A 72,089-nucleotide genomic window follows, 5' to 3' on the forward strand; every position below is an offset into this window, starting at 1 on the left:
ATAGTTAAAGTAAGAAATGTTGCTGTCGGAACGTAGATTTAAGAGTGTACAACGATTGTTACATGTGTTTTTGGACTGCTTCTGTGGCTAGCACGCAAATAGTCGCCTGAGTTGGGCGCCATCTTGGAGGCTAACTGTGGTACATATAACATCCACATATGCTTATATTGAAAAGTCCATTTAGAGCTCATGATCGGTATAGACAAAATGCAGAGTAATGGTATGATCAAAGATGTTCCTGAAGTGAATTCTACAATTCTTCAAAAAGAACCAACATATAATATTTTTGATGAGGGTCAAAGGAGATAACAATAGACAATAGGTGCGGGATAACAATAGGCAATAGGTGCCATTCGGCCCTTTGAGCCAGCACCGCCATTCAATGTGATCATGGCTGATCATCCACAATCAGTACCCCGTTCCTGCCTTCTCCCCATATCCCCTGACTCCGCTATCTTTAATAGCCCTATCTAGCTCTGTAGCTCAATCTAGCTCAATAAACATTATTGAAATGGGTGATAGTCCAAAAACATTTGGTTAAAAATAAATAACAGCTTGGTATTGCAAACATCTTCCTGGAGAACTACAAAATTTGAAAGAATGGATTTAAATAAATTTACATCAGTAAAAAAAAAACTATTGGGGGGACTACTGAGAACTGTAATAAATCTACATTGCCTGATGACTAGGCTCCTCATATTTTGCAAAATGGTGACTAGGGAGATAGTAGATATACTGTTTGGCATCTCTCAAAGTTCAGTTGGTCTGGAAAGATTCCCAAAGATTATATAGAAAACAGGGAACTGTGGACAAGTCTAATATCAGTAGTTGGAAGAATACTACGATCTATTATTCATTAAGTCATAACAGGGCAGTTGGTAAATTATGATATGCAGGGTCAACATGAATTTACAACAAGGAAATCCTGTTTAACAAACCACGTGTATTTTTTGAGGTTTATATTAGCAGAATAGATAATGGTACAGCTGTTTTGAACTTCAAAATATCCCCAGATAAAGTTCCACACAATACATTATTAAACAAAGTAGAGTTCGCTGTAATGAGATGGATGATACCCTGATCATTTATTAACGGACAGAAAAGGGGGTGTGGACATAAACAGAGCATTTTCATTTCCAGATTGGAGTCTGTGGCCAATGGAATGTTACATATGCCATTGCTAGAAATCCTGCTGATCATTATCTCTGGCAATGAAAAGGTCAATCAATCAATCAATCGGTTTTATTCGTCACATTGCACATAAAGTGCAAGTGAAATGAATTCAAGGGATATGGGGAGAAGGCAGGCATGGGTTATTTATTGGGGACAATCAGCCATGATCACAATGAATGGCGGCGCTGGCTCGAAGGGCCGAATGGCCTCCTCCTGCACCTATTTTCTATGTTTCTAAGTGTCAAATATATAAGTGCAAAGTGTAATATTGAAGGGCGGCATTGTGGGCCTTCATCTCTCCACATCTTCGTCTATATCTCTCGTTTCCCTTTTCCCTAACTAATCTGCAGAAGGGTCTCGACCCGAATGATCACCCATTCCTTCTCTCCAGAGATGATGCCTCTCCCGCTGAGTTACTCCAGCATCTTCGGTTTAAACCAGCATCTGCTGTTCCTTCCGACACATTTTCTCATGGGAACGTGTGTACACTCAGCAACGGGCTTCGTTGGAAGTTAAATACGTGAGAAGACGGCAAAAATCATTATTCACGCCACTTTAATCCTTCATAATCCCAGTCAAAGCTCCACAACATCACGTTCAACCCGCTCAACTGTGGTGTTAGGCATGCTCCATTTTTCTCTTTATATTCTTTCATCAAAAACAATTTAGACACAACAAACCAGCGCACATCTTTTCCGTTGCTTGTTTTATTTTTAAATATATTTGTCCACGGAATATGATTTACGGTAGGACTGCAAGATTTGCTCGGATTCTTTCAGAAGTGGCCGACGTACATAATTACAGGCAGACAAGATTTGTGGGAATTAAAGGCAGCGGTTGTGTTGTTGCCTCACAGCGCCAGAAACCCGGGTTCGATGCTGACCAAGGGCGCTGTCTGTACGGAGTTTGCATGTTCTCCTGTAGAAGGTTTGTAGATTAATCTTTTTTGTTGTTGTAAATTGCACCTAGTGTGTAGGATGCGAGCATGGGACTCCATAGAACTTGGGACAGACACAAAAAGCTGGAGTAACTCAGCTGGACAGGCAACACCTCTGGAGAGAAGGAATGGGTGACGTATCGGGTCGAGACCCTTCTTCGGACTGGTTTGTGATAAAGGAAACGAGAGATATAGGCGATGGTGCAGAGAGATAAAGAACAATGAGTGAAATATATGCAAAAAACTAATGATAAAGGAAACAGGCCATTGCCAGCTGTTTGTTGGGTGAAAACGAGAAGCTGGTGCGATTTGGGTGGCGGAGGGATAGAGAGAGAAGGAATGCCGGGGTCACAGGAACTCAGCGTGCGCGCTATTCATCCAGGAACGCTTCACATACCGCCACTGGACTTTTCTAAAAGGATTGGTGCGGCTCAGAGAAGAGTTAGTCATAGGACATAATCCTTAAAAGAGTAAGAGTCTCACAGTAATAATTGTTATGTAAGCTAATTAACGTTACAAAATTAATCTGAAACGCCCAGTACTTTGCTGCATTCAATATACCCAGCAATTAGGCTTTCACAGCCATTGATGGCAATGAACTCCAAAGATTCATCAACCCCTGGCTATTGTTTTTCACCCCTGGTCTGAATGATCAAACTCTTATTTTAATTTTGACCCTTGGTTCTAGCCAGAGCAGTCGAGAGAAAAATTCATGTTGCATCTACCCTGTCAAGCTCTTTGCAAGTATGTACTGTATGTTTCAATAAGATCACCTGTAATTTTTAACTCAGTACAAGCCTAGTTTACCAACTTTCCCACAAATATTAGGACCCACCATCCCAGGAATCAATATGGGGAGTCTTCATTGTGCTCAATGTATTGAAAGTAGATCATTCCATAGGGAGACTAGATGTACACCATATTCCAGAATTCTATAGTTGGAGCAAGACTGCTGTCATAAGCAATAGTTGTTGGAGCTCCGCCCAGCTCGGCCTGTGGACTTCGGAAGCCGCGGTCACCGGTGGGAAGTGGCCCATTCAGAAACTCCAAGCTGCTGAGTGTGTTCTTCCGTTCCGACACCGGTGCTCCGAGGGCTTAAAGGCCCCGACCATGGGTGAACAAAGAGGAAGATGACTGAACTTCATTGCTTTCCCTCACAGTGGGAAACGTTGATTCCACTGTGGGGGATGTTCATGTTAAATTCTATCTTGTATTGTGTTCTTTTTATTCGTATGGCTGTATGGTAACTCAAATCTCACATTACCAGTTGGTGCATGAGATAATAAATGTAACTTGAACTTGAAATACAGGAAAAGAGCATAAAACAGATGAGCAGTTTTGATGAACAGCACGTTGAAACATAGTTGCTATTTATTACAATAGACAATGGACAATAGGTGCAGGAGTAGGCCATCCGGCCCTTCGAGCCAGCACCATCATTCTCTGTGATCATGGCTGATCAGCCACACTCAGTACCCCATCCTGCCTTTTCCCCATATCCCCTGACTCTGCTATCTTTAAGAGTATCCAACTATCTCTTGAAAGCATACAGAGAATTGGCTTCCACTGCCTTCTGAGGCAGAGAATTCCACAGATTCACAACCCTCTGTATGAAAACGTTTTTTTGTTTTTGTTTTTTTACGTACTTATATCCCTATGAAAACCAACACTGTGTAATCTCTCACCATTAAAAATGTCTCCCTATCAATTATTATTACAAAAATGAATGACCTACATTTTTCCTCATCATGTTCTACCTCCTATGTCCTTGTCCATTTGTCATCCTGTATCTCACTAAATCTTCTCTGCATCTTCCCCACAGCCAAACTATGTTCTATCTTTGCATCATCAGCAAACTTGGATATTTAGTTTTTATTTTAGTTTAGTTACAGCGCGGAAACAGGACCTTCCGCCCACAGAGTCCGCACTGACCAGCGATCCCCACACATTAACACACGAGGGACAAATTTACATTTATACCAAGCCAATTAACCTACAAACCTGTACGTCTTTGGAGTGTGGGAGGAAACCCAATATCTCGGACAAAACCCGCGCAGGTCACAGGGGAGAACGTACAAACTCCGTACAGACAGCACCCGTAGTCGGGATCGAACCCGGGTCTCTGGCGCTGTGACGCAGCAACTCTACCGCTGAGCCGCCGCCGCTGAGTTACTCCAGCATTCTGTGTCTATCTCCAAGGAACTTCAGATGCTGGTTTAAATCGAAGATAGACACAAAATGCTGGAGTAACTTAGCGGGTCAGGCAGCATCCCTGGAGGGAAGGAATAGGTGACGTTTCGGGTCGAGACCCTTATACATTCTATCCTATCTCTATCGCAGGATAAGGTGCCGGGCTCTCTGCACGAATGTCCCCCACCTCTCTCTGCCCAGTGTGTTGTGCCGCGCTATCTGCTGGATAACCCCCCCCCCCCACCCACACACAACCTTTTCCCTGCCCAGGGTGCAATACTGTCTGCACGAATTCCCTATCTCTCAGGATAGGCTTTTGCTCTCTCTGCACAGATACCCATTCTCTCCCTCTCTAAGGGGCGGATGCTACACCATCTGCACGGATGCTCCCACCTCCCTGTTTCTCTGCCCAAGGTGCAATGTTGTTTGCATCAAAGATCCCCCGCTATAGGGTCTTTGGTTTGCATGGATGCCCCCATCTCTCTGCACAGGGTGCTGTGTTGTTTGCACTGATACCCCCATCTGTCTGCCTAGGGTTGCTCCCCGAGACGGCTCAATGAAGGGGGGGGGGGGGGTGGAGAGGAGACCCCAGCTTCGCCCGACTTGCCCTCTGACGGACGCGACCGCCCACCAATGGAGAGCGTGGTCCCGCCTCCCCGCTGACCGATTGGCCGCCACATCTCCCGCCCCCCTGATGGACGCTTCCGCCCGCCAATGGAAAGAGAGGCCCCGCCTCCCTCGGCTGCCCATTGGCCGGCCTATGTCCCGCCCCCTCCCCTGGCATGACCGCCCGCGTCTTTCTCCGCCCAGTCAGCTTGTTGATGCGTCTGGGAGGGTTGTGCTCTCGAGCTCGCTCTCTCTCTCTGTGTCAGTGTGTGAGTCTGGTGGTGTTTGTTTTTGGCGCTGCTTCCGTCAACATTTATTTTTCACACCCCCCCTGCCCCCCCATCCACCGAATTGCAAGCAGCTGAGGAAAAAGGAAAAAAAAAGGGGGAAAGAGGGAAGATCCCGCGGCTTTAGTGGCGGGTGAGTAAAAACAAAAACCTCGAGGGGAACGAACGGTTTGGCCATGAGGAGGATGGCGGCGGTGATGGAGAGAGGAGAAGGTGGAGGAGACAGGGGAGGGGAGGGGGGGAGAGGGAGATCTTCAATGCCCCCTCATGTCGGATGGAAAAACAAGATAAACAATTCTCAGATAAAAGATCGTGCTAGATCCTTCTAGACGAGAGCCTGCTCCGCCGACAACAAGTTTATTCCTCCCTCCCTCATATCCCCTCCCCACGCATGTTTATTATTCTCTTCTGCCCCGAATCCGATGGAAATCTTAATTACTATGTCATTTGCACGTTTTTCTTTCACCCCTTTTCATTTGTCCCTCCTCCTCCAAGCTGCCCCCCTTCTCCCTCCTTCCGTCTCCTCGCAGCTTTTCCTACCTTCTCCGTTTTTCTTTTTATCTTTTTCATCACCCCCCCGCCTTTAAGGTACGAGGCGGGATATTTTCGGACTTTTTCTCCCTCAGCCGTGGCTTCGTCCTCGACGATTCCCTTCTCGAACCTTCCAAGATTTTTTCCCCCCGGCCGATTCTCCATTGTTCTCGGTGAGGCGCCATCGGCGCTTGGAGAAGGGGGGGGGGGGGGGTCTTCCCCTCCTCCTCTCACTCCTCTCCCTCTCTCCCCCTTCTCATCATACCTTCCCATTCCTCTCTCCCCCCATCCCTCTCTCCCCCCATCCCTCTCTCCCCCCATCCCTCTCTCCCCTCATCCCCCTCTCCCCCATCCCTCTCTCTCCCCCATCCCTCTCTCCCCTCATCCCCTCTCCCCCATCCCTCCCTCTCCCCCATCACTCCCCCATCCCTCTCTCTCCCCCAACCCTCCCTCTCCCCCAACCATCCCTCTCCCCCATTCCCTCTCTCTCCCCCCCCATTCCCTCTCTCCCCCCCCATTCCACTCTCTCCCCCCATCCCTCCCTCTCCCCATTCCTCTCTCTCCCCATCATCCCTCTCTCCCCCCCATTCCTCTCTCTCCCCCCCATTCCTCTCTCTCTCCCCCATCCCTCTCTCCCCCCATCCCTCTCTCCCCCCATCCCTCCCTCTCCCCCATCCCTCCTCTCCCCATCCCTCTCTCTCTCCCCATCATCCCTCCCCCCCCATCACTCTCTATCCCCCATCCCTCTCTCCCCATCCCTCCCTCTCCCCATCCCTCTCTCTCCCCCATTAATCCCTCTCCCCCATCCCTCCCTCCCCCATGTCCCACTCCCCCCCCCCCCCTCCTCCACCACCATCTTCCTCTCGCCCATTTGGGGCAGGCAATGGACACACTGCCAGAGCGGGCGGCTGGGTTGATCCAGTGGCACTGGGGGGGTCATTGGTCACTAGGTACTGGGGTTGGGGGTCATTGGTCACTAGGTACTGGGGTTTGGTGTCATTGGTCACTAGGTACTGGAGGCTCCAGTGGGCACGGGGATGGGGAACCAGTGAGCACGAGGCACCGAGGGCCGCGCGTCCGTCCAGTTGCACGGAGCACTGGGTGGAGTTCACTGGGCCCGGGGGCATTGGGGGACAGGGTGTGCGTCCCAGTGCCACAAGGGTACCGAGGCAGTGCATACGTCCAGTGAGACGAAGCACTGGGGGCAGCGCTGGCGTCCAGAGGTCTTGTGGCACTGGTAGCAACGCGGGTTCCAGCGGCGCGGGACACTGGCAACAGCGTGGCGTACAGTTGGGATGGGATGTTGGGGGAAGGTGGGGGTGGAATTGCACCGCGAGTGAACGGGATTTCCAGGCACTGGCGGGGGAATCGTAGCACTGGGACAGCGCAGGCGGTGGGGACACCGGAGCCAGCACGGGCTTGCATGCCCGAGTTAGTGAGCGGTTGCAAACACGAACAAGGAAGTCCACCCTGCCATCTGTTGGCCGTCGGCGTGTCACTGCCGCCAAGGAGAGGACCGTTTTTGCAGGACCAGTTACTGACAAGAAACTGCACCAGTGCCCTAATCTGGGAAAATCTGGCAAAAGCGCAGTGTTTACCATCAGTTATATTATCCTCCCGTGTTCTATTAAACTATTTTTGCTCCCGGTGCCTATAGTTGTCATTTCTTCAATGCTTGAAAGCATCGTAATAAATATTACCTTGAATGCAATAAATACAAGTACCAGTTGTAAAATGTTTTCACTAGATTCTGTTGAATCTCGAATGCATCGAAAAGCACGTTATTCTGGTTTTAGAAGAAGTGCACAGTTTTGTTGGAAATGTATCAATGCTGAAATGTCATCTTTATGAGAATCATAATAATGAAACTGAATAAAAATATCGAGTGAGGAGAAGAATTGGTTTGGGCAAACCATCACAATGTATGAGTGAGAATAAACTTTGTTCCCTCTCATACCAATTTGACCCACCTTTTTACTCCAATGTTTTGGAAGGTTGCGTATATCAATCTTTAGAAAAAGCACAGTTAGCGTGGAAGCATAACCAAACCATACATGCTGAAATTTGAAATAAGGCAAAAAAAAAAAGCTAGAAATATTGTGTACGTCAGTATACATGGCAAGAAAAAGAGGAAATCTATCAGTACAATAATCCTTCAGAACTGGAAAAAGAAGGAAAGCATATCATGTTTTAGGCTGCAGAGGGCAAAGGGAGAAGAAGAGAACAAAAGGAATGTGCAAGGGTGTCCCTAAGCTTCCAGTTGACCGTCCTCCCCACACCCACTCCTATAATGTTTGATCTTCAACACATACAATTATAGGTTTGGATTTATTAGTGTCACGTGTAACAAGCTGGTGGAACAGCATCTCATTCTATCTAGCTAGGCACATTGTAGTATTGTGACTTGATACTGACTCCAACTGTTTCATATAACCAACCTTGCCGGCTTGTGTCAAACCACATGTTCTGATGTAAGGCCTTTCATCTGTCACACTAATGGTAATTCCAGCACTAATTTATTGCAGATTTGCAGCATTTGCTATAGTCTGCTTCTCTGCTTTTAAATAAGCCAATTAACCTACAAACCAGTAGTGTAGGGAATAACTAAAATTTCTGGTTTAAAACGGTATGTCTTTGGAGTGTGGGAAGAAACTGGAGCATCCGGAGAAAACCCACGCATTCACAGGGAGAATGAACAAACACCACACAGACAGCACCCGTAGTCAGGATCGAACCAGGATCTCTGGCGCTACCACTGTGCCGCCCAGCTGGCAAGAGCAAATCTGCCTTCTGGACAGTCTTGGTCTCCACTCTATTGTAGACATTCACTTTATTCTTTCCATCCCACCATAATTGTGCCCCTCACAATTAAAAACACTTTGATATGTTTGTTTTCCAGTTTGATGAACTGTTTCTCTCTCCACGATTGCTGCCTGATCTGTTAAGCACCTATAACATCTTTACTTGTATTTGTAGACAGTCAGTAGTTTTGTTAAAGGAAACATTGAAAAGTATAAGCCATTTGTCCCTTGGAGCCTGGTCTTTCATTCAATAAGGTTATGGTCGATCCTACTCCTACTGTCACCATATTTAACCATATAATAACAATTACAGCACGGAAACAGGCCAGCTCGACCCTTCTAGTCCGTGCCGAACACGTATTCTCCCCTAGTCCCATATACCTGCGCTCAGACCATAACCCTCCATTCCTTTCCCGTCCATATAACTATCCAATTTATTTTTAAATGATAAAAACGAACCTGCCTCCACCACCTTCCCTGGAAGCTCATTCCACACTGCCACCACTCTCTGATAAAGAAGTTCCCCCTCATGTTACCCCTAAACTTCTGTCCCTTAATTCTCAAGTCATGTCCCCTTGTTTGAATCTTCCCTACTCTCAGTGGGAAAAGCTTATCCACGTCAACTCTGTCTATCCCTCATCATTTTAAAGACCTCTATCAAGTCCCCCCTTAACCTTCTGCGCTCCAAAGAATAAAGCCCTAACTTGTTCAACCTTTCTCTGTAACTTAGTTGCTGAAACCCAGGCAACATTCTAGTAAATCTCCTCTGTACTCTCTATTTTGTTGACATCCCTCCTATAATTAGGCGACCAAAATTGTACCCCATACTCCAGAATTGGCCTCACCAATGCCTTGTACAATTTTAACATTACATCCCAACTTCTATACTCAATGCTCTGATTTATAAAGGCCAGCACACCAAAAGCTTTCTTTACCACCCTATCTACATGAGATTCCACTTTCAGGGAACTGTGCACAGTTATTCCCAGATCCCTCTGTTCACCTGCATTCTTCAATTCCCTACCATTTACCATGTACGTCCTATTTTGATTTGTCCTGCCAAGATGTAGCACCTCACACTTATCAGCATTAAGCTCCATCTGCCATCTTTCAGTTGGCAGTCCACCTGCATTCTTCAATTCCCTACCATAAGATTTTTCTTTATCTTTTGTTTCTAGAAATCCATTGAACTTTTTTTAATAGATTCATTAACTGGTCTTCATAGTATTTTGAGGTAGATAACTCAACAAATTCACTGCTACCCGTGTGAACAAGTTTCACCCAACTTAAGTCCAATATACCTTGTATACTGATTCCTGCCCCCCCTCCCCCCCCCCAAAGTTCTAATCACTGTATCGCAAAAAGCTATCACATTACAAAGTGTGAGAGAATATTTGCAAAAATATTTATCGGGATGGAAAAATATGGCTTGAATAAACATTGGCTAGCCTAAGTTAGGCTATTTGATTAAAATGTAGAAAGTTATAAGATTGTTGAATACATTTGAGAGGGGAGTATTTTTTTGAGCAGAAAGTTTAGTAGTTTATAGGGACATGGATTGGAAATGAATTGAATGGGAATTGAGGGGGAAAAATTGCACACAGTGAAAGGGATACTAGGAAAGGTATATAGGACACCTCTAGTGTCTATGACCCATAGTGCTACAAAGCAACAGTTGGGAGGTGGAATTATACTGGATAGTGTTTCTTTAGGCTGGCGCAGCATTGTGTGCTATTATTTTCTTCCATTCTGTGTACATATCCTTTGTTTTCTTGACAAAGATTAACAAAGTATTCACTTAACTCAGCAGATATTTTTGTTTTATTTGTTTTGTTTTTAGCCTTGTTCTGATAGAGTGCTAATTTTCCTTTCTTATCTGTTTAAATATTTTGTTTTTGCCTTCTACAAGGATATAGGCTGCCCTCCAGTTTAGGTTAAGAACATCTTGTCTAAAACCTCAAGTGTCTCACTGACATAAAATCTTGATGCCATAATTTCTATACCTTGGTCTGATGTCAGTAGTACTAATTTAAAAAAAATGTAACCCACGCTATAACTCTTAAAACGTCACAGAGAAATCTGCATAGAAAAAGCCCTTTGGTCCACCAAATCCCAGCCAACCATCAAGCACCCATTCACACTAACCTACCTATAGTAATCTCAATTTCTTATTCTCCCCGGACTCTCATCAACTCTCCCCTAAATCTACCATTCATCTACACATGAGGCAATTTTCAGCGATCAATTAACCTACCAACCTGCATGTCTTGGGAACGCAATGGTGCTGCAGATAGTGAAGCTGTCTCAAATGGGTTTGACTTTGACTGCCAGTCTTATCAGTGTAGATCTTCCATGTTCTCCCTTTGGGTGGATTTCCCTTGATGCTCAGGTTCTCTCCCACATCACAAAGATGTGCTGAAGTTAATTAAAAAGTGTACATCAACCTCAAAAGCTGCATTTTTTTTAGATCAGATTGTCATATTGTCATAATTTTAATAATTCAAAGACATAATCTTCTTAAACAGTCGCTTGGAATTGAAGATGACTTGTAACAGAATGGTACAGCACAGAAACAGGCCCTTGTGCCCACTATGTCTGGCCGAACATTATGCCAAGTTAAACTAATCATCTGCCTGCATGTGAGCCATTCCCTGCATATTTTGTCTATCTAACAGCCTTTTAAAGGCCACGCTTGTATTTGCTTCCACTACCATCCCTAGCAATGTATTCCTAGCACCTGTGCAAAAACAACATTTGCTCAGCATGTTTCCTTTAACATTTCATTCTTTCACGTTAAAATTAACATTTCATTCATTTACCATTTCACTCTTTCACCTCTAGTCTCTGCCCATATCTGTATCCTGACAGTTAGCTTCACTATCATTCCTTCCATTTCTGTTGATTCTGAGGTGGCTAAAGAGTGCTATAACAGTATGAGAAAACAGTAGATTTCTTGCACTGTTGCTGCTCGCTAGAGGACAGGCAGGTAGTTTGCTAGATTGTGCTCTTTCAGCTATTTATGCATGATCTCCACGATTCTACCACAATGCTTTGCCAGACTTAATTTCAGTGTAAACTGAATACTACAATTCTATGGTATGTTGCTTTTTTCCCTGAGAGTTCATGAATGACCTTGACGTTGTTTTCTGTCTCCTGAAAATTCCTTCCTGTGACAGAGTTTGAAATGAGGCACATGTTTCGGGTATGTAGATAATGTGGTCACCCACCAAAATTTGGGTGGGTTTGAACATAAACGTAGATGTTGTGGTTGTTGGCCAGGGAGAGGGTACTAACATTGGTTTTCTTCTACTGCTTAAATAATAAAGTATACAAATAAATATTTTTCGTGTGACATCATGAATAAATTTGCCCAATAACCCCTCTGATGTTGTAATCGTGACCAACCTCACAAATTAATTAGAGGGATCTCCCTTCTTTCTGCTACAAGGAAAGTCATTGCAGGATCCTCCTAAACTACCTTCCACCTTCTGTGCCCCCCACACCCCACCCATCCTCAGTGGTCAAAGAGTTGTGATGCAGATTCCTCCCAGCAAAGAGTAACTCAGACACGACCTCTAGAGTGTTCCACATATAAGAAAAATGAAAAGCTGCAGAACTCTTAAGCTTATTCTACTGAAGGGGATTGATGAAAGGCCGTGCGAAATTTCACTATCCGTGAAAGTTAACTACCATTCTATTTCTGCTAGACAATGGCATGCCAGCCATGATCTTATTCTGGGCCAGAGTAGACGACAAACATTCAAGGATTTTTAATTGTTATCACTTCTCAATCTATTTTGCTTCAAAGACAAGTTAGTGTGCAGGGTTTGTTGTAAAAATTACAACCTTTGTATCCACTCCAAAACTGAGATCATTAGAACCTTGGATATTGTATCGATGCCAGCAAAAAACTCCAGTTTGCGTAGTCGGAGGCAAACTCCCAAGTTATCGTTAAAGCTTATGTAGAATTATTATGGATTAGGGGGATCTGTCTCTGTCCATTCCAGATGGAACAGTTTTGTCACTCCTATTCCTTTGCTCTTTTCCTGATCCCCATGCATTGGTATTATTCTCTTGTGTCTATCTGATTTCCCATGGAAATCTTAGCCGATCTTTTTACTAGAACCTAATTTCTTTTATCAATTGTTTTTCTTTCACACCTTTTACTTTAAAATAAAGGTAAATTGGAGTTTGATAACATTAAAAAAAAGTAATTTCCCTTTTACTAAGCCTGTTTTATAGGAATTCTATCATCCATGTCATCTTCATTACTGCTAGAAATCTGTACTGTAATGGTCTTCTCAAATGCCTGTACTTGAACACTGAACTCTGGCTGGAATTACTTTTCACTTCAAAATGAAGCATTATTGCTATTTTGATGAGTAAATATTTATTTTCAAAAGCCAACCAGTTGGCAATTGCAGTTGGCAATTATCAAATATTATCAACTATTAGATTATGCATCAAATCAAGATAGTTTCCATTGTATGCATTGAAATTCTACTACTAGTAGTTCAGGTTGAATTTGATTTGATAAACCTATCACTTCACTTCAAGATATTGCAAATCTGAATAATGGTGTTAATCGCATAATTTCTCTTTTACAAAGCCTGTTTTATAGGAATTCTGTCATCTCGTGCACTCTTAATAATCTGTCATGACTCAACCTCTTTTGTTCAATTGCTTTTTATTAAAATATATGTAAGGATGCAAAGCCTTTTGTGACACAAATCAAAGTGATTATTATACCCTAAGCATGGTTACATGTGACTGGTATCATCTAATTCTAAAATTACACGTGATAGATGAGCATTCATCTGACCAATGTACACACATTTACTGATCAATACTTCATCAATGAGATTGAAAGTACCTGATCATCATGAGCCACTGTTTGGTTAAGTTTAGAGATACAGAAACAGGCCCTTCAGCCCACCGAGTCCGCCCGACCAGCGATCCCCACACGTTAACACTATCCTCCACACACTAGGGACAATTTACACATACACCAAGCCAATTAACATTGGCTGATCCGACATCAGTATCCAGTTATATTGATTGAATCAATACTTAACCACATCCACCCAAAGATCATTAGTACTCAAAAGGCCTATTTCTGGTCCATATTTTCTCTGGTGATCACCTAACCAACATAAATATTGGAAGGGTAAAAAAATTTGGTGGAAAACGAGTGCAGAATTCTCAAAGTGCTTAGAACATATGAACTCGTGCATGTTCTGCTGTAATGTAATTGCTATGTGTTACCAGAAATGGTAAAATACAAACTGCGATCACACCTTATACAAGCTATTTTTATTTTTCTGTTTGTTTGTCACTGATGCTGTATTTTGAAAAAATGTAAAGACCAGTTTTTAGTTTACAGTGTTTGTTCATTTATAGACTAGACAGAAGGTAAGTCTGTTGTTGTGCAAGTCTTGTAGGAAATCAAGTAGCCATTGTATAATTTTGTGTTTGCAAAATAGTTAATTTTTGATTGAAAATAAACCAGGTTCAAGTTCAGTTACAGTAAATAGTCAGCTCGGCTTCAAATTGCTACAGTATCAACATTGATTCAAAGAGTGATTATTTCAAAACTCTCTAATCAAAAGTATGTGCTACATGCTGTACTTTAGGTTGTGTGCCTGACTGACTGAAACTGACTGCATTCTTTGCAAAAAAAAGTTGATCCTGAGACTGACCCATTTTCCGTAGCTGAACTGCAGTGCTCACTTTTCAAAACTGCTGATAACTAAGATGGTGAGTGTTTTATGAACAGAGGTACTGCTTTCCATTTGTGAAATGTATTCTGGAGAAATTTATAGGCTAAACAATGGAAGATTTTCATGAAGTGAATTATATATTTGTCAAGGTAATGCTGTTCCATTGGTAAGTGACTTACGAAGTTCTTTCACTAACAGTTTTCTAACAAAATGTTCTTCAGTATGCTTAATTGTTGTATCTCCAAATGAATTGGATAAAATGGTGCAAGTTCTGTTGTATTGATAGTTTTTTTTTGTTTCTATGCAAATCAAATTTAAAATATTTAAAAGTTGTGAAATTTGACATTGCTAGAATCTGTCCTTTCAGTAGGAAACAAAAGTTGACCTGTGCTTTCTCGAGCTGCTTGGCTGGTAAGTGATGCATGGAAAAGTTATAGACAAGTTGCTCCATATAGCGATTCTTTTTTCCGTTTTGTGTAATGTTTACAAAAGTAAGTTTAGGCACAGCAGCATCCAAGACTGTTTGCAAATGTTTTCACTGCTATTTCATCAGATGGTGTGCGATATTTTTTAAGTCAAGGAGATATGGGTATTTGTAAGTGAAGGTACTTAACACTCTTTTTGCAATTGCAGAGTCTAGTCTAAATTGGAATCTTTGGAATTTGGTATCATCGAAGAAATGTGGGTAGAAACGTCCAAATTATTTTTGTCAAATGCTTTTTCTCCTTAACATAGATTCTTACATCTACCATGGAAGCCAATGCCATGTTATCAATAAAGCAATCGAATGGCAGTTTTGTGCTTGGGGAAAACATGAACATGAACCTATAATATCTTTCTAGGTGGAAGAGCACACAGAGACTAGTTTCAAATCTCAGTCCTATAGTGGAAGTAAAATTATTTGTAATTGGCATTCTTTGTGCTCCTGTGGGGGGGAAAAACCCTTTTGTGTTTCTATGCCAACCACAATATTTTTTTTTCCTATTGTTTTTTTTTAACCCTTCAAAAAATCAGTAATTTGAGCAAAATTATTTCCCCCAGCTCTTTGTTAAACAAAGACATGAGTGTCCCCTCAATATTCTTATCTGGAGCATCGTGCATTATTCATAAATTTTGCAACATAGAAACAGGGCATTTTGCCCTTTTCAGATAGTTCTTTGAAGGACATCCTTTTCATTACGGCTGCCTGACTCTTCTCCTGTAACGAGTTTTCTACTTTAAGTGTACATCCAAATCTTCCTTGACAGATACTGTTGTATCGTCTTTCACTGTCCTTTCATGCAGTGGAATCCGTCATAACTTTATATCTTTCTTGCTCTTGCTAGTTACGTTAAATATAAAACCTTAATGTACTTGCCCATCTGTCAGTAGCGATGATTTATATTTATTATTACAGGTGCACAACCTTTTATCCGAAAGCCTTGGGACCAGACACTTTTCGTAATTCAGAATTTGTCGGTCTTCGGAATGGAAATTTTTTAGCGTAGATTTTAATGGCTGGCTCAGTGGTAGAGTGCTCGGCTCATATCCGCAAGGTCGCGAGTTTGCGCCTTGATCCTGGCAGTTACTCGATCGCGAATTTGAGTCTTCAATGTCGTTTTTTCTTGCAGAATAAATGTTTGTATGAAATGCAGTGTAGGAGAGGTGTACTGACTGTGTGGGCAGAACTTTGGAAGTGATTGCCCACCAGTCTAAGAAGCCGCTGTGTCTCCCTGTCCCTGGGATAGCAGGGGGCGATCAAACAGCACAATACCCCCTCCCCCTCCAACTCCAGAGGAATCTGCTCCCCGATGGGCCGCTACCAAAGATCATAGAGGAGCTCCTCTATGATCTTTGGCCGCTACAGCGACAAGTGGCAGTTTGCCCACAGCCCGAGCTGCGCCCCCTCATCCACCACCCCAAGAACAAGACGTACCTTGCACACCATCAGCTTCTGCCCTACGTGTTCCTCTGGAGTTGGAGCGGGGCTGGGCTGGAGTTGCTGCTGGCTGTGGGTCTCTGGGATCTCCGTGCTTGCAGTGGGCCTGGGTCGGTGGGCGGCGTTGGGAGCTGTGGACCTACGGACCTACCTCCGTGGAGCTAGCCAGCTTCGGAGCATGGAGAGCTGCGGGGGCAAGCTGCTGCGACCCGACGCCGGTGGATGGTGACACCGGGAGCTCGCGGGTCCCCGGTGGGAGACTGCTTTGCGGGGCACCGGCAGCGGCGACTTCTCCCGCCCGAATTACGGGGTTGAGAGTGACCTGGAGGGGGGCCTTACAACGCCCGGCGCGGCTGTAAATTGCCGCGGACTTGCTAGCGCCCGCCAGGGGCTCCAACATCAAGACCGGGGCAGGGCCCTACATTGCCCGGCGTGGCTTTGAGTGGCCGCTCCCCGATGGGCCCCTACGACGCCCCGAGCTGCGCCCCGTCATCCGCAACCCAGGTTCCTCTGTAGTTGGAGTGGGTATCTGGGATCTCCGTGCTTGCGGTGGGCCTGGGGGTCGGTGTCCAATTGGTCCTGACGTCTCCGGTGACTGGCACGGTCCTGCTGCAATCGCCGCCGTGAAGACAGTGCAAAGCCCCCGCGCCGGTGCAATGGGCGGGGAGCTGGAGAGGGGAGGGAAGGGGTCACACACATGGCCGGGAAGCAGAGGGGCGTAGGTGGGGTGAAACTGAAGGGAGCGACAATCTGCACTGTGTATCGTGAGTCTACCGTGGGAACTTTTTAACTCAGCGGGCAGGCAGCAGCATATTGTCAATTATTAACCCTCCCGCGCAATATACCCTCACCTTCTCTTTTATGAATGGGGATTTAGTTCCCCTTTCTTCGAGGTTGACAATATGCTGCTGCCTGCCCGCTGAGTTAAAAAGTTCCCACGGTAGACTCACGATACACAGTGCAGATTTTGGATCTTGGGCAGTGCCCGCTGTCACCTCTGCGGGCCGCCCTCGGTGAACGTTTTCAAGGACCTTTCTTCAAGGACCGAAAAAATGGCCGCTATTCGGAGGTTTTCGTTATTTGGATCTTCGGATAAAAGGTTGTGCACCTGTACCATCAAAGTCCTTCAATTCTTTGAATGCAATGGCCAAGAAAGCACCAATCTCTTCCTCCTCAGAAGGCTAAGGAATTTTGGCATGTCTCCAAAGACTTGCCAATTTCTACAGTTCCATTAAACCATAGCTTGATATGGCTACTCTGTATACGAGCACAAGAAATTATGCACACTGTCTAGTCCATTGAGCAAGCCAGCCTCTTCCAAAAAAAAGCCCCCAAAATTTATTCCATCTATACTTTATGCTGTCTCAGGAAAGCATTCACCAAAATCAAAGACCATTCATACCCTGGTCATTCTCTCTTCCATTTGGCAGAAGATACATAAGCTTGAAAACACGTACCATTCGGTTTAAGAACATCTTCCCTGCTGTTTTTAGATTCTTGAACAGATCTCTCATGCTCTCATTCCTGTCTTTCACCACGTTGCAGAACTTGCAGTTTAAAATAAAATTGCACTTCTCTGTAACTTGGACACTATTTTCTACATAATGTTTATTATGTCTTTTGCATTACATAATATGCACATGTATGGAATGATTGACTGGATAGCAAAACAAAATTGTATCTCAGTACATGTGTCAATAATATACCAATACCAATTAATTTAAAACTTTATTCAATTTGCCTTTAATATTATATTCCAAGGGTGAGAATCATCACATTCTCCAGTCATTTTAAATTGGATTTCTCAAAAATAATAAACTTGATTAACTATACTTATGTATTCATGCTACTATACCAACAATCCAGAGACCTTGACTGATGAATCAAAGTTAAGAGTTCAAATTGTATGATAACAGTTGTGGAATATACATTCAGTTTTTTTTGTGGACAATATAAATGTTTCTATATCGATTATGTTTTTAAGAACTGCATCCGAGGATGTTACACTGAGAGGAAAATAAAGGCATTTCTTATTAAAGACATAATTAATCCATGAATAGATAGGACATAACTTGGAAGTAACAGTAGATTTGTTATAATATGGGAAAACAAATCTAAAAGCATTTTTAATTTATCTAGACTGAGGTTAAGATCAGGATTTTTAATTCGCTGGTTGAATCACATTTGCAGTGCCAGTAACATTTTGTCAAAATAGTTGAATTAATAAGTAAATTCAACACCTAAAAACGGATAATTGGAATAATAATTGATTTAAAAATTAGATATTTGGAAATTATTGGGATATCGGGATGCTGAACTAAATTCATGTGTAGATGAACTTTGGCTTTTATTTATGTACATCAGTATCAAGCAATTCTAAATGGGGCCCTTGATAAAGTCTAAAAGATAAATTGCCATTGAACCCACAATTTGAGTTCAATTAGAAAAAAAGTACCGCAGTTGCTGTGCTACTGAAAAAACCTCATCTGCAAATTCTTGTATTTTTTATGTTGATACCTTCTTTCATTAGATACATTTTCAGTTGTCACGTTTGGCTGTTTGGACTATGGTCATCTCATCTACTGTTTGTTAGTGCAGCTAAGCATTTTGCTAGGCACTGCTTTGAAGTGTGAACCATAAGCTTTTAACCAAATATAATAAGTGGTCTTAATGGTTCTGTAACTGTATTTGGTGTTGCCTGCATTTGACGTGATAACTACGTAATCACACTACACAGGAAACCTAAAACTTTTATATAAGTAACGAATTGCATTAAAGCAAATCAATTTTGTGGCTCTAGAATTATAATAAACAATAAATTAATATTTTTTTAGTGAAACAAATGAACACTTTTAATTCCACACCCTAATCATTAGCAGTTTCAATTGATTGGTAATATAATAACATCTACACATGTATAATATTGTGCCAAACATGTGAATGTGTGTCTATTTGTACCTTTTTAACCCGTGGTATATACAGTTCCTTCCAAAATATTTGGGACAAAGACCAGTCATTTACTTATTTGCCTCTGTACTCCACAATTTGACATTTGTAATAGAAAAAATCACATGTGGTTAAAGTGCACATTGTCAGATTTCAATAAAGGCCATTTTTTACATTTTGGTTTCACCATGTAGAAATTACAGCAGTGTTTATACATAGTCCCCCCCCCCCCATTTCAGGGCGCCATAATGTTTGTGACACAGCAATGTCATGTAAATGAAAGTAGTTATGTTTAGTATTTTGTTGCATATCCCTTGCATGCAATGACTGTTTGAAGTCTGCGATTCATGGACATCACCAGTTGCTGGGTGTCTACTCTGGTGACGCTCTGCCAGGCCTGTATTGCAGCCATCTTTAGCTTATGCTTGTTTGGGGGCTAGTTCCCTTCGGTTTTCTCTTCAGCATATAAAAGGTATGCTCAATTGGGTTCAGATCGGGTGCTTAACTTGGCCACTCAAGAATTGACCATTTTATAGCTTTGAAAAACTCTTTTGTTGCGTTAGCTGTGTTTTGGGGATCATTGTCTTTCTGCAGAATGAACCGCCGGCCAATGAGTTTTGAGGCATTTGTTTGAACTTGAGCGGATAGGATGTGTCTATACACTTCAGGATTCAATATGCTACTACCATCAGCAGTTGTATCATTAATGAAGATAAGCGAGCCAGTACCTTCAGCAGCCATACATGCCCAGCCCATAACACCCCCAAAACTGTGTTTCACAGATCAGGTGGTATGCTTTGGATCTTGGGCAGTTCCTTCTCTCCTCCATACATTGCTCTTGCTATCACTCTGATATAAGTTAATCTTTATCTCATCTGTCCACAAGACCTTTTTCCAGAACTGTGGTTGCTCTTTTAAGTACTTTTTGGCAAACTGTAACCTGGCCATTCTATTTTTGCGGCTAAACAGTGGTTTACATCTTGCAGTGTAGCCTCTGTATTTCTGTTCATGAAGTCTTCTGCGGACAGTGGTCATTGACAAATCCATACCTGACTCTTGAAGAGTGTTTCTGACCTGTCGGACAGGTGTTTGGGGATTTTTCTTTATCTATATTACTAAAAGTCTGATCTTGACCACTTCCTGTTGTTCTGTATATTGATTTTAGAAAAAACGTTGCCACTTACGGCTGTGATTTCTGGCCATCTTACTCAGAGTCCCCCTCCGCTGCACAGAACAAGAGGATTTTTCCCATCGATGAAAAATAAAAGAGTTATTAGTGTTTAAAAAATGTTGATATTCTCTCTCCTGAAGGTTATGCCCCTTCCGAAGGGACTATCAAACCCGGAAGTGTTGGGTGCCTCAGTCAGTCTCTGCAAGATGGAGGAGTGAGAGGGTCACGTCTCTCATTCTGAGCTGTGCATAACACTGAACACATGTCTACTAAACTGAGTGGTTTTACTGACCTGTCAGTGCCATTAATGTGGTTTGAAAATATAGTTTGGAAATACTAAAGCTGTGTTGCCTTTGGTTTGGAAATGCTAAAGCTGTGTTGCCTTTGGTTTGGAAATGCTAAAGCTGTGTTGCCTTTGGTTTGGAAATGCTAAAGCTGTGTTGCCTTTGGATTGGAAATGCTAAAGCTGTGTTGCCTAATTAAAGTTGCCTTGCCTAATTAAAGTTGCCTTGCCTTCTATATAATTAAACGTCTAATCTTGACCACTTCCTGTTTGCACTTTATATTGATTTTAGAAAAAAACGCTACTACGTACGGCTGTGATTTTTGGCCATCTTTCTCAGAGTCCCCCTCCGCTCATCAGGTGCCGAGTATTTTTCCCATCGAGGAAAAATAAAAGAGTTATTAGTGTTTAAATAATGTTGAGATTCTCTCTCCTGTCAATCACGCCATGAAGGCCACGCCCCTTGAGGGGGGAGGGACTATAAAACCCGTGGGTGTGGCTCAGTCTGCAAAATGGAGGAGGGAGAGGTCACGACTTGCTGTCTTTAGTGGCCATACATCCTGCTTGAAATGGTATGAAACTGCTCTTGAATTTGATGGCCTTGCACCCTGCTTGAAATGGAATTTCAAGGAATAGCCGTGAGTCAACTGACAGCCAACCAGCCGTGAGTGAGTGAGCTGCCAGCACAACAGGCTTGAGTGACTAAGCCGCCAGCCGAAGAAGCCATTCGGCCCACAATGTCCATACTAGCCCTCTGGATACCAGTCCCTTCAGCCCACAACACCTATACTAGCGCTCCAGAAAGCCCTCCCCCTTGGATTTTGGAAAGCTTAAGGTTTGGCTGATGTCTAACAGTTTCTTGTTTCTCAGCCTCATAATGGCGTCTTTGACTTGAATTGGCACAACTTTGGTCCTCATGTTGATAAACAGCAATAAAAGTTTCCAAAGGTGATGAAATGACTGGAAGAAATACTAGGTGCTGAGAGCTCTCTTATACCTACATTAAGGAGGCATTCAAACACACCTGAGTAATTAAAAACACCTGTTAAGCCCTGTGTCCCAAACAGTATGGTGTCCTGAAATGGGGACTATGTATAAACACAGCTGTAATTTCTACATGGTGAAACCAAAATGTATAAAAATGGCCTTCAATAAAATCTGACAATGTGCGCTTTAACCACATGTGATTTTTTTGTATTACAAATCTCAAATTGTGGAGAACAGAGGCAAATAAATAAATGACGTGTCTTTGTCCCAAACATTATGGAGGGGACTGTAGTCACGTATGCCACAACCGCATATAATAATTGTAATTTTAACTGCTGTTTATAGAAATGGTGGTTTGAACCTGTAATACATCATGTGCATATATCTGTGGAAGCTTTTAAATCCAATTTAATAATAATAAATCTAAGAAAAATGTTGTTAAACCATTTTTAAAATTTCAAAGAAATAATGTTAATGAAATAGAATTAGGTCTCCTGCAAATTGCTTACCTAAAATAAAAATTCCTTGCACTTATATTCCTTTGATAAGGATATTTTGTTTTTTTGTTTGCATAAAGCCACTGGTTTGATAACTATCTTCGTTATTCCATTTTTATTTCCATCTCCTGAACCATATAATTTGAAGGTGTTTATTAGCACATTCTATTTCCTACATGTGCTGCAAAAGAATGCCATGAGATTTGTTTTACTATGGAATTGAAACTTGATGATAACAACGAACATGTCAGTATTTGTTACTATTGTTCAAAGACTGGTGGTGTCAGTAATCCAATTGAATATGGAGAATACTGTGTGTTGTTAGTATAATGTCCTCTCCCACAAATGACATGAATTCAACACATCACCAATTTGAGGTAAATAATTTTGGTGCTCTATTTTCACCATCAGTAGCATTGAATCTATTGAGCTTTGTTGAATGAGAGGTAATTGAGGTACAGTTCTACTGAACAACCTTTCCAACGCTAGAAACTAAATGTGATTTGTCAATCCTCCATTCAATGAAGTTTAAAGAAATTCTCATAAAATCAGTTTTTAGTTTTGGGCATGTTCAATCTATTGCATTCTTTCAAATGTTATCTCTGCTTTTTACTTCCCAATTTACCACCTCAAAATTGGAGCCTGACCTGCTTAATGAATTCAATATACTAATCCCCTTAGATAATGCCAGACTAAAAGCCAGAAATGAAAAGGAGAAGTTGACATGGAGCCCATTAAATCTTTATGGCAGCTTTCTTCGAAGTCGTTGGCATGCATGAACCCTTCAACATTGAATGCAAAATTTGAGTCAGTGTTGAACATTTTCTATAGTTTTATACCTTGACCATTAGAGTATCCCCTTTTATGTTTTTAAACCTTGTTTATTTTGTTATGTTGTGTTTCAAAATGTTGAAAGGCACTTGTATATTGGTTTTCAAGCCACTTTAGTTTTATTTATATAAGCCTGGTGAAAGTGTAATTCTAATACAGTCTTTTGTCTTTGCTGTCTTACAGGGTTGTAACTCTATTCCTCACTAGACCTGTCAGCATCAGCTAAGAAATTCAACACCAACAAATTAAGCACTGGCAGTCTTGTGGAATGCTACTATAAAGAGCATGAGAAATAGTCAGAAGTGAAGTTAACAAGATAATAGTAGTTGCGTTCCCAATATCTGTACAACTGGAATCCCATAATTTCGATCAGGGCAGAAACCAAAGGACAAAGTATTTTGCCATTCTGTATTGTTAATTCTCCCCCTTTTCTTTTGTCGCTTTCAACAGGATTGGTCATTGTCTTAATAACGTTTGTGGACTGAATTACATCTGTATTGTAACAAAATGTTTGGTTTTATGGAACCAGCTGATTTAGCTGTTGTAGGACTTTATTTTGTTCTTGTATTGAGTATTGGATTTTTTGTAATGTGGAAATCCAACAGAAGTACCGTGAGTGGGTACTTTCTTGCAGGACGCTCCATGACCTGGGTGGCAGTAGGTGCTTCATTGTTTGTGAGCAATATTGGCAGTGAACATTTTATTGGTTTAGCAGGATCTGGAGCAGCCAGTGGTTTTGCAGTGGGAGCTTGGGAGTTCAATGCAATGTTACTTTTGCAGGTATTAGGTTGGATCTTCATCCCAGTCTATATTAGATCTGGTGTTTATACCATGCCACAATACCTTTCCAAACGTTATGGTGGTAATAGAATAAAAATTTATTTTGCTTTCTTGTCCTTGCTACTGTATGTCTTTACAAAGCTTTCTGTTGATTTGTATGCCGGAGCACTGTTCATCCGAGCATCACTGGGTTGGGATCTATATCTCTCTATCATCATTTTGATTGCATTGACTGCAGTATTAACTGTCACAGGAGGACTTGTGGCTGTCATCTACACAGATGTTCTACAGGCCATTCTTATGATTGGTGGAGCTTTAACACTGATGGTTGTCGGTTTGGTCAAGGTTGGAGGTTTTGAGGAATTGAAACGAAAATACATGCTTGCCTCACCAAATGTTACTGGAATCATTGCTTCCTTCAATCTAAGTTCTACGAACACTTGCCGTATCCACCCAAAAGAAGATTCTCTGAAGATGCTGCGTGAACCAACTGATGAGGATATTCCTTGGCCTGGTTTTCTGTTGGGTCAAACGCCAGCCTCTGTTTGGTATTGGTGCGCTGATCAAGTCATTGTGCAGCGAGTCTTGGCAGCAAAGAACCTCGCTCACGCCAAAGGAGCCACTCTGATGGCTGGTTTTCTAAAGCTTTTGCCCATGTTTATCATAGTCATTCCAGGGATGATTTCCCGGGTTCTCTTTACCGATGAAGTTGTTTGCATTAATCCAGAACACTGCATGCAAGTATGTGGTAGCAGTGCAGGTTGCTCAAATATTGCTTACCCACGCCTGGTGTTGGGAATCTTACCTGTAGGTCTTCGTGGCCTCATGATGGCAGTCATGATTGCAGCCTTAATGAGTGATTTGGATTCTATATTCAATAGTGCCAGCACAATATTCACCCTTGACATCTACAAGCATCTTCGAAAGGCTGCCAGCTCTCGGGAACTTATGATGGTAGGTCGTTTATTTGTAGTTTTCATGGTGGGTGTAAGTATTGCCTGGGTTCCTATAATTATAGAGATGCAAGGAGGACAAATGTATCTCTACATCCAAGAGGTAGCAGGGTATCTCACGCCACCTGTGGCAGCAGTGTTCCTACTTGGTATTTTCTGGAAACGCTGTAACGAGCAGGGGGCTTTCTGTGGAGGGTTAGTTGCATCAATTTTGGGAATTTCTAGATTGATTCTTGCTTTTGTATATCATGTGCCAGAATGTGACCAGTCTGATACCAGACCAAGCTTTATCAGAAACATTCATTACATGTATTTGGCAGCAGCTTTGTTTTGGATTACCATCATTATAGCAGTCATAGTCAGTCTGCTAACTCCCCCTCCTTCCAGGGATTTGATTAGCACCACCACATTCTGGGCATTAAGAGACACAGAAATCATGCTACGTTGTCTTGGAGAAGAATCTGATAAATTAACAGAAAAAAGTGTGGCAAAATGTGATGATGATATCAGATGTGCAGAGATTTCTGATTGTAAACAAAAAGATGATGATTGTTCTCCACCAGCTGATCGAATAGAATTGGTTCTCTTAATGCCCGGACATGGTGATCCTAAATCCATGACTTTACATTGTAATGAAATTCTGTCAGCAAATGACTCTTTGGTAAATGGCCAAACAACGCCAGTGGACCAAATGGATCAAAGGGAAACTGAACTGAAAAGAAATATGTGGTGGAGATGTTTTGATCAGTGTTGTGGAATCAAAAGTTATAGCATGAAAAAGACAGCAAAAGATTCTGTAGAAAGTGAAATAGTTTGCTTACAAATGTTGCAAGAGAGTCCCAAAGTTAAATTGATACTAAATTTTGGTCTTTTTGTTGTTTGTTCTATTGGCATATTTATGTTTATCTATTTCTCTTTGTAAAATAAATGATTTTTTGTAATGATAATATTGTGTTCCACCTTCCCGGCCCTGAGTTGGTGATGCTTTTTGGTCCATTTTGGGAAAGATATACAAAGGAGTAAGGATGAGGCTTTAGTATCAGTTAATGTTTGTCACTGGTTAAATGAAGACACATTTATACATGGTGTTCATTGAATTATTTGTTTTGTTTGTGGCTTGTAAATAGTTTTAGATACTTTGTGACAAGCATGTATGTAGATATCCTTTTCATTTACTAATCATTTATCCATTTTCTTATTGCCTGTTAGAGTCTGGAATGATGTATTATATTAGGCTAGGGTGAATTTGAAGGACATGTTGAAGGAATCTGAATTGATTTTGGGTGCAGCAGAAATCCCAGAGCCAACATGTAACACCGCAAATTATTATTTTTTGATAATTAAATCCAGCCATCCACTTGTTCATAAAGGTTACTTTTTTTTCTTGTGTTGTCATCTAATAGAGAAATAGTGTTGCTGACAATGAACTTTGAATTAGCAGACTTATAAGAGATTAGTATTTGGTGAGATGAACGTCAAATTGGATTTTTGGGGGGAGGATCATTGGATTATAATGCATAAAATAGATGACAACTACTTGTGTTGAACAGGATTTGCTTAGAACTAGCTACTTCATTGTCATAATGCCTTTCTGAAAGTTCGCATCAGGTTATAGTAAACTAACTACCTAATTGTGTGAATCACAAAAGTATTATCACTATTATTTGCTTTAATTACATCCCTACTTTTGAACTTTCCTCCTTTCTTGGGTCATTGATTGTGTCTTTTTTCAGCTCTGTGCCCTTGATTCATGGGATTCGCTGCTTCAATATGACTACTACCTGTGGACGACACCACAATAGCATTTGCCAAAGTCTCAAGTAACACTTTGTTCTCCAGGATTTAACTGTAGAATTGAACATGACTCGGAACTGAATCATCTTCCATTTCCTCTAGCTTGGTACCAACCTAACCAAATCAAACACAATCAGCACAGATTCAAAAGGTGTGTTTCTGGATGAATCTATCAAAACCATCCCTCACTGCACATGTACTACTATTTAGTAACCTTGTCCAAGATTCAGATTAGTTTCCACAAGTATATAAATGACTCCTAACTTGTGACCAATTCATCAACTCTTTGGTGTCTCTGTGCTCATGTAACAATAATTATTTCTTATGGGAGCCCCATCCTTCTCTGCCATGGCAACGTCTTCTTTGTGTAAAGTCAGATCAGATTTACTGGTATTTTGTAGAATTTGAATGATAACTGATCCCAAGCAACACTTTAAAACCTACTATCCATTTGTCATTTAAGATTATTTACTTATATCCCTGAATAGTTTTCACAGAAGGCCTTATAAGTAAGGCTCAATTATTGCAAAGTTGTTCTTGTGTGTATACAATTCTCTAGTTACAATTAAGTTGCCCTGAATTTCAAAAACTTATACCACAGTTTTATTTGCACATTATTCCCTATTTCCTGATTTCTTGTTACTCCTTAATCAAGTTTATAGTAGTTTATTGGAAAATACTTCACATTCACATTCTTATCTCACTGTACTGGATCCTGCAATTTCAGAACTCATAAAAACATAGGTCTTATCACATTTGGCTCTACTTGTTCCATTGGTTCTGATTTCTGAGCATTCTGTTGTATTTGCTTTGCATCTCCATCTATTTTACACATGGAAAATGTCCTTAAACTCCATTCCTTTGGTCAGGTCTTCTGTGCTGTCTCTTAATTCCTCAGTGTTTAAGAAGGAACTGCAGATGCTGGAAAATCGAAGGTAGACAAAAATGCTGGAGAAACTCAGCGGGTGAGGCAGCATCTATGGAGCGAAGGAAATAGGCAACGTTGCCTATTTCCTTCGCTCCATTGATGCTGCCTCACCCGCTGAGTTTCTCCAGCATTTTTGTCTACCTCTTAATTCCTCAGCATTTGTTCATGTCAACTATTTGCGAGGCACTGTGGGACATTTACTATAAAAGTACCGAAGAGACTAATTATTATAAAAGTATTCATAACAGAACAAAATTCAGTTGCAATTAAGTTTGGCTTCTGCTAGTTGATATTTGAATATGCAGTGTGCAAATATAGGGCCACGAGTTCACAATGCTTTTTGCATTAACTGTTATCCCAACATTATCTATTATTCCAAATGTAATTGAATTTTTTTGGGACTAAAATTAAAAGATTTAACGAGGGAGCTATGAATAAATTGGTTATCAACAGCCTCTGTTCATGAAAATAGTTTCTCACACAGTGAAAGTCCATGTATTTTCCGAATTATATTGTTTTCCATTGGAGGGTGGGGCGTGGGCAGTTAATGGTAGGAGAAGGTGCAGTTGCTTGTGTGAATGTTGGAGCCAGGAAGAGGAATATAAAATTGTTTCTATAGAGCAACTTTATCGTACAGTGACATATCCAATATAGCACTATGTACAATGAACGCACAGTAATCCTGCATACTGAAAATTGGTCACAGTACATTTGAGTATAATTTTAATAGTTAACAGCCTTTTGAACTAGCTGAGTATAATAGATTTGGAAACGATTGATCATTAATTTTAACATTTTAAATGAGAAATTGAATGTGGGCTGAGATTCTATTTTACTGACTAAATGTTTGAAAGAAAACAACGAAAATTAATGGTCAGGATTGGGTATCAGATGTCATTATACAACACAAGTTAAGTGTATTGCAAGGAAGAAGATGGGAGAAATGTCAAAGTTAATATCTCCGTGAATTATGGGCAAACATGAACATTCCCTGTGTTGTATGTATTCGGTATAGGCATTAAATTTCAAATGGTTACAACCTACACTGTTGCATCATGTGCAAGGACCCTTTTTATCTGAAGAGTTTACTTTTTCAAAAAAAATTGCAAGCTCTTGGAGTCTGTGATTGAGATACAGAGGCTGTCCAATCCTTTATAACCGTTTAAGCCACATTAATCCTCACACTATCACAAGGATTAATAATTCAAAATTTTCTGCAATAGAAAATTTAGTTTTTTGATCCTTGCAACTCATAAAATGAACCCCATGTCAGAGGCCTGGCACACAGCATTGATTTGACAGGTCCACCTAAATGAAATAAGGTGGATAAATGTTATTTAGTTCATTTAATGTAGTAAATTTTGCACTGTACTTTTTGCATGTTTTTGTTTAGGTATCTTCAGTATTAATGTGGAATTGTGCCTAAATGTGACTCGTGAGGTACACGTGTTAAAAATGCAATCCTACTTCTGACTTACAGAATTAGACTTCATGTTGTATTTGTGTTTCACAACAAACATTTTGGTCAGACTTATAGGCCAAACTGGGTTGCTTCTATTTTGCCAAACTCTTACAAAATTGGGACAACCATGGCTTCCAATGTCAGTACAAGTAAATGTGAAAGAATTGTGTGGTGGGGCAATAATAATGTTCTTGCCAAGCAATGAGTCTTCTGGTATACTTTAATAATTTCTTATGCTTTTTGGACATTATTTAATACACCACAATGAATTTATCGAGCTTGGCACAAGTAGGATTTGGTAATTTTTAGAATAGGTTAGTGCGATTTGATATTGGATAATATGATAAGTTGACCAGGAAACGTATTTGGTGGCATTGCAGCATTAATGGCATTCAGTAAGATGGGTAAAAGTTTGTATTTTGCTAAATTGCCTTTATAAATAGGTTTCGGAATGCTTTGCCGTTAGAGAGAGAGAGAGAGAGATGGTTGCACTAGTTTATAATGGCAGAGCTAATCACCAAGTCTTGGATTGGAAGAGCCTGGTAGTTATTTTGTTAGACTTTATGTAATGTGCTTTTTTTTAAATAGCTTTTTCGGACATTACCAATTTGTTTTGCATCTACCCTTTGTACTATTTGCAGTGGAACTGAGTCCTCATTCTCATTGACCCCAGCCCAATGCATAACTCTCCTTTACATCCTCCCCTCCTCCCTGCCCGTTAAAGGCACAGTAAATTTCCCCTTGTAATCAGAGGTAATCAGTCTGAAGAAGGGGCTCGACCCGAACCATTCCCTCCTGACATGCTGCCTGTCCCGCTGAGTTACTCCAGCATTTTGTCTACCTAACGTATCTCTAAATTAGTTAAACTGTTCAAAACCCATTAACAAAGTACCATATTGGTACTGAACATATGGATCAAGATGCCTACTCTAAGTTAGCCTGGGGTTAATAACGTTCTGACTACATCTTTTGAAGGATGGCCTATTGAACAGCGTGACAGACATTTAAAATTCCCTCCATCATTCTAGACTACAATTAAAATGAATCACATCAGATTCCTTAAAATGTCATGTAATCAGTGTTTGCCATACAAGCACTTTCATTCACTTTACAATGGAAAGCTTTCTGATCATTATTTTAAAAGGCCAGAGAGTCCATCATTTTGGATTGTACACTCTTGGTTAATGACAGTATTTGTATCATTGAACACACCATAGTCTCTGATAGTTTGTTTGAGATTAGCAGCACTGCAACATATAAATGAAATATGCGAGTTAGTTGAATGTGTCAGCATTTAATCCCTGAAATAAAAGACCTAAATGCTTTCTATAAAATAGGAAGCATCAAACTTCTTGTAACGTACATTATACCTGGCTGCTAATCAAAGATCTAGTCTGAACACTGGTTCAAGTTTGGTCAGCGTGGCTACAGAGGATACATTACAAATGCATTAATCCATCTGGATTATTTGCATTATAGTCTAATGAGTAATCTTAAGCATTGTAGTTCTCTCACATTGCATGTGCAAGATTATCCACCTGAATTTAAAGGAAGTCCATTGTGCATAAATAATATGCTGTTTGCTATCTTTTAGTATACCTTTTATCTAGAGCACTTACCAGAATGGCAGGAATGTATGAGCTACAGTGCCCTCCATGATGTTTGGGATAAAGACCCATTACTTATTTATTTGCCTCTGTACTCCACAATTTGAGATTTGTAATAGAAAACATGTGGTTAAAGTGCACGTAGTCAGATTTTAATAACGGCCATTTTTATACATTTTGCTTTCACCATGTAGAAATTACAGCAGTGTTTATACACAGTCGTCGTCCCCCCCCCCCCCTATATTTCAGGGCACCCTAATGTTTGGGACACAGCAATGTCATGTAAGTAAAAGTAGTCATGTTTAGTGTTTTGTTGCATATCCTTTGCATGCAATGACTGCTTGAAGTCTGTGATTCATGGACATAACCAGTTGCTGGGTGTCTTCTCTGGTGATGCTCTGCCAGGCCTATATTGCAGCCATCTTTAGCTTATGCTTGTTTTGGGTGCTAGTCCCCTTCAGTCTTTTCAGCATATAAAAGGCGTGCTCAATTGGGTTCAGATCGGGTGATTGACGGCCACTCAAGAATTGACCATTTTTTAGCTTTGAAGAACTCCTTTGTTGCTTTAGCAGTATGTTTGGGATCATTGTCTTGCTGTAGAATGAACTGCCGGCCAATGAGTTTTGAGGCATTTATTTGAACTTGAGCAGATAAGATGTGTCTATACACTTCTGAATTCATTATGCTATTACCATCAGCAGTTGTATCATCAATGAAGATAAGTGAGCCAGTACCTTCAGCATCCATACATGCCCAGACCATAACACCCCTACCACCATGTTTCACAGATCAGGTGGTATGCTTTGGATCTTGGACAGTTCCTTCGCTCCTCCATACTTTGCTCTTGCTATCACTGATATAAGTGAATCTTCATCTCATCTGTCCACAAGACCTTTTTCCAGAACTGTGGTCACTCTTTAAAGTACTTCTTAGCAAACTGTAACCAGGCCATCCTATTTTTGTGGTTAAGTGTTAAAAGAGCCTCTATTTCTGTTCATGAAGTCGTCTGCGGACAGTGATCATTGACAAATCCACACCTGACTCCTGAAGAGTGTTTCTGATCTGTCGGACAGGTGTTTGGGGATTTTTGTTTATTATAGAGAGAATTCTTCTGTCATCAGCTGTGGAGGTCTTCCTTGGCCTGCCAGTCCCTTTGCGATTAGTAAGCTCATCAGTGCTCTCTTCCTTCTTAATGATGTTCCAAACAGTTGATTTTGGTAAGCTTATGGTTAGGCTGATGTCTCTAACAGTTTTATTCTTATTTCTCAGTCTCATAATGGCTTCTTTGACTTTCATTGGCACAACATTGGTCCTCATGTTGATAAACAGCTACATGGTGAAACCAAAACGTATAAAAATGGCCTTTAATAAAATCTGACAATGTGCACATGTGATTTTTTTTTCTATTACAAATCTCAAATTGTGGAGTACAGAGGCAAATAAATAAATTATGGGTCTTTGTCCCAAGCATTATGGAGGGCACTGTAGCTAATTGCTTGTGATAATGGGGATTTCTTGCTTTTCAGCTGGCCGATTCTTAAAGCAGCTGAGCCAGTATATAAATGTGTACTCCTTGCGTGTGGCTATTTTTAGGAATTTTATGGCTACAAGTTTTAGGCTGTTTCCATCAAAAGAAGTTTCTGTCATAATAATATTATTAATCATAGAAAAAAGCTATAATAAATCCAGTGGGATGGTCTGTTTGATCAAGTTTATAGTTGTATGCATAAGTACGATGAGATACAGGTGCTTGCTTGCTTGCAGCATCACAGACACAAAGACCTGTTGGTAGTCAGTTTAAGTCAAAAGAGACTGCTCTTCCCAAACAGCACCTAAGTCTCCATTAGCTGTCTGAAGAAGGAAAGTTTAGGGTTACTTCCGCCACTACTAATATTCTTCTGTGGTATACCAGCCATTTGTTTGGATCATAGTTAAAATCGGTGCATCATTGAGATCTCCTAATGAGAGGCAAGCCAACAGTTTATTGTATAAGAATCATGGTTTGAACAGTCAGGTGGTCTGATTTGAACTAATTTTGGTTCGTAGAACTTCATAATTTATTGGTGGGATTAATTCAGTACAAATTGGTTATATAATACCAATTGTGCCACTTAACTATGGAACCATTTGATAAGGTTAATGGGTACACTCTTGCATTGAACTGGACATTTTATAATGACCTTGGTGAATTTAACCAAATGTTGGTCTTTATTGTGGAATTTTAAAATAGTGCTAGATCACAAATTGATAGGTTCTTGGTCCCTTAGATCAGCAGTTCGCAGATGGTTATGGTTTTTAGATTTAACTCTACAATATAATATGGCAGAGCCTGCTTATCAGTGATAGTGTACTATTTTCTCCATCCATACAGGTTCTATTCCAGTATTGACATGATCCAGGTGTGTACTTGCATGCGAGTTGTGTTCATTGTTGCAATGGTAATGTTAACTTTCTCTGAGTGCTTCAGTCATCTTGACCCTAAATTCTTTATTGGGTAAATCAAACTCAAGCATTTGAGGATTTTTTTTTTAACATAAAACAATCTTCAAAGGCCTAATGGGCAAGTCCAGTAAGAAACCAAAATAATGATTTGCAAGCAATTCTTAGTCTATTTGGCTTGTCTTGCTGGATGCACTTCAACTTGAAGCATGAGTATCAGAGATGGAGTTTTGGTAAGATACGTTTCTTACCAGAAGGAGATTGAATGCATTGGTCTCAGGTAAGGCAGAGCACCTCCTCTGATTTTTATGGAACAGAATCTTATAACGAGCATGGGAACATATTTCCCATGAATTATTGAATTTTCCTTGAAAATTAACCTATTAGGAAATTATCTTCTAATTGAAGCTGCATCAATGGCATTCTTCTGCCAGATTAAGAATAAGATGGTAGTTAGTGGTATATCGCATAGGTTGATTCCCACATTAATAAGAGATTTGTTGTAGCTGAATTGTTGTAAGAGAGTTAAGTCTGTGTCGGATCAACTAAATTCCTTGATTTCAGCTGTTCCTATGCTCGTAGATTTATTTTAATATTGGTGCTTTATGCTCAAAACCTTTGGCTTAAAGAAAAAATGAAAAATTTAATGGATTGCATTGCCTTGTTTTGCTGGTTACTGCTAGATTCAACCCTATATTTGCAGACCTTCCAATCTATTTTGTGGATGGGTAATGCAGCCAAATTTGGGGCCACTTCAGAGTCTTAACTTGCTTGGTTTGTGACAAATTCTTCACACATTCTGTTTGAATCATACATACACTGTAACCTCGCTATAACAAACTTGCAAAGTACCATCAAATTGGTAAGTAGGAAGGTTTGGCTTGGAAGAAACTGGTGGTTTAGGTACTGCAGGCATAAGAGTGAATTCTTATATTTTCAATTTGAGTACCACATTTAATTTGTTTTTTTAAGCCCAAAATTTCTTCATTTTGTTAATTGAATACAGTTACTTTCTTACAGCATTCTGCATATTGCTTCCAGCTGGTGCTGAAAGACGACCAGTGCTGCGTAGCTAATCATACAGTTAATACATTGGTCCCATGAATCTTTGAAATAAGCTTAAATATTTTCAATAGGATTATTTGATTACATTGATTATTTGTTGAAATCTTTCATAAGGACATAAATTGTGGACTCAATGGCAGAAGTATGAAGGGGAGATGATATAGGAGAAACTTTAATCACTGAAAATGAAGAAATCTTTTGCTTAAAAATTAGGCATTGCTTTTTTTTGCATAAAGGCAGAAAATGCATTTGATCTGGTATGCAATAATATTGGTTCAGAAATCTTCAGAATTTTAATTGTACAAAGGATTTTGATTAATTTTAGGGAACATGATTCAATGAACACCCAAAATTAACAAAAGTTTGTTCCAGCGAGTTATACAATGTACCAGTAAACCAATGGGAAGTCTATTTACTTCAAATTTAAGTAGGCATTCAGAAATGACGACTAGTTGGAAGGTCTGGGTTTAAGAGATAACACACAATGCACGCAAGCCAACCTCTAGCTTTTTAAAAATATGCTTAATTTGTGAAAACACCATTAAATTAAATTTTATTCTAGTCAATCTCCTATGAAATGCTATGCTAGTTAACTTTACAATTTTATTAGGGATTTTAGGGTAAAAATAGATCTGTAACTGCAGATTTGTGTGCTTTCCTTTTGGAGTTCAAAGCTTGCCATGTGTCAAACAAAAAGTTTGAGCATAATCTTTTTCATCGCAGTAAACCTAAATTCTGTAAATGCAGAAGATTGTATTACTAAATTAAGCTGATTTGATGAGGCTCAAAATATTTGTGTTCTGCTGTAATTTGTGTAGAGTTTAAGGGTAAGAGACTATTTTGTGGATACAATTGGAGATCTTTTATTGAGAGGGAAAGTGCACAAAGAAGCCATGTTTGTCAAGTTCTGGAAATTATTTGCATGACCTGCATTTTTTGGCATTCCACAACCAGTTAAACCTTCGAAGAAAGGTTCACCATAAATCGGCACGGTTGCACTTTGTTTTTGGTAAAATACTAAATTTTCCTTACTGATTTGTAACTGATCCATTAGAGCATTAATTTAAAAAAGAGCCATATTGATCTGCGCTGTATGTATATTCCATCATACTGTAGAGAGATGGATGCCACAAAGATTTTTCTAATATCCTCTATTTAAACTGCATAGAGGCTAGATGGTTTTGCATTCCTTTTAATTCTAGATTGATGAAGAGGTGACAGTCAGACCAAAGAATTTGTTTTTGATTCAGTATTTACCCAATAGAGGCATTACCTTTATATCAGTGAGAATCTGTTGTTTACATGCTATTATGCTTTTTGAGCAATGGTTTGTATTAGTGATTTGGGTATACAATTAGTGTGCGCTCGTTGACAGACATTGTTCAGTCACCTGGCTTTAACTGGTTTGGAGTGTCTTTGATACTTATATTTATCTAGGCCAGAGTGATATTGATTGGCTGAGCAGTTTTAATGTTCCCTTCAAAGTTGTTTTGACAATTGTTCATAGTACAATGGTATCTCTTTTACTTTCAGGGCAAATATATGTGGAGACTCTGAAGCCATACCAGGAAGTGCTTTGAAATCCAAGCTACTCATTAAAATTTTAAGACCAGGAAACACAAACCAATCACAATCCTCTGACACAAAATAATTAAACACAATTTCCATTGTGGAAATTAATTCTATATATAAAAAGATTACATGGAACCAAGTGTTCCTGGGAAATCAAATACCTACAACCAATAGGTGCAGCTTCCCTGGTTTTTTTGTATCCCTTTTTAAACATTCCATTCAGGATTAAAACCAGTATAGACTAGTATCATCTCTAACACTATTACTCCATGCACAAATATAACTGTGCTCTTACAATTGGATGCCCAGAAACTCTGCCATTAACCATCTGATGTCCATATCATGACAGTTTAGTTGATTTTTCCAACAGCAATTTACAATTTTTAATACATTTTATGATTGATCCACTTTGCATTTAGTTAGCACTTTACAGGATTGTTGAGAAACTGGCATTCTGTCACCTGAGCAAACCTTTATGAATAGATATTTAGCTGTTCTCCATTTTTCGCTCATTCTGACATCTGATTAATGAACCACAGTACATTGGACCATTTGTCTTATGGCTACACATTCCTGTGAAAAATTGCTGCTTTCGTTTTGCGCTGCCTCTATGGAGGTAGGTAATGTAGTTTATTCGATATTGAGGTTCTCTTGACTCTTAAAGTGATACCAAATTAATTCAAGTCTGCATATTTTTAGAAAATGATAAATTTCAGATTGGACATTTACTGCTTTTTAATGTTAGTTTATTATGCTTATTCTTTACTTAAATAGTATTTAAAACTTGCATGTGGAAGACAGAAAGAGACAGTACCAAATCAGTTACTGGAATTACATTTTGTGGATTTTAATTAAAAAAATTATATGAGCCTTTAACTTTCAAAAACAGTTATATTACATGTATGTTGCCTCGCAACAAAGATTGAGAATAGTGTAATAAACCAAGTGAGTTAGTCAGAAGAAAAGAATGACAGTTGGTTATTTAGACTGGCAATATCAGGTGCTTCTTTTGAAACTGAGCTGGTTTGATTTTTATCAATTGGTCACAATGTTAACAGATATGCTTCAGTTTACAGTATGTGGGGATCAGTTCTTGCGTATATTCTACAGGTTTGCATTATCCAGAGCTGATTTAGAAGCAGACTATATATGGTGCGTTGATGCACAAAAGGAACAAGAATAACACAAAGGTCAGACATTCTCCAATTTCTTTGGCAGATCTATAATTCGTGACTTGCAGCCTGACTGGTTGGGTGGGTTGATGCATGCATGTGTCTTGCATTTAATTTTGTCTGAATTGGGTGGGGGGGGGGGGGGGGGGGGGGAATGGGGGTTGGGAAAAGCGGGGTGTGTGATAGGGGAAAGGGTGAATCATTCTTATTGCTATATCTGTGTTTAAGTGGTGTTCAATCCTTGACCTACTCATCTAGATTACGACTGGAGCAATTGTTAGGACACTTTAACTGTCCTAAATGGTCCAGGTTAAGTATAGTATAGTTGTATAGTGTTCATTATCTTAAACACTATTCGTTAATCTCCACTGGAAGTGCAGAGTTGATGGTGAGTGGGAAATTGGCCGTGACATGTTTCTTTGAGGTAGCCTGCTGAACTCGACTGAAATAATTGAAAACCTTCACTTGGATGAGATAGAACAATGGTGCATCTAACTTGTGGAACCATATCTACTGTTTGGAATTAATCTCTCTGGAAGCGACAAGGAGGGACAAATTTGACAGGGAAATTAAGGTACATCGTAAACGAAGGTATATCATAAGTTAGCTCGTGATTAGTAATTAGTTAGTGCTACATCGTTACGTCTAAAGGGGCTATGAAGACTGGGATGGTAGATTATTGGCAGAAATAATATTTTTAAGTATCAATGATAGTTATTAAACATGGAGAATGAGTTAGGTAGGAATATTGCAGTCAATGAATGATGGAAGGTGATACTTTTAAGATTGAGATTGCACATGTATTCAAAGTTTAAAAAAAACGAAATTTGTGATCTATTGTGTTGAAATCTGGATTAAGCACCATAAGAGAAATTGGTTTTACCACAGCTGTTGCATGGAATGGAAAATTATTCTGAGTAAGGGATGGAGTTAAAGAGCGGAGATAAAGAATAAAATAGAAATTATGGCATCTTGAATAAGATTTATTTGCCAAAGACATTGATAAATGTTTGCACTTGAAGCTTTTGATGATGATAAATGTGCATGGGGAATTGAGTCTAGGATGCTGAAAACTAATGAGCAGTAAGTTTTAGAATTCTGCAGAGCATTGTTGTGATTTGAATGTTAATTACACTATTCCAAAACATTGTGGAGGAGAGCGCTATGTAAAAATGGGGTAAATTTTTTTGATGCAATTGTTCATTATAAATATCCAGGGAATTTGAAGCAGTTAACAATGAGGATGCATTTTGAAAGTATTTGGTTATGACAAAAAAAAACTTCTCATCTTATTGGTAAGCTATAACAACTGTGTATGTAATATTCTGTGCTGTTCCGTACACTCCAAATGGATATTAATGTCTTGGAAAGAATGGGTTGCCTGGTGTGTAATGGAGGAAGGATATAATTTAAATTAAAGGAAAGACATTGGAGTCATTACCAACTAGGTATCTCAAATCCTGAAAAACAAGGACTTGGGATTTAAGAGTTGCTGTTATCTGGAATATTATCTTTAAATGTCCAGTTAAAATTTCCTGCCTGCTCTATATATTGCAATTGTTGATTGGATGTTATCAACATCCCTTGTAATTGATTGCATATAGTAGCATATAATGCATATCGTATACTAGTAGCCATCAACTGTACTACCCTTTTCTTTGCTCCCTTTCTTGGGCAGTACATTAGTTTCAGGGTTTTGATCCTTGTCTATTACTGTTCTAAGATGAAACGGTGAAGACCTCAGAAAACACCAGTATTATGTCCTTGCACTATGCTTAATATATGTGTGAGATAGGCTCAATTTTTTTTTAAAGACCTGGCTTAGTTTTTCCAAAAATAGGGATTTATGGTTTCTATAAATGAAAACCTATATTAATCTAGCACTCCAAAATATTATTAGATCGGTTGGGTCCAATGAAAAGTGGACAACTAATGGGGGTTCTGCTGCTAGAATTTTCATACCCTGAAATTTCAACGCGGGAACTATTTATCAAGGAGATAAATTGTACCCATTTACGTGACTGAAAATTGTTTGTGGCTAGTTGGCGGGGGGGGGGGGGGGGGGTTGGACAAAGTGCTTTTTCTGTTTTATTAATGTGTGTTTGCTTCTGTTAAAAATATTAAGGGTCCATTTTTTCTGTTTGTGCTCAACAGAAAAAATGCATTATGCAAATTAATTGACCAAATTTGTCATGCTTGAATGTTATCAAGAAAAACATTTTTTTACACTAGGCCTCATCATTCATAGTTGTTTAATCTGCCTTCAACTGAATTTCAACATTAGACTGAAATCAATGCAAATTTTAATTCTGGGCTTTGATTTGTTTTCTTCCTCTCCTCACCACCATCTCCAAACAAACTTTTTGTAAACAAGAGATCCAAGGCCCGATTCTTAAGAGACTATCTCTTCAAACCTATCATGGTTTTTAGATTGGCTTAGTTGGTAACATTCTTCACTTTAAAACAAAAGATTATGGGGTTAGGTCTTTGGTTTGATATTGAGAGATGTCTTCCTGTTGTGAGGTTATGCTGTTATCACATCTACTTCTTCAGATGAACATTCTTACAGTAATATTCACAATAGAAATAAGGCATTCTCCCTGTGTTCCTCGCCATCATCATTAAATCAAACAGCATGTATATCTCACTTGCTATATGTGTGATTTTGCTGTACTACCATCTGTTTAATGGTGGTGACTATTGTATTTAGGAATATTTGCAAATGCAGAAGATTATTAAGCTTTTTAGCAGTAAACCAGGCTTTTCCCTGCACTTTCCATCAAAAATATGCAATCTGGCAGAAGAGAGATGGCAGTTACGTTTGGTTACCAGGTATTTGGTTAGCTTTTCAACGTCCTTTACATAATATACTGGGCACAGTACAGCAAAATTAAAATTTGTACGTATGCATGGATAAGTTGTGTGTACAAGAAAAAATGGGCCCTTAATAGAGTAGAATTATGTTTCTGTAATTGCAACATGGAGTGTTAATCAAGCTGATTATTGTAAAAATTCATTGTAATGAGATGTACTTTCTGTTGTTAAAGTTTTCAAAAAACCTTGTCTTTGAGGAAAATAGTATGTTGTGTAACTTTAATTTCATGTGTATTGTAAAATGATATTTGCCATTTGATGTATTTTATTATACCCTTCTGTATCTTGTTATTCTGTGTGAAGGCAGTACTTTCTTTTGATTCAGTTTCAAACTGGACACTACAGTTGAGAGAATAGCCATGCGAGGCTCCATCATGAAAATTACTTGTTGTTGCTGCTTGGGTACTTGATCAGGGGTCCGTCTCAGCTCCATTAATTGTTGTCAATGTGCTACCTAATTTTTCTTTTATATTAATGTTTATTGCTTGACTCTCATGTAAAGTATGGAATTGTTTTTTGGTGTGTGTTACTGTTGGCAAAAGCAATAAACCCACTTTGGTGCATTTGTATTTAAGAGAATAGAATAAGCACAGAGACGGATCAGAAAAATGCATAATGTTTCGTCATTTTTCATTCTCTTGACCTTCTGTGTCTTTTAAATTTCAGAATCATTTGTCAAGATCCATCTTTTAAAAAGAGAATGTGTACACAGTCTGAAGGTTCCCATTTGAAGCATCTGGCATCCAGGAATTGAATGGAATAAAGTGAATATTGGTTTATAAAACAATTTGAAAATCCCATCTAAGGTAGTTTATCCTCCTTGCCCCAGCCTAGTGGCCATGAAATTTTACATGATAACTTATTCAAAATTATGTCCAAATATGTCAACTTGGTGTTCAGCAGGTGCATTGAGTTCCCTTCTGTTTATTTATTTTTCTATATAAATGGTACAATACAAATGCCCTCTAAATTAAAGATAATTTCATCCCATATTGTCTGTAATAGACAGTATAAAAATGTGATCAATAGACTGCATGCACCATTTGTTAGATTCCACCTTTTACATTAGCAAGAGGGCTGAGTGCAGCCTGACTTGTCATCGCAGTTGAGGATTCAAACTCCTGCCAGGAAAAAGTGCATTATATTTAGACATAATTTTGGACACACAATAGTTTTATAATAGTATAAATATCATCTGAAATTGATATGTCTTGTACATCACCAAGATTTATACACTTCATATTATAGCATTGAATTACCACTTTTATATTTGAAGTAATTCCTTGATAGTATGGAATATTGTGGTGCTGGATAAGGCAGATCAGTTTCAATGTTGCCTAAACATTGCAAGCATTTCTACACTTTTAAAACTATCATCTTTTTAAATTATATTTAAACATATTAAGTTAATGAATGGCAACAGAAGTGTCACATTTTGCTCTACAGGATTTTTTTCCCCACACACACACGTGACAGGTGATACCTCAATTCAGACCACTTCTAAAATGCATTCCAACATGAAGTGGTTGAACAATTTGGTGAGGGGAGGGGGAATACTATTAAAAGCTATGATCTCTTAATTGGAATTTTAGCGTTAAAGGGTTGAATCTTTATAAATCATTTACTGGCTCAAAACATTCCACAAACGTGTTTCCATTGTGAACCCATCTTTAAGAACTTGAGCCAGTTGCAAAATACTTTTTTCTGTATTTATTCTGACTGGTATCCACTCAGATTTGATGAGTCTTTTTTTAAAAACATAAGACAATTTGATAGCAAACAAGTTCAAATTAAAACTCGTTAAACTCAAAAGGAAATGCAGATTTTAACTAATTGAATTTTTCAAAATTTACGTGGAAAAGTCTGAGAATCATCAGTTCCTTGGCTGATTTTAATTTTAAAGATTAATAGGAAAATCTTTGGAGAGCACAGCCCAACTATGTGGCATGTTAGGGAATGACAATCTCTTAATAAAAGGTTATGGGGTGTAGCAACAGTATGCCCAATAATTTGAGTAAATGAAATCATTTTAACTTCACTTGGGTGTTTGTGTGTGTGAGAGAGTCTCGGAGAGAGTGTACGATTTTCCTAAGTAATTGCTTCACATATGATCAAGAATGGGAGCCTCCAGAGAAAGTACATCCAGACCTTTTTTTTAAAAATTAAAGTATGTATTGTGAAATTCCACGTAAAGTGGATGGAACAGCATTCAAGAATAATGTTCATACTCGTGCAGTTTACTTAGATATGTGAACCTGAAAACTTTGTAAACATAAAAGTGCTGATACTTTAACATTTTCTTGCTGTTTCAATGTTATTCTTGAAGTATTTTGTTTTGCTGAACTATAAACTAATAAAGTTCAAGTTACATATTGAAATATTGTTTATAATTCTTTTAACAAGTATCGTGGATTTTTAAAAGTTTAGAGTGCCACACTAGCAATGTAAAAAACTGCAAAAGTTGATTAAAAACTAGCTGCAAGGTGCTTGTTTGTATTTCCAGAAATCGTATTATGCTAAATTCACAGTGGTAGCTGCCTAATGATTTGATGTATTGAGTGTTCAGTCTCCTAGGAACTTGATGGATGTAGAATCAATTTCTAAATTACTGCCATTACTTCAACTTTCACAGCCTTTACTACCAGAATTTCAACCATGATCGGAATACAGACCTATAAACTCTTGAGTCAAATGTATGAGAGTTTGTATTCAGGAATTAGTATAACAGGTATAATGTAATATAATCAGAAAAGAGCTAGTCCTATTAATCACAAAGAACATCGGGGGCAGGACGGAGGAAAAGGATGAGGCTACTCTATTTGTAGTATAGAGCTCCTGTAACATTTGAAAGAATCCTCTCAAACAGCTCCCTGACCACTGACATGGCTCACTGGTCTATAATTCCCTAGTTCCCTTCTTAAATAAATAAACAACATCAGCTACTCCAGTCCTCCAGAACCTCACTTGTTGCTTGAGATGATGCAAAGATCTTTTGTCAATACTCTCACAATCTCTTCTCATCCCTCAATAACATGGCACAGATACCATCAGGTCCTGGGGATTTATCCACCTTAATACTCTTCAAGAGCCCCAACATTTCCTCCTTAATTTTGAACTACTGTTGCATATTAATATTCTCCACATTGATCCCATTTCCCTCCAGGTCCTTCTCCTTGGTGAAAACAGATCCTGCAAGGAGGCATACATTATTTTTACCAAATCTAAATTTCCTTTGGCAGATTTCACTCCCTGAAGGGCATTTGTGAAACATTGTTTCTTAAAGAGAGTCCAGTGTTTTCATTTCACCATTAAAAATACCATGGACAATTTATTGGATAAATTTAAATCCTCCAGTGGTGTGTTGGGATATGAACTCACATTCTCAGGTCGATTAGTTCAGGCTTCTGAATTTATCCATTAACTAAATTATTATTTTGTTGAAATATAAGGAATTCAGTTTATTGTCAGCAAGACACTAGACTAGCGGACAATATATGTGGGATAATGGCCGATGAATATATATCTGCATAAAATCTGCCTCTTTTAGACAATAGGCAGGATTTTTTTTTATACATCACTTGAGACTGCAGTTTAATGATTTATCAAAAAAAAAGCCACTTTTTGCACAGCACCATATGAAAATAGCAGTGAAGGATTAATCTTGATATTGCTCTGGAGTGGGTTCTGAACCCTTAAGCAACTGCCATGGTAATATCTCAAAGCATTGATCTGAAGAACACAAATCCCATATAATCACACTTAAAACCTTACATTGTGCCACTGCTGCCTCACAGAGACTGAAGTTTGAACCTGGCTTCAGGTGTTATGTGTATGGAATGGGCATGTTCTCCCTGTGACCTTGTGGGTTTCCTCCCATGTCCCAAAGAAGTGCAGGTTTGTAGGTTAATTGGACTCTGTAAATGTCTCCCTACCATGTTGAGTGTGGATGCAAAAGTGTTTAGAAATACAGCATGGAATCAGGATCATCGGCATGCCGACCAACGATCCCTGTACACCAGCACTATCTTACACACTAGGAACAATTTATAATTTTTATAAACCAAAGCAAATCAACCTACAAGCCTTTATGTCTTTGGAGTGTGGAAGGAAACCGGAGGACCCGGGGAAAGCCCACGGGGAGAACGTACAAGCACCGTACTGACAGCAGGCATAGTCAGGATTGAACCTGGGTCTCTGGCAGTAACAACCGCTGCGCCATCGGTTCCCTTCTGTGGGAAGTGGAATAAAATAGAATTGGTGTGAATGGTTGATCGATAGTCGGCGTGTACTCGTTGGGCCAAAGAGCTTGTTTCCATGCTGTATCTCTAAACTTGATTGTTCTATAAAGTGATAATTGGCCTGATGAAATCATTTAAAATAAATAAGTGTTAACAAAATTACATCCCCCTCAAAACGCACGAGTAAATACTTTGCTAAATCTGTTTAATACACAAGTTGGGAACTTTATTTTAGGGTAAATGAGTTACATTAAGACAGTACAATACACAATTGTGATTGTTTATGGGATACACAGCATTATTTTACAAGTACTTGGCTGCTTCCCCAAACAATTTGGGAACTTTCTCTTTATAGTTTGTGCTGTTCAGCACCAGTAGTCAACAGGAATCTTATGTAAAGTATTTAAGAAGGAACTGCAGATGCTGGAAAATCGAAGTTACCCAAAAGTGCTGCAGAAACTCAGCGGGTGCAGCAGCATCTATGGAGCGAAGGAAATAGGCAACGTTTCGGGACGAAACGTTGCCTATTTCCTTCGCTCCATAGATGCTGCTGCACCCGCTGAGTTTCTCCAGCATTTTTGGGTACCTTCTTATGTAAAGTAGTTCACGTGAGGTTTCTCCATGTATGCTTCTCTTTTTTATCCTCCATTAGAATTTTTTTTTCTCAATGAATGAGACAATAAATTGCAGTTTTAATTTTCATTTGTGAAAATGCCCAAGCTGAGAAAATATAATTCTGTTAATGGAATAATATGAAAACTGTTCAAAGTAACATGGATATGACCACACAACAGTATTCATTTGTAGTAACATTATTGTGCACCATGACAGTGATATACAATGCAAAAAAAAGAAACATTTGGCTACATATTGAATCAACTTAGAGTACACTAACAATTACTCTGAAGTCACGCCAATACTTTCTTCAATCTTATGACCTTATCGTGCACTTTTAGTAGAGGGTAAGGGGCTTGGCTTAACCTCTGTAGATACAGTGTTCATGTTAATTGTTTTCAAGTTACATTTTAAGATCTTTGCACACAAATTATCTTAATATAGCTTACAGCAACAATATTTCTAGTGATTTTAGACAATCACTAACCCGTGAAAATCACATTTTGGGACACAGAGCGCAGACTGCAAAATGGAACTGGTGCACCAGTGTAACGGCAGTGAGTGAAGGCTAGTCTGAGCAAACCCTCTCTCTGTCCCCTTCCTCAATGTGGATTTTACCTGTTCTGTTTCAAGAAGTCCCTCATGGGCTGGTTGCCCTTCAATGGGGAGGGAGATATTGGAGGGGAAATCTTTCCTGAAGTATCTGTCATTTTCATCCATGATGGTAGTCTAACAGCGTTGTCGAATCCTGGGATTACACTCGATGCTTCCACTCTGAACGCTGTGCACCGCATGCACAGGGACACAGAGAGAAAATAGGGAATGGATATCCTCTTAAGGATGGCGACTTATGCTGTACACTGTTAAAATTCTGCCCATTGAAGCACGTCTTTGAAAGAAGTGATCAGTGTAAAGTGGCTGCTTCCCTATAACCAAGATATTGCAATGATTCTAAATGCACAATAAATGGGATTGCATGTTTTAATCCACCGGCCTATGGTAAATAGTGTTTAAATCAAACCGAGATTACAAATTATGTTTTTGAATTCTTCTAACATTTGGAATGTGAATTTACTTGTTTAAAAATAAACGGAGACATTCTTGGACCCATTCAGCTACTTAAAAGATAATAAGTAAAATGGCCAACGAGACCCAGCCCAAACTCTCCTGTCCATGATTGAGCGTGTGGCCTGATTCTCAAAATTGTACAAAAATACAGTGGCTTTAAAACATGCAATTACCCAATAAAGTCTTGTACAACATTCATTAGTATAAAAGGAAACTTTTTTTATAAAATAATTATAACAATAGACAGGTTATAACAACAAGTAGCATAAAAAACAAAAATATACAACTGAATTTATGCTGGTTCAAAACTTCTGAACCACATTCTAAAAGTGCAGCTTCCAGTTTTAAAAACTCTCAAAAGTCTTTCTGCATAATTTGTTCCTCAATAAACCGTGAACATTTTAAGCTTTGTTTTAATATAAATTATACTACTGTTACATTTCCAATTCATCTATTAACAGACAATTTTACCCAAACCGGACTATAACAATACTATCACTTTGACAACAAAAGTGCATAAAGAGCTGAACGGGGGAGTGTTCACATTCTAAACAGCAACACTGGTAACAGCTTCCGTTAGTTACGAGTTACAACGCAATTGTTGCAATAAAGTAGGGCAGCACAGACTGACCACATAACCAAGCCAAGCCACGCCGCTAAAGCCTGAACTCTTGAGGTCTAGACTTGGTCGCACAGTGTAGGACTCTCGCCAAGTTGCCAAGTATATTACTTTTCCAAAATTAATCTGCCAGAAAGTGAGGTTTAGGATCCCAACTATGGTGCATGAAGCACTACATCGCTTTCCCCTCACCCAAACACACGCACTGCACCCATCTGCTTTGTCACAAGGCTGCTCACGTGTAGCTACCAATGTCTTTCCTGGAGACACAGATTTTAGCTGAATAAACTATGAGACATTTAAGTTTACACAACTTTAAGTTTGCAGCAAGACAAGGACCTCCCGTGTACGTCTATGTACACTCAAAATCCATGATCCCTTCAGAAAGTCAGACTGATGGGACACAGGAACAGGCTGTTTGGCCTACAAGTGTCCGTGCTGACCATTACACACTTATCAACGCTATCCCATGTACCAGCAGTAGATCTATAGCCTACTATGCTTTGGCGATTTGAATGCTCAAATGTTTCTTCCATGCCGTGAGAGTATCAGCTTCCACCACTTTCTGCATTTCAACACCCAATATATGAAATATTCTTCCTCAGATCCCCTCTGAACGTCATTCCTCATTTTAAATCTAAAATCTATACTCTCTGGTCTTAATTGTTCTGCCAGGGGGAAAGGTTTCTTACTATCTATCCCATCTCTCCCTCTCATTTTATACATCGATTGGGTTCTCTCTCAGTGCAGCTGATAAGATGAGATCCACTATTAATCTTAGCAGGTGGGTTTCAACAATCCTTTGGGGAACTGTAGAACTAATAATAGGATATTTCAAAAAAGGGCATAAACAAAATAACTCCAACAATGACTGTATACGAGGAATTACAGCGGGATATTTTCACATCTATCAGTGTTCTACAGTACATTGAAGGAATGATTCAGACTGGATATTAGGGACATACAGGTTCCTACTTACCAGTCTGAAAAAATGATTTAAGAATTGACTGTTTGAAACAATAAGAAATGGATGCATTCTGATGCAATTCTTCATTAGCAATGAATGGGAGAAAATAGAATAATAATGTATCTGAATCAATAGGAAATGATTCCAAATTCCACAAAATTAAATCAGTGCAAACTAATACCTGACCTAAAGGCCAATAAAATACGTTGCTGTAAATGCAAGTGGTATTATTTTAGTGTGTTTAAAGTCCAAATATTATTAACTCTTTAATGCTGAGTTTTTTATAGTTATTTAGTAAGTTAGCAAATCAGTCTGAGCTTGTTATTTATTCATAATAATAATAATTGAGAAAAGACGTGGCTGATTTTCCACATGCCACCCTGATTTTGTTTTGAAATTCAAAGTAGTACAATTACTGTATTATATATTATTTTACATTGTAAATCATGGTAATGTATATAAACAAAAAGGAACAAGAGGATCAGAATCCAATGCTGGTACAAATTGAGCCAATTAATTAAAATAAATTTTGCCTAGGTTTAGTTTAGTTTAGAGATCCAGCGCGGAAACAGGCCCTTCGGCCCACCGAGTCTGCACCGACCAGAAATCCCCGCATATTAACACTATCCTACACAAACCAGGAACAATTTACATTCATGCCAAGCCAATTAACCTACAAACCTGTACGCCTTTGGAGTGTGGGAGGAAACCAAAGACCTTATTTGTAAATGGTTAGTACATTTTGCTAATATTGGAACTGTCACTTGTAACTTTGTTGGCGCCAGAAACGCGGTGGATCTTCGCGTTCTTGGTGTAATGTGTGCAAAACAAAGAATTTCACTGTACCTAGGTACGTGTGACAAGGAAGTATCACTGAATCATTAAATTGTATTTAAAAAAATTATGACATTTGTGTCAAAAAAACAAAATTGTCAACTTAAAAAAATCAGGGGGGAATTTCAATTTTGTTAGCGCCCATTTTTAAACCAATACACACCCAATGAATGGCCCTTCTGTGGTGAAAATGTTCCAGTGATTTTTTTTAAAGGGTTATCAGCCATTAATAAGCTTCACATGTGAAGTCTGTAACAAAATGCACATGCAAAAAGAAACAGTAAACTGGAATATTAACCAAATCCTTCCCTACATCCATGCATGTGCAATGAGAACCGATTTGTCTAAATTTCTGATACTTAAGTGGACCCTAACCAACAGAATCTTGTCTTGAGCAAAACACAGAGTGCTGGAGGTACTCAGCGGGTCAGGCAGCATCTGTGGGGAGGGAATGGACCGGCAACATTTCAGGTCGGGACCCGTCTGAAGAAGGGTCCTAACCCAAAGTGTCATCTATCCGTTGCCTCCCAGATGCTGCCTGACCCGCTGAGTTCCTCCAGCACTTTGTGTAATTAATGTGTAGTTCTTCTCCTTTAATGTTTGCATGAAATATACATTCATTCAAACAGTGCTTTCAAAACCTAATGTATCTAATCATAGATCAGATGTAATATTTCCTTGCACTAGCTATGAACACAAGTAAGTGAAGTGTCTAGATTACGACCGATATTAAAAAAAAAACTAAACATGTTACATTTTTCAGGCAACTTCGTGAAATATTTCAGTCATAGAGTCATACAGCATGGAAACAGGCCCTCCGGCCCACCTTGCTCACAAAATAATCAATGGAATTAAATCCCTAATTCTGCAAACTTGAATCAGTCAAACCGTACAAAGGCATGTGTGTAATGATAGGTTGTTCATTGTATTTTCAAATGAATACCAACAGTGATAACACAATGGCAGCTTAAAGTGGGCTTTTGCCAAATTTCACAGTTCATTAAAGTACAGGTAATGTGGAAACTATCCAGCAGCGATAAACAAGCTAATAAACAAGCTAATTAGTCTTATGAGCAAACAGCTTCCAGTGTAACAGGACTGATAATATAATACTATAATAGGAAAGTAGAATCAACCAAATGTACAGAGAAATCCCTTCAGTCTACGACCTCAGTTCCCTTTGGTGCATCACCAGCCCAATAAGAAACCTGCCCTCTGAACGGTCCATTCGGCAGGTCAGAGGTGGAATTTAAAGCTGCACTTTCTCAACAAACTACTTGAAAAAGAGAGGGAGGGAGAGAGAGAGAGACTTACAAATGTATATTAAACTCTAATACAGTGAACAAGTTTACATTATTTTTGTTTCAATCATTCAAGAACCTCTCCCTACTATCTTCCATCATAGACAATTCTGCGCTTGGAGATTTGTTATGAAAAAATTCTTCTAAATTGATTTATAATAATTTATGACACTTTATCTAGGCACCGTAATTTTTTTTTCCAATGCTGTTCCTAAAATGTTCTAATCAAGCACACAGAAAAGTGATTAACTTTATGGAATGACACACAGACTCGGAGTGTATGTTGCACTCACTCAAACCACAAAAATGCAACTTGGCTTCTGTAACGGCCCCTGTTAAAAACTTGTGCAAGTCACTAAAAGGTTGACCAGACAATGGGATCAGCTCCATTCAGGACCACTGATCAGTTGTTTGGAAAAAACAAAGTCAAGCTTGGAGTCTGGACATCTTGGGGAATGTAGAGATGTGACGGTTTTTGCACTGACAGAGGGAGGTGGCAACTACGAACTCACGTTTCACTATGTTGAATGCAAAGCAGTAAACAAAGTTTGCTCTGTGCACACTGCATGGTGGAGGGTGCAGTGCCCCTCGCTTCTGCAACTGCTCGATTCAGTCACGATTCAGTGGCATTTCAGTGCGCGTACGTCCATATATTACCCTTATGTTTCATCAAAGAGTTGCAAATCCAGGCGCACCATGATCTCCCCAGTGGGAACTTCGTGCAGCAGGAGGCGCTTTGTAACTGGACCTTTGGACCCCTGATCTTTCTTGATATCCGCAACGCGAATCTCTGTGCGGCCCAGAAAATCTACAGGTAGCAAAAGAAACAAGAGTCAAGAGGGTTTTATTATCATGTCCCAGATAGAACAATGAAATTCTTACTTGCAGCAGCACAACAGAGTACAGAGCACTCTGTTTAACAATATAATAAGCGAGAAAAACACTCATTGTGTGTGCATATATACGTGTGTGTGTGTGTGTGTTTGTGTGTGCGTGCTTGTATGTACACACATATATATATATACACACACATATACACATATTATATATATCATACATATACATATATAGTTAGGGTCTCCAACCAAAACATCACCCATTCCTTCTCTCCAGAGATGCTGCCTGTCCCGCTGAGTTACTCCAGCTTTTTGTGTGTATCTTACATATAAGATAGACACATAAGATAGTGTCTCTGATGATGCTGGCTGCCTTTTTGAGGCAGCAACTAAACCTTTGAAGCAGTGAACCTGAACCTAAGATCACACTTTGGACCAAACGCGGGCAAATGGGACTGAGATAGGTGGGGCATCTTGGTTAGCATGGGCGAGTTGGGCCGAAGAGCCTGTTTCCGAGCAGTATGACCCTCGGACGGTAGAGTGGTGCTGCGTGTAGTGTAGTGTAGTCACAGCCCCGGCCACCTCGGTTCAGGTCTATCTGAGACATCTGTGGAGTTTGTTGGTGCTGTCTGTGTGGAGTTTGCAAGTTATTGATGACTGCATGGATTTCCTCCCACATCCCAAAGGCGAGCTAGTCGGTGGGTTATACTGTGTTCATTGTGGGTGGGAGGCCAGAATCAGTGGGGTATTAATGACAAAGAAAGACACAAAGTGCTGGAGTAACTCAGCGGGTCAGGCAGCATCTCTGGAGAAAAAGGATAGGAGACATTCTTCAGACCCTTCTACACATGGGGGAGCATAGACTGCTGTGAATAAGTGAGGGGGTGAAATGGTTGATCCAAGAGCCAGCATTGACTTGATGGGCTGGATGGCCTCCTCCTAGTCATGTGAAAATAGGATATATAAATGGAGGCGATCTATTCTTACCATCTGGTGAGAACTGGTCACGTTCAAAGACAGTAATACAGAGGACATCTTGTTCCAGGTCTTTGATGAAGAACTGACAATTAGAATTCCACTTGGGGTTCAACGTATCTTGAATGGTTTTTGTGATGTGGCACTGGCTCCCCATTGTCACTTCACAGTAAGGGTTACTTTTTCCTGAAAGGGAAATTAAAATTATTAATCTTCTCAAAAGTTTCAGCGCTTCTACATAAAATAAGTTATTTCATTTCTAAGGTATCTTAGCAACGATTCCAGACACCATCTGCTAAAGAGATCTGGAGAAACATGGATAGGGCAGGTTTCGAGGGTTATGGGCCAAACGCAGGCAGGTTGGACTAGTGTGGATGGGGGTGGAAGAAAAAATTAAATTCATTTACTTCATTTGGATCGGAACTAAACAAGGTCACGAAAGAGTGCGCGAATGTGACAATTGGCATCTCCCGTTGACCAGGTGCAGAAGAGGACCGTGAGAATCGGCAAAAATAAGATTTTAGACGCATGTCTGGGAATGCGTTGAATGGTGAATGTAAACATAACAGAACTAGGACAGAGATAAGGGAGCCCGTTTCCTCTGTGGGGAAGTTACAGGAGACCACCCGCGCCCCCTACCACTAGTAGAAATGGTGCAGCAAACGGGGGTTTATGATTCACTCGGAGAGGGGACAGTGGTGCAGTCCGCTTGAAAGATAAGATAGAATAATATCAAGATGCCCCTGTATTATGTTTGACTTGTATTACCCATCTGTTGTTGAACAAGATTGACATAAACAAAAAGTATGTTATGACTAATGAAATAATGAATACCCATGCAGTAGATGGTAGTTATAGGAAAACATATAATGTAGCCAAGGACAAAGTATATTTTCGTATAGTTGTATCTAACAAAAAATAATAGTTGTTTACTGCACGGTATAACTGTCGGCTAAATCTGCTGCGAATTCAGAGAACTGGTGAGCAGTTCACTGCCGCCATCTCTCCATGATATTATGCAATTAAGTCTCTGGAAGCAAACCTCAAAGTCTCCGTTTCTTTCCTTTAATTTCCCTCTAAGTTAATTTCTTCCACAATGGGACTTCTAAGACTAGAGGTCATAGCCTTGGAATTAAAGGATGTTCCTTTAGGAAGGAGAGGGGGAGGAATTTCATTTGGGCAGAGGGCGGTGAATCTATGGAATTCTTTGTCACAGACGGCTGCGGAGGCCAAGTCAGTGTACATTTTTAAGGCGGAGATAGATTCTTGATTGGTACGGGTGTCAGGGATTATGGGGAGAAGACAGGAGAATGGGATTGAGAGGGGAAGATAGATCAGCCATGATTGAATGGCGTAGTAGACTTGATGGGCTGAATGGCCTAATTCTACTCCTATCAGATGAATTTATGAATCTTCAGCCGCAGTTTGTAGCACAGCAGCCAGATACTGAGCAGAGTTCTGAATCACTTACAGGGTGACGTAAGCTCTAGTGGCATAATTTAAATGAACAAGAAATCAAAGCCAGTCTTCATCAGTAACAATTAAATTGTTGGATTATCAGAGAAAGCCATTTGCTTCGGTGATTGTCCATTGGAGAAAGAAAAACATCCTCACTCACTCTGGTCTAAAAATGACCCCAGACCTACCAATGTAGTTCTTAACTTCCTCATCTGTCCAGGGACAATGTCAGTGATATCCCATCAACTCGGTGAAAGACTCGGTGGAAGACGCTCTTTGGTCTGCCCGAGCGTTGTTGACCACCCAGCGAAGCGAGATGTCCGTCGGGGAATGTTTCCGACTGGCCCGCTGCAGACTGCAGGAGTACGTGCTGAGGGACGCGCTGAAGCTCGGTGCAGCCAACGCCAAGGCTCGGTGGGGGAGGACCACAGTCTAGGGTCCTTCCGCTGCTGGACATGGGGGGCAGGGTGTGGTGGAGATGCCCCTCAAAATAAGGGATGGGATTCCATGCCAGTGGGCCACATGAGTGGCAAGGGTGGGTGGTAAAATTATGATTTGGGGAATCTGTATTGTATGTACGTATAGCCTCCAAGGATGTCGGATGGAGTTTTGTAAGGATCATGTATTGTATATATTTATTCCAATAGTCTATTTTGAAATAAAATATAAAAGAAAATCAGCCCCACATTTCAATTATAGAGCTGAACCCTGGCTCTTGGTGTAAAAATGTCTTAATATCAAACATTTCTGGTTTTAAACATCGCTTGATGTTACAGCACCAGCTGGAAACTCATCTCCAAATTCGACAAAGACAACTACTATGTGTGACCATTCAAGGCCATTGTCCACTGCACTGCCAGACAGGGAGTGGCTGTAGTGATGGGGGCCACTGTGAGTGAATGGGGTTAACGTTGATAGGTATCATGGTTGCATGGACAAGGTGTACAAAACCATGAGAGGAATAGATGGAGTAGATGCACAGAGTCTCTTGCCAAGATCGGGGGAAATTGCGAATCAGAGGATGTAGGTTTAAGTTTAGGGGAGGGGGGTGGGGGAAAAATTAATAGGAACCTGAGGGGTAACCTTTTCACACAAAGGGTGATGGGTGTATGGAACGTGGTGCCGGAGGAGGTAGTTGAGGCTGGGACTGTCACAATGTTAAAGAAACATTTAGACAGGTACATGGACAGGCCAGGTTTAGAGGGATATGGGCCAAATGCAGGCAGGTGGGACTAGCATTGATGGGACATGTTGGTCGGTGTGGGCGAGTTGGACCGAAGGGCATGTTTCCACGTTGTATGATTCTATGTCAATGTGTAAGGTGGGTCGCAGGACCCCTTTCCTGGGCTGTACAGTTCTATGGTTCAACAAGCATCAATTTGGAGGGAAGTGGGAGAGGTGGAGAGAACCATGGGAATGTATGTGGCAGGCGCATTGCGAGAAACTGAATGGCAAGCGGTGGCGGTGGTGCCTGAGGGAGGGTGGGGAAGACTTGCTAACGACAGCTGATCTGTCTGACTGTGAAAACATAGACAAATGAACAATAACGGAGGGGAGAAAGAAATCCCAACGCTGGAACTATCACAGGATGCCCCGACGGGAACGAGGTTTGCATTGAGTTTCCGTGAGATGGACACAAAATGCTGGGAGTAACTGGCGGCATCTCTGGAGAGAAGCAATGGGTGACTTTTCGGGTCGGGACCCGTCTTCCGTGACTCTTCCATTGGTGCTCTGCTGTAGATGCTGGAGTACACCATGGAAACTCACCCCCATGTTTGACAAAGACAACTACACAGGCAAGGGTGTTGCCGAAGCCAGCCCACTCTCTGCGTGCTGGCCCCAGAAGTGGATCTGCCATCATTTATTACAATCGCTCCTCTTTTAAATCCTTATTTAAAATGCAGCATTTCTCACACTAACTACACTCCTCTTAATCTCTTCTCAGATCTGTCATCCATTGAACCTGATTAGACTTTACCTGGCATTTAGTGTTGTTCCATTTACCCTGGATCTGCAAACTGTGGGTGGTTTGATTGCAATCGTTAATTAGTGTGGGCGTCAGGGATTATGGGGAGAAGGCAGGAGAATGGGGTTAGGAGATGGAGAGATAGATCAGCCATGATTGGGCCGAATAGCCTAATTCTACTCCTTTAGTTTAGTTTAGCTTCGAGATACAGCGCGGAAACAGGCCCTTCGTCCCACCGGGTCCGTGCCGACCATCGTTCCCCGCACTGTAACACTATCCTACACACATATACCAAGCCAATTAACCTACAAACCTGCACGTCTTTGGAGTGTGTGTGGAAACCGAAGATCTCGGAGAAAACCCACGCAGGTCACAGGGAGAACGTACAAACTCCGTACAGGCAGCGCCCGCAGTCGGGATCGAACCCAGGTCTCCGGCGCTGCCAGCGCTGTAAGGCAGCAACTCTACCGCTGCGCCACCGTGCCTCATATCATTTACGATCTTATGATCATGTATCGTCTTCACTGACTGGATAGCCCGCAATAAAAAAGCTTTTCACTGTACCTCATAAAGTAAACTAAACTACACTTCATTATTTAATCAAATTTCCCTGCTCAATTGTATTCATACTTTTTCTTTTCTGTCAGAAATAAATTGCTACATTGAGCTACCAGACTTTATAAATCCATAAAGGGATTGACTTTGTAATGGACGATTAAAATTCATCTAGTTCAGGGGTCGGCAACCTTGTTCTGCATTGGGACCGGGACACGTGTATGTGAGCGGATGGCTGGCCTCATCTAACACGTGTACACACGGATCCCGCCCGCATCCCGCCCCGGAAGGGAGGCATCAAATCACGTGTTCACAGAAGGTAGACAAAAATGCTGTAGAAACTCAGCGGGTGAGGCAGCTTTATTCAATCCTTGCATGTCTCACCCGCTGAGTTTCTCCAGCATTTTTGTCGACCTTCGATTTTTCCAGCATCTGCGTCTGCAGTTCTTTCTTAAATGTGTTCACAGAAGGTGCGTGGATGTGCCGGTGGCTTTGCACAGGATGCTGCACAGCCAGAGCTGGGCGGGCCGGATGATTATAGGTTACGGGCCGCATTCGGCCCGGGGGGCAGTAGGTTGCCGACCCCTGATCTAGTTCCTACATGTTAGTCAGTTCCTGGCTTATAAATAGTGCAATGATCAGTGCAATGATGCTCCAGCCTGAGATTTCTAGGTATCTCTTGCAGATGGTGTCTTCCTCCTGGGGATTGGTGATTAAGGCAGAAGTTTAACAAGAAAGCCAGTAATTCTTACCATTGGATCTACATGCTTTCAGTTCTATACCTTCAACTATATTCACCATCAGCCGTCCGATGCCTGTAGCCCTTTGGGATCGAACTGCGGAGAACAAGAGGAGAGATTCATGAGCGGGTTCTGCCGGAGCAGGAACATGCTTTCGTGCAGAAGGGGCACGTTCACCGTAACCTTACATACCCAAATAAGCCTTTTCCCGCTTCTTTTTCTCCGTCTCTATGTACAGTTCTGAAGCTGCTTTAATTTTTTGCACCCAGGCTGTTCTGTTGAAAGAATTGAAAAAAAGATGAAATGTCGGATGAAAAATAACGTGATCACTCTTTTACTTCTGCGACTGGGTTCAAGCCGAGCCTAAGCTGATGGATTAAAGAACTGTCCTATCTGGGCAGTCCATGCTCCTACAAATTCTACAGGGCAATGGACTACAACACAAGAGGGGTCTCGACCCGAAACGTCGCCCATTCCTTCTCTCCAGAGATGCTGCCTGTCCCGCTGAGTTACTCCAGCATTTTGTATCCATTTCCGATTACAACACTTTGTTTTAAATTGTTTTATTGGTTCATTAATGTATCACTTGTACCGAGATGTAGTGATAAGACTTTGTCTTACTCTCCAGGCAAATCGTACCAAACACAAGGGCGAACATGTGCTAAAAATAAAATAAACAGAGTGCAGAATATAGTAGTTATATCTGCAGAGAAAGTGCAGATGAAATAAGAGCAAAGACTGCAACATGGTAGATTGGAAGATCAGGAACTCTTCCCTTGTCTATGAAAGGTCTGTTTAAGAGCCTGATAACAGGAGGATAGAAAATTTGGTGGCATATACTATCAGGTTTTTGTATCTCCTGCTCCTCGGGAGAGGGGATTACCGGGAATATAGGGTGTGAGTGGCCCTTGATTATATAGACTGCTTTCCTGTGGCAGCGTAAAGTGTAGATGGAGTGTGTGGAGGGGGGGGGGGGGGGGGGGGGGGGTGTTGGGGATGCTGGTCTGTGTCATGCACTGAGCCGTCTTCACATCTCTCTGTAATTTCATGCTGCCTGAGCTGAGCAGCCAAACATTGACAGGCCTGGATCGAGCGGACGTGGAGAGGATGTTTCCACTCGTGGGAGGGTCTCGGACTGGAAGGCACAGCGTCAGAATAAAAGGATGTACCTTTAGCAAGGAGAAGTGGAATTTCTTTAGCCAGAGGGTGGTGAATCTGTGGAGCTCATTGCAGCAGGCGACTGTGGAGGCCAAGTCATTGGGTATTTTTAAAGCAGGGATTGACAGGTTCTTGATTAGTAAGGGTGTCAAAGGTTACGGGGAGAAGGCAGGAGAATGGCATTGAGGGGCAAAGATAGATCACCCATGATTGAATGGCGGTGTAGACATGATGCTCCTATGACTTATGAACTAATGAACTCATGAATTTGCCAAACCAAGGTGTGAAACACGAGCATAGACACAAAAAGCTGGATTAACTCAGCGGGACAGGCAGCATCTCTGGAGAGAAGGAATGGGTGATGTTTCGGGTCGAGACCCTTCTTCAGACTGGTTAAGGAAAAGAGAAACGAGAGATATAGACGGTGATGTGGAGAGTTAAAGAACAATGAATGAAAGAGATGCAAAACAGTATGTATTCTTGTAGATAAAAATGCTGGAGAAACTTAGCGGGTGCAGCAGCATCTATGGAGCGAAGGAAATAGGCAACGTTTCGGGCCAAAACCCTTCTTCAGACTCAATATTCTTGTACACTGGCATACTATGCCTTCTATGGTGATCTGTGGTGAGTTGTCCTGAACTATTATCTTCCTCATTGGTGACCCTCGGACTGTCCTTGATTGGACTTTGCTGGCTTTACCTTGCACTAGATGTTATTCCCTTATCATGTATCTGTACACTGTAAGTGGCTCGATTGTACTCATGTATTGTCTTTCTGCTGACTGCATAGCACGCAACAAAGGCTTTCCACCGTACCTCAGTACACGTGGCAATAAACTAAACTGTAAAGTGGGGGGAAATGGTAAGAGTTTTAACTTCACTCTAGCGAGCAACACCACTGTGGAGGTCTAACACAAATAGCAGTGCAGTGCATGCATTTGAGCTTGAGCTCAAGGGACGTTACTAGTTCAGAACAGAGAGAATGTTCATCTGGTTCTGAGACTACATAACTGTGGCAATGCTTTACCGAATCTGCAAAATTCCATTCTCCAAAGCTGACATCCTTCACGTTGCAGAATACAAAATATACATTACGTTAACGTGAAAGAACGCGAGGACAATGATGCATCGACAACGCAGTGGGATCTGTTTCTCAAAGACAATACTGTGGGAAGGAGCTCCTTCAGTAGAACTTATACTCCAGTCTCCAGGTGCAGACTCCATTTATACCTTACGCTGCCTCGGCAAGGCCAACAGCATAATCAAGGATGAGTCGCATCCCGGCCACTCCCTCTTCTCCCCTCTCCCATCGGGCAAAAGGCATAGAAGTGCGAAAACGCACACCTCCAGATTCAGAGACAGTTTCTTCCCAGCTGTTACCAGGCAACTGAACCATCCTACCACAACCAGAGGGCAGTGCTGAACTACTATCTACCTCATTGATGACCCTCGGACTATCTTTGATCGGTCTTTACTGGCTTTGCCTTGCAATAAAACATTATCTATACACAGTAAATGGCTCGACTGTACTCAAGTAATGTCTTTCTGCTGACTGGTCAGCGCGCAACAAAAGCTTTTCATTGTACCTCGGTACACGTGACAATAAACTGAAATGCTAACCTAACTTTCTCAGATGCCTGTCTGGCCCCATGAATTCTGCAGAGATCTTGGTTGAAGATAGGTTGCAGTATAATGTGGATAAATGTGAGGTTATCCATTTTGGTGGCAAAAACAGGAAAGCAGACTATTATCTAAATGGTGGCCGATTAGGAAAAGGGGAGATGCAGCGAGACCTGGGTGTCATGGTACACCAGTCATTGAAAGTAGGCATGCAGGTGCAGCAGGCAGTGAAGAAAGCGAATGGTATGTTAGCTTTCATAGCAAAAGGATTTGAGTATAGGAGCAGGGAGGTTCTACTGCAGTTGTACAGGGTCTTGGTGAGACCACACCTGGAGTATTGCGTACAGTTTTGGTCTCCAAATCTGAGGAAGGACATTATTGCCATAGAGGGAGTGCAGAGAAGGTTCACCAGACTGATTCCTGGGATGTCAGGACTGTCTTATGAAGAAAGACTGGATAGACTTGGTTTATACTCTCTAGAATTTAGGAGATTGAGAGGGGATCTTATAGAAACGTACAAAATTCTTAAGGGGTTGGACAGGCTAGATGCAGAAAGATTGTTCCCGATGTTGGGGAAGTCCAGGACAAGGGGTCACAGCTTAAGGATAAGGGGGAAATCCTTTATAACCGAGATGAGAAAAACTTTTTTCACACAGAGAGTGGTGAATCTCTGGAACTCTCTGCCACAGAGGGTAGTTGAGGCCAGTTCATTGGCTATATTTAAGAGGGAGTTAGATGTGGCCCTTGTGGCTAAGGGGATCAGAGGGTATGGAGAGAAGGCAGGTACGGGATACTGAGTTGGATGATCAGCCATGATCATATTGAATGGCGGTGCAGGCTCGAAGGGCCGAATGGCCTACTCCTGCACCTAATTTCTATGTTTCTATAGGATGTCGGACTAGTCAGCCATGTACTGCATGGTAACAGGACTCGGTGCTTAAACAACGATTCTTGCTCCATTAAGCCACTTGATTAATGCATGTTGGCATAACCCCACAAAAACCTCAAACTAAACTATTTGCTCACATTGTTTCTTTCCCATTGAGCTACCTGAACAATGAAAACAGTGGAAAATGTACACCTGGCAGTTTCACAAGCAATAGAAATTTAAAGTAAATTAAAAAATAATTATCATCTGATCACACGAGGGATTAAGGAAATGAAGGGGTAGCTCAGCGAGTCAGGCAGCATCAGTATGAAGGAGGGTCTCGACCTAAAACGTCACCTATTCCTTTTCGCCAGAGATGCTGCCTGGCCCATTGAGTCACTCCAGCTTTTTGTGTCGACCTTTGGTTTAAATGTGGCACTGCTGCTGCCTCACAGGTAAAACTGCTGCCTCACAGCTCCAGACAGCTGATTTCAATCCTAGTCCCCACCGTAGTATACGCTGAGTTTGCACGTTCTTCTTGTGACCATAAAAAGACACAAAGTGCTGGAGTATCTCAGCTGGTCAGTTAGCATCTATGGGGAGCGCAGATAGGTGATGTTTCGGGTGGGGATCATGTTCTTCAGAGTGCCTGCAGGGTTCATCATCTGAAATGCTGGCTGTCTATTCCTTGCACAGGAGCTGCCTGATCCGCTGAGTTCCTCCAGCATTTCTGCATTTCGCTGCAGATTCCAGCACCTACAGTTCCTTGCATCATCATCTTGTGACTCGCTGCTGCCCTGTCATCACATTCTAGTTTGATTGAATCCCTTAGTTTAGTTTAGTTTGGTTTAGAGATACAGCGCGGAAACAGGCCCTCTGCCCACTTGTCCATGCCAAGTTAAGAGGGAGAGATAGATCAACCACGATTGAATGGCGGAGTAGGCTTGATGGGCCGAGTGGCCTAATTCTACTCCTATTCCTAATGACCTTATAACCAGCGATCCCGTACACTAGCACTGTCCCACAGACTAGGGACAATTCACAATTTAACCGAAGCCAATTAACCTACAAACCTGCAGGTCTTTAGAGTGTGGGAGGAAACCGGAGATCAGATTCAGATTCAGATCCCGCGGAAAAGCCACGCAGTCACGGGGAGAACGTACAAACTCCGTACAGAAAAGCACCCGTAGTCAGGATCGAACCCGGGTCTCTGGCGCTGTAAGGCAGCAGCTCTACCGCTGCGCCACCGTGCCCCCCCCCCCCCCCCCCCCCCCCCCCCACTCCTGTTGATCACTTTGGGACGTTACGTCTCTGCGGCTTCGGTGCCCCACGAGGGGAAGTCATTCCCACTGCCGGCTCTCACTTGCCTTTCATTGATGCTCTCAGCACGAAGCGTGTACACCCTGTCGATGTGGGAGATGTGGAAGATTGGCTCATCACCAGAAGGGTCAGTCGGTAACTTCACCAACACTTCATTCAGAAAGATAGGCTGCGGACATTACAGAAATGAAAAGGGTGTAAATAAGCACACTGCAAAACAGCATTGAACGGCGACTGCATGTTCACTGTATGAGTCACAGATGATATAACTCGGCATGCCACATAACATGTAACCTTCTTTAGATTAGTTTAGTTTAGTTTAGTTTTAAAATACGTCATGGAAACTGGCCCTTCGGTCCACGCCGCCCATTGATCCCTCATTCACACCAGTTCTAACTGACTCGTCCGCTCTCTAAACACTAGGGGAAATTAACAGAGGCCAATTAACTTACAAACCCCCTCATCTTTGGGATGTGGGAGGAACCTGGAGTACTTGGAGGAAACCCAGGCAGTCAGTGGGAGAACGTGCAAACTCCACCCCGACAGCACCCGAGGTCAGGATCAAACCCACGTCTCTGACACTGTTAAGCAGCAGGTCGACCCGCTGCGCCACTGTGTTGGAAATATTTTGCCTGCCCTCCATCAGAATGTTGCAACCCCCTGCCTGCCCTTGAGCTCTGTGGGGGAACCCTAACCAGGACCACTAAGATTCACAAAGGTTACTCAGTGGTAGAGTTGCTGCCTTACAGTGCCAGAGACCCGGTTTCGATCCTGACTACGTGTGCTGTCTGAATGGAGTTTGTACGTTCTCCCTGTGACCATTTGGATTTTCTCCGGTTTCCTCCCGCTCTCCAAAGACGTGCGGGTTTGTTAGCTGATAGTGTAAGGATAGTGTTAGTGTATGGGGTGATCGCTGGTCAGCGCAGACTCGATAGGCTGAAGAGCCTGTCTCTGCACTGTATCTCTGAAAGTAAAAGAGTTTTTAAAAAGTCTAAAAAAGACAATTAAGGAAGGCATGATAATGAATAGATCTGAAAATTCTATAAATAAAATCTGAGGCCTGGATCTCATTAAGATGCCACTAATGAGTTGCAGGCTGTAGGTGGAACTTCTAGAATGATCGCTGGCTGTGGGTAACTGAGAGAGGAGCGGGGGTGGTGAATCTGTGGAATTCATTGCCACAGAGACGGCTGTGGAGGCCAAGTCAATGGATATTTTTCAAGTGGAGATTGATAGGTTCTTGATTAGTAAGGATGTCAAGGGTTATGGGGCAAAGGCAGGAGAATGGAGTTGAGAGGGAAAGATGATTGAATGGCGGAGTAGACTTGATGGGCCGAATGGCCTAATTCTGCTCCTATGACTTATGAACTGATGAAGTTGGGCAGCTTGCTCCAGGAGAGAGGCAGCTTTGGTGGATTTGGGCAACTTTCTTACTTGAGGCCCAGGAGTCTTGTTTTTGAGCAACTTTAATAATTTGGAAAGTTTCAGTTCTGAGCAGGCGCTTCCAATCCCTTGACCAGCCACTGGGCTAACTCTGCACATTTAGGTAGCTATTTCCTTGCTACATCATTAAGGGGCAATATCTATGATGTTTGAAGACCCTTTTCAGTGATTAAAGGGTTGAGAGGGAACAATAGATCAGCCATGATTGAATGGCAGAGTAGACTTGTTGGGGCCGAATGTCCTAATTCTGCTCCTGTGACTTATCAATTTATGAACATGATTAATTATATTAGTTTCAAGGAGGGACATAGCAGCTTTAATTATACATTGCATCTTTGGTGCCCAACTCAAATCATTTCAACCTCAATAAGGATTTAAGTTCAACTCAGCCCTCGTGATCATAGAAACATAGAAAATAGGTGCACGAGGAGGCCATTCGACCTTTCGAGCCAGCATCGCCATTCATTGTGATCATGGCTGATCGTCCCCTTGCCTGCCTTCACCTCATATCCCTTGATTCCACAAACCCCTAGAGCTCTATCTAACTCTCTCTTAAATCCATCCAGTGACTTGGCCTCCACTGCCCTCTGTGGCAGGGAATTCCACAAATTCACAACTCTCTGAGTGAAAACGTTTTTTTCTCACCTCAGTCTTAAACGGCTTCCCCTTTATTCTAAGACTGTGGCCCCTGGTTCTGGACTCGCCCAACATTGGGAACATTTTTCCTGTCCACTGTTAGTGTCATCATTGGATACCAAGTACCTGTTGTGTCCCTTGAGTCTTGAATTGTTTATTTTGCTACCCCATTTAGAAGCACGCTCTCCACTTCAGTGTGAAGAGCATTTCTACTTTCTTGTAGCTCTCCCATATTTAGTTTCCCATACTGTTGCTAGAAAATAGGAACATAGAAAATAGGTGCAGGAGTAGGTCATTCGGCCCTTCGATCCAGCACCGCCATTCAATATGATCATGGCTGATCATCCAGAATCAGTACCCTGTTCCTGCTTTCTCCCCATGTCCCTTGATTCCGTTAGCCCTAAGAGCTATATCCAACTATCTCTTGAAAACATCCAGTGAATTGGCCTCCGCTGCCTTCTGTGGCAGAGAATTCCACAAATTCACAACTCCCTGGGTGAAAATAAAATTGATGCTCAAAGGAGCCCAATTCCGACCTCTCCACCAAACATTTTTTTCTGTGGTAGACAAAAGTGCTGGAGAAACTCAGCGGGTGAGGCAGCCTCTATGGAGCGAAGGAAATAGGCAACGTTTTGGGCCAAAACCCAAGGGTGAATGACGTTTTGCATGGGGATCCTTCTTTAGACTGAAGAAGGGTTCCGACCCAAAACGTCACCTATCCATCTTCTTCAGAGATGGGTCCTGCCCCGCTGAGTTTCTCCAGCACTTTGTGTAAACCATCGTCTGCAGTCCATCAAAGGGCGGCACAGTGGCGTAGTGGTAGAGCTACTGCCTTACAGTGCCAGAGACCTGGGTTCGACTGACTATGGGTGCTGTCTGCACAGTGTACATTCTCCTTGTGACCGCGTGGGTTTTCTCAGGGTGCTCTGGTTTCCTCCCACACTCCAAAGACATACCGGTTTGTACAGGTTAATTGGCTTCGGTAAAATTGCAAATTGTCCCTAAGTGTGTAGGATAGTGCTAGTGTGCAGGGATCGCTGGTCGGCGTGGGCCAAAGGGCCTGTTTCCGCACTTTAACTCTAAAGTCCCTCGTTTATCCTTTCACGCATTGTAACTAATTTGGCTTACAAATGACAAAGAGTCTTCCTTATTTCATCGATCGTGTTAGACCCAATTCGCGTGATGAGAATGCGCTTTTTTTTGTAGCAGAACTTCCTGTACCTACTGAGCCAGCAATGCATGGAACACCTTGCACTTACTGTTTTGTACATTTTGTACTGCAGGTTTGACTTAGGGCTGAAGACTTTGTCGGTTCCCGAGGAACCTAGCGGTTTAATGATCTGAGTCAACAGCAGGAAATCATTGAACAGAAATCCAAAAAGCTCCTTGTTACTCTTGGCTTTGTAAAGTTTGCCACTGTGCAGAAACTTCCGAGGACCCAAGCAGTTTGTCACCGAGTTAAAAACAAGTTGCTGAAATAAAGAGATGATGACATTAACATTGACAAATTGCACGTGCTTCATGATATTGAATGCATGGATTTAGGTACAAAAACCCATCGGTCAAAATGTTCTCTTTAGCCCCGTCTAACTGTAAGAATCGTCACGCTGACTTATGACATTAGGTCTGTAAACTCCTATCTCACCAGGGACTAACTTTACTGAACCACTCTACTGCTTTTTTAAAAAATTGCTGTTTTTTTTCCCTTTTTCCATCCGCCCACAATATTTAATATGTAAAAGAATATGTGATTCCGTTCCATTTGTAGTTTGTTTGGTTGTTTGTTTGTTTGTCTTTTTGCACAAAGTCCGCGAGCATTGCCACTTTTCATTTCACTGCACATCTCGTATGTGTATGTGACGAAAACATTTGACTTGACTTGACTTGATTCATAGAATCATACAGTACGGAAAAAGGCCCTTCGGCCCAACTCGTCCATACCAACCAAAAATGCCCCATTTAAGCTCTATTTATCTGCATACAAGAAAGAAGGAATGCTGATTGAGGATATTTCTGTGCAGTTTAACATTTCTTTTGAGATGGGCTATTAGCTCATGGACAGGTTTTTCATTGTATAAATAAACCTTAAAGTCTGTTCATATATATTTGAGGGCAGTTAGAGTTAATGAGAGCCAATTCAGCTTGAAACAGGCCCTTCGGCCCGACTTGCCCATTAGATCATGATGCCCCATGTGGCACTGTGTTTGTACTTCATTAGTACGGGTGTCAGGGGTTACGGGGAGAAGGCAAGGAATGGGGTTAGGAGGGAGCGATAGATCAGCCATGACTGAATGGCGGAGTAGACTTGATGGGTCGAATGGCCTAATTCTGCTCCTATCACTTATGATCTTATGAACTGATGGCACTCAAGTCCTGGCAATATCCTTGCAAATGTTCTCTGCCCTATCTCCAGCTTAACATCGTTCCTATTGCAGGGTAACCAGACCTGAACACAAAACTCCAAATGCTCCTATACCAACGTCTTTATTCTGATAATGTTGAGCTGCACACCTGATTCATCCGAGTTAAACCTTTGATGGGTGGAAGTGATAATCTGATCCCACAGACAGGTGGTCTGTTGTGGACGTGTGCCCCAACTTTACAGGTTTCAATACAACTCTTGTACCACCTCCTGACAGCCCTTTAAATGCAGTCAACGACTCAGAGTAACTCACTGCAGTCTTTCAATGCTCTCACTTTAAGTGTCCATCATGGGTGCTGACCTCCCCATTATCGGAGGGATAGAAACGCCTGGATAGAGTGGATGTGGAGACGATGTTTCAGAGTCAACAGACGTTCCTTTAGGAAGGAGATGAGGAGGAGTTTCTTTAGTCACAGGGTGGTGAATCTGTGGAAATCTTTACCACAGATGGCTGTGGAGGCCAAGTCAATGGATGTTTTTAAGGAAGAGATAGATAGATTCTTGATTAGTATGGGTGTCAGGGGTTATGGGGAGAAGGCAGGAGAATGGGTTGAGGAGGGAAAGATAGATCTGCCGTGATTGAATGGCGGAGTAGACTTGAAGGGCCGAATGGCCTAATTTTGCTCCAATCACATACGAACATGAACTTATGAAGGGATCTACAGGAGTCACTGTCTCAAAAAGGCAGCCAGCATCATAGGAGACCCACACCACCCTGGCCATGCTCTCATTTCACTCCTGCCATCGGGAAGGTGGTACAGGAGCCTGAAAACTGTAACGCCCAGGTTCAGGAACAGCTTCTTCCCTACAGCCATCAGGCTTTTAAACACTATAACCTACAACCAAACTATGTAGACTTGGGACATTATTTTTGACTTTGCACTAATCTCGTCTATTTATTTGTGGGGGGTTTTAATACATACTGAACATTATTTTTTATGTTTAATATGGGTTTTACCAGAGTACTATGTTTTTTCGTATCTGTTGTGCAAGGAAGAATTCCATTGTTCCGTTTCAGGACATATGAAACACATGTAGGAAGAAACTGCATCGAAGATAGAGACAAAATGCTGGAGTAACTCAGGCTTCATCTTTCCTTGAAACCTCATATTTCACTTGGGCAGTTTACAACCCAGCGTTATGAATATTGATTTCTCTACTTTCAAGTGACCCTTGCATCCCTTCTCTCTCCGTCCCTCCCTCACCCGAGTCGTCCTACTAGTTCCACTGTCGTCCTGCTAAGTTTCACTGTTTGGATCACTCGTTGTCACCATAGTGGGCTCCACCTTTCCTTGATCATCCTTGCCGGCTTTGGTTTGTCCTCTTGCATTCCTTTCTGCACCTTTTCATATCTCTACTTTCCCTCTCCCCTGACTCTCAGTCTGAAGAAGGCTCTCGACCCGAAACGTCACCCATTCCTTTTCTCCAGAGATGCTGCCTGATCCGCTGAGTTACTCCAGCTTTTGGTGTCTATCTTCTGACAATAAAACACTTTTAACCATATAATAACCATATAACAATTACAGCACGGAAACAGGCCATCTCGACCCTTCTAGTCCGTGCCGAACACATATTCTCCCCTAGTCCCATATACCTGCGCTCAGACCATAACCCTCCATTCCTTTCCCGTCCATATAACTATCCAATTTATTTTTAAATGATAAAAACGAACCAGCCTCCACCACCTTCACTGGAAGCTCATTCCACACAGCCACCACTCTCTGAGTAAAGAAGTTCCCCCTCATGTTACCCCTAAACTTCTGTCCCTTAATTCTCAAGTCATGTCCCCTTGTTTGAATCTTCCCTACTCTCAGTGGGAAAAGCTTATCCACGTCAACTCTGTCTATCCCTCTCATCATTTTAAAGACCTCTATCAAGTCCCCCCTTAACCTTCTGCGCTCCAAAGAATAAAGCCCTAACTTGTTCAACCTTTCTCTGTAACTTAGTTGCTGAAACCCAGGCAACATTCTAGTAAATCTCCTCTGTACTCTCTCTATTTTGTTGACATCCTTCCTATAATTAGGCGACCAAAATTGTACCCCATACTCCAGAATTGGCCTCACCAATGCCTTGTACAATTTTAACATTACATCCCAACTTCTATACTCAATGCTCTGATTTATAAAGGCCAGCACACCAAAAGCTTTCTTTACCACCCTATCTACATGAGATTCCACTTTCAGGGAACTGTGCACAGTTATTCCCAGATCCCTCTGTTCACCTGCATTCTTCAATTCCCTACCATTTACCATGTACATCCTATTTTGATTTGTCCTGCCAAGATGTAGCACCTCACACTTATCAGCATTAAACTCCATCTGCCATCTTTCAGACCACTCTTCCAACTCTACAGGCATAAATCTCTCTGTAGACTTTGAAAATCTACTTCATTATCCACAACCCCACCTATCTTAGTATCATCTGCATACTTACTAATCCAATTTACCACACCATCATCCAGATCATTGATGTACATGACAAACTCTTGACATGTTTCAGAGCTCGCAAATTTATCCTCCTCCAGTATTTTACCTTTCACAACTGTCCCGACTGGTGGGCAGTGAAGAAGTTACTTATGAGGAGATGGTGGCGGTCTATTTGTGAATTGACTTGAACAAATTTCTGTGACAAGCGGGCAAGATTCCACAATGGTCGGTGGATGCCAGTTCTGTAGTTGGCCTCAAGTTGAAGATTCACAGGAGCCCTCCATAATGTTTGGGACAAAGACCAATTATTTATTTATTTGCCTCTGTGCTCCACAATTTGAGATTTGTAATAGAAAAAAAAATCACATGTGGTTAAAGTGCAAATTGTCAGATTTTATTAAAGGGTATTTTTATACATTTTAGTTTCACCATGTAGAAATTATAGCTGTGTTTATACATAGTCTCCCCTCTCCCTCCCCCCCCTTTCTATTTCAGGGCACCATAATGTTTGGGACACATGGCTTCACAGGTGTTTGTAATTGCTCAGGTGTGTTTAATTGCCTCCTTAATGCAGGTATAAGAGAGCTCTCAGCACCTAGTCTTTCCTCCAGTCTTTCCATCACCTTTGGAAACGTTTATTGCTGTTTATCGACATGAGCACCAAAGTTGTGCCAATGAAAGTCAAATAAGCCATTATGAGACTGAGAAACAAGAATAAAACTGTTAGAGACATCAGCCAAACCTTAAGCTTACCAAAATCAACTGTTTGGAACATCATTAAGAAAGAGAGCACTGGTGAGCTTACTAATCGCAAAGGGACTGGCAGGCCAAGGAAGACCCCGACAGATGATGACAGAAGAATTCTCTCTATAATAAAGACACCTGTCTGACAGATCAGAAACACTCTTCAGGAGTCAGGTGTGGATTTGTCAATGATCACTGTCCGCAGAAAACGTGATGAATAGAAATACAGAGGCTGCACTGCAAGATGCAAACCACTGGCGAGCTGCAAAAATAGGATGGCCAGGTTACAGTTTGCCAAGAAGTACTTAAAAGAGCAACCACAGTTCTGGAAAAAGGTCTTGGGACAGATGAGACGAAGATTCACTTTGATATGATGGCAAGAGCAAAGTATGGAGGAGCGAAGGAACTGCCCAAGATCCAAAGCAGACCACCTCATTTGTGAAACACGGTGGTGTTATGGCCTGGGCGTGTATGGCTGGTGAAGGTACTGGCTCATTTATCTTCATTGATGATACAACTGCTGATGTTAATAGCATAATGAATTCAGAAGTGTATAGACACATCCTATCTGCTCAAGTTCAAACAAATGCCTCAAAACTCATTGGCCGGCAGTTCATTCTACAGTAAAACAATGATCCCAAACATACTGCTAAAGCAACAAAGGAGTTTTTCAAAGCTTAAAAATGGTCAATTCTTGAGTGGCCGTCAATCACCCGATCTGAACCCAATTGGGAATGCCTTTTATATGCTGAAGAGAAAACAGAAAGGGACTAGCCCCCGAAACAAGCATAAGCTAAAGATGGCCACAATACAGGTGTAACAGAGCATCACCAGAGAAGACACTCAGCAACTGGTGATGTCCATGAATCGCAGACTTCAAGTCATTACATGCAAAGGATATGCAACGAAATACTAAACATGGCTACTTTCATTTACATGACATTGCTGTGTCCCAAACATTATGGTGCTCTGAAATGGGGGGGACTATGTATACACACTGCGGTAACTTCTACATGGTGAAAACAAAATGTATAAAAATGGCCTTTATTAAAATCTGACAATGTGCACTTTAACCGCATGTGATTTTTTTCTATTACAAATCTCAAATTGTGGAGTACAGAGGCAAATAAATAAACGATGGGTCTTTGTCCCAAACATTATGGAGAGCACTGTATCACTTGACATTATTCAATGAACTCAACATAACAAACACATTAACATTCACACAGCACATTACTGTATATACACTGCTGCTGGCAAATATCAAATATGCACCCATAGTCCTCAATCTGTTCAAGTTTCCCAATGTTTGGCATTTAACTCCAGAAAGGCATAAAGTATTTGGGCAACTTAAAACCCAGTGGTGCGAATATTGATTCCTCTAACTTCGAGTAACCCCCGCACCCCATCCCACCCCCACCCACGTTGCACCAGGTTCCCATTCTCACTGAGCAAAGAGCTAACATTGGCCTGTTTCCTTTATCATTGTTACGTTTTTACATGTCTTTCAATCATTTGTTCTATATCTCTTTACATCACCGTCTATATCTCTCGTTTCCCTCTCCCCTGACTCTAGTCTGAAGAAGGGTCTCGACCCCGAAATGTCACCCATTCCTTCTCTCCAGAGATGCTGCCTGACCCGCTGAGTTACTCCGGCAGTTTGTGGCTATCTTCGGTTTAAACCAGCATCTGCAGTTCCTCCTCCAAAAGAACCCTGTCAAATTGCACGACAACTTTGAACGGGTCTCGTTCCCTTTAAATTCATGAAATGTGACTCTCCACTTTCAGCAAGAGATTTTGATCTTACCCACAGAGCTGTTACAATTATACAATTAATCTCGGCTCAATCGTTTGGAACCATGACTTTGGCTATTCCCGCGGCCTCACCTCGGATAAACCTTCACATTGGACGTGCGTCTGGATCCATTCCAGCCTGTCGGAATTTTCCTTCTCCCGCACGCCCTCGTTCACCTGAGAGCACAGTTCCTCCGCCTTCTCTTGCGCCTGCTTCAAGTGGCTGAAATCCGGGTGGTTTTCCGGGGTGTTCTCCAGAATCTAGGATACGTGCGGAAAGGCAAAGGTTACTTGAACGTCAACTTGAAGCTCCCAAAATCTTTAGCGAATCTTTCACAAGGGGAAAAAAAATCAACATCATTAGCTGTAGAATTCACAACAAGTTAATATTTAAGTGATAACTGAAGGCGTTTCTCAGCTGAAGGTCACGGGGCACATTTTTATTCAACAAACGACAGTTTTAAAATAATCCCTTTCTGGGAGACATTGGTGACTGCTTCAAAGAAAAATACAGTATGGAAAAGGCATGAGATAACAGCAGGGCACACCAAGATATTAAAACACACACTCCTTTTATCTAATCTCAATAAAGTTCACCTGTACCTTATTTCACTGTGTAAAAAAAAAAAGATTAATTGATACTTTATTGCCACAGGTAACCATATAACCATATAACAATTACAGCACGGAAACAGGCCATCTCGACCCTTCTAGTCCGTGCCGAACACATAATCTCCCCTAATCCCATATACCTGCGCTCAGACCATAACCCTCCATTCCTTTCCCATCCATATAACTATCCAATTTATTTTTAAATGATTAAAACGAACCTGCCTCCACCACCTTCACTGGAAGCTCATTCCACACAGCTACCACTCTCTGAGTAAAGAAGTTCCCCCTCATGTTACCCCTAAACTTCAGTCCCTTAATTCTCAAGTCATGTCCCCTTGTTTGAATCTTCCCTACTCTCAGTGGGAAAAGCTTTTCCACGTCAACTCTGTCTATCCCTCTCATCATTTTAAAAACCTCTATCAAGTCCCCCCTTAACCTTCTGCGCTCCAAAGAATAAAGCCCTAACTTGTTCAACCTTTCTCTGTAACTTAGTTGCTGAAACCCAGGCAACATTCTAGTAAATCTCCTCTATACTCTCTCTATTTTGTTGACATCCTTCCTATAATTAGGCGACCAAAATTGTACACCATACTCCAGAATTGGCCTCACCAATGCCTTGTACAATTTTAACATTACATCCCAACTTCTATACTCAATGCTCTGATTTATAAAGGCCAGCACACCAAAAGCTTTCTTTACCACCCTATCTACATGAGATTCCACTTTCAGGGAACTGTGCACAGTTATTCCCAGATCCCTCTGTTCACCTACATTCTTCAATTCCCTACCATTTACCATGTACGTCCTATTTTGATTTGTCCTGCCAAGATGTAGCACCTCACACTTATCAGCATTAAACTCCATCTGCCATCTTTCAGCCCACTCTTCCAACTGGCATAAATCTCTCTGTAGACTTTGAAACTCTACTTCATTAACCGCAACCCCACCTATCTTAGTATCATCTGCATACTTACTAATCCAATTTACCACACCATCGTCCAGATCATTGATGTACATGACAAACAACAGTGGACCCAACACAGATCCCTGTGGCACCCCACTCGTCACTGGCCTCCAACCTGACAAACAACCATCCACCATTACTCTCTGGCATCTCCCATTCAGCCACTGTTGAATCCATCTTGCTACTCCACCATTAATACCCAACCATTGAACCTTCTTAACCAACCTTCCATGAGGAACCTTGTCAAAGGCCTTACTGAAGTCCATATACACAACATCCACTGCTTTACCCTCATCAATTTCCCGAGTAACATCTTCAAAAAATTCAAGAAGGTTAGTTAAACATGACCTTCCAGGCACAAATCCATGTTGACTGTTCCTAATCAGA

At 41.2% G+C, this 72,089-nt stretch overlaps 2 protein-coding genes across 19 annotated transcripts in view; one reads left to right on the forward strand and one right to left on the reverse strand.

Annotated features, from left to right (window-relative positions):
- Positions 1 to 5,113: 5,113 nt before the first annotated feature.
- Positions 5,114 to 41,902, forward strand: LOC116980315 (sodium/myo-inositol cotransporter-like). Of its 12 annotated transcripts, XR_004413931.1 has the most exons (6): positions 5,114 to 5,326; positions 14,159 to 14,282; positions 23,062 to 26,556; positions 35,440 to 36,094; positions 36,589 to 36,668; positions 40,191 to 41,902. XR_004413931.1 is itself a non-coding variant. In XM_033032417.1 (5 exons), exons 3-4 carry the CDS (start codon positions 23,386 to 23,388, stop codon positions 32,789 to 32,791), a joined length of 1,245 nt encoding a protein of 414 aa, XP_032888308.1. In that variant the 5' UTR covers positions 5,114 to 5,326; positions 14,159 to 14,282; positions 23,062 to 23,385; the 3' UTR covers positions 32,792 to 32,801; positions 35,440 to 41,902. The 12 variants fall into 12 exon arrangements, 4 of the variants coding, with proteins under 4 accessions (XP_032888308.1, XP_032888307.1, XP_032888306.1 ...); XR_004413928.1 differs by adding an exon at positions 14,613 to 14,656 and having other exon boundaries at positions 35,440 to 41,902; XR_004413927.1 differs by adding an exon at positions 14,879 to 14,926 and having other exon boundaries at positions 35,440 to 41,902.
- Positions 41,903 to 48,767: 6,865 nt separating this feature from the next.
- Positions 48,768 to 72,089, reverse strand: part of itsn1 (intersectin 1) — a 178,451-nt gene continuing 155,129 nt past the window's right edge. For all 7 annotated transcript variants that reach the window (XM_033032421.1, XM_033032423.1, XM_033032419.1 and 4 more), the window contains 7 exons: positions 70,220 to 70,387; positions 64,000 to 64,212; positions 60,709 to 60,830; positions 55,889 to 55,971; positions 55,709 to 55,792; positions 50,990 to 51,163; positions 48,768 to 49,974 (listed from right to left, as the gene is read on the reverse strand). In XM_033032421.1, the coding sequence (XP_032888312.1) occupies positions 49,826 to 49,974; positions 50,990 to 51,163; positions 55,709 to 55,792; positions 55,889 to 55,971; positions 60,709 to 60,830; positions 64,000 to 64,212; positions 70,220 to 70,387 (993 nt within the window). In that variant the 3' untranslated portion in view covers positions 48,768 to 49,825. The remainder of the gene's footprint in view (positions 49,975 to 50,989; positions 51,164 to 55,708; positions 55,793 to 55,888; positions 55,972 to 60,708; positions 60,831 to 63,999; positions 64,213 to 70,219; positions 70,388 to 72,089) is intronic.

The sequence above is a fragment of the Amblyraja radiata genome, chromosome 14 (assembly GCF_010909765.2).
Source record: "Amblyraja radiata isolate CabotCenter1 chromosome 14, sAmbRad1.1.pri, whole genome shotgun sequence".
In the NCBI taxonomy this organism is placed as follows: domain Eukaryota; kingdom Metazoa; phylum Chordata; class Chondrichthyes; order Rajiformes; family Rajidae; genus Amblyraja; species Amblyraja radiata.

Excerpts from the sequence above, each read along its gene's own strand:
- LOC116980315 (XM_033032414.1), top strand. The coding sequence starts at position 23,386 with ATGTTTGGTTTTATGGAACCAGCTGATTTAGCTGTTGTAGGACTTTAT.